Raw genomic sequence first — 72,089 nt, 5'->3', positions numbered from 1 at the left:
TCAGCTCTCCATACTAAATTATACAGCAAAGGGGCTGATTTAGGAAAGTCTTCCTTGAGTAGGTTAGTTTAACTTTACTCTGATCCAATCTTCAGGAATGTCATTGGCTAAAGAAGTCATTTTAGTCATGGTGCAATCTTATTCCAGACCTAATCCCCACCCAGTGGGATAAGTCAGTTCCTTTTGCCTCATAACATTCTTACTTCATCAAACTAAAATATTTTCTATCCACTTTCGTATACTTATTTTGGAAAGCAATTGAAGCAGAATAGGCACATACCTTCTATATGTTCCTGAAACATGATTGAGTGCTAACAGTTTCAACATTGGGAAGGCAATGTTCCACTTCCTGGAGTGGATACTCAGATTGTCTAGAGGTCAAGCACTGTTTCCTAATCAGGAGACTGTTATGGAAGGAGGGTGGGGGGCATTAACTGAGCCTTGGGCTTCCTCACAGATCAACAGGTGAATCCTGAGCATCCCGTAGAGTCTGGTGTGAGGATACAGCAATGACTAAGACAAGCCTCTTGCTTCAAGGAGCTCATAGACTATCAGAGGAGACACACACTCTTTCTCAATATGTTACTGACTGTAATAGAGTCTACGCAACATGAAAAAACACACACAGGATTGGCTGCATAATTTGCAGGGTCCAGGGCAGAATGAACATATGGGTTTCCTTTTTCATAAATTGTTAAGAATTTTAAAATGTGTTAAATCAAATGCAGGGCCCTTGGGTTACACAAGCATGAAGCAAGCCCTGCATACATAGAAGAGGTAATGGGATCAGGGTATGGGACACTGAAAAGGCTTCAAAAGAAACTTAAAGTGAATGTGGTTCTTGTAGGATGACTAGGAGTTGGCACATGAAGAAGTGGGGAAGGACATTCTGAGCAAGAAAAGAGAGCCTACACAGTAAGAAAGCAGGGTATGTGAGAGCAGGTTGTCAGTCTATGAGGATGACAAAGTGTGTGGCCAGTGTGTAGTGTCTTAGACTGAAGGAGGCCAGGTGACATATCTACAGAAGGAAGTTGAGGTCAGGGTGTCAGAGGCTTAGTGAAATGAAACCACAAAAGAACAAGGCCAACCGTAGTTTAATGATAGTTTCACCACTTCCTGCCTGTGAGCTCATGGGTAAATGACAATATCCCTGAGCTTCAGCTTTTTTTATCTGAAAATTGGGGCATTCTAGTCTTGGCTCAGCCTTTAGCCCACAGCTAATGAAGCTGTGAGACCTTAAATAAGTCACTTTCCCTCTCTGAGCCTCACTTTCTTCAAATGTAAAATGAGAGACAAGGGCTAGATGAGTGGTTTCAAACTGGGCTCTGAGAAAGTGCCTTAGAGGATATGGAGGGGATGGGTGACGACAAGACGAAAGGCCAGCAGATTTCAGCCCTTCTTGCCATCACGCTTACACTAGAGCAACTTCATTTTTATCAGTGTTATATGGGTATGTGTGTGAATATATGTTTATATCAATACATGAACATATGTACATGTATATATGTATATATGATATGTATTACATATAATATATGCTATGTGTATTATAGTATGTATTTATGTGCATATACATGTTATGTTATATGACAAATATATGCTATATTGTAATGTGTATATTACAACACATAAGTACTATGTACATATTTATGCAGAAAAGTGTCTGAATTTTCACATCTGTAAAAATAAGGATATTAATAATCCCTAATTTGTAGGATACTATAAAGATTAAACATCTAAAATACATGTAATATACTTTAAAAAGTGCCAGGCACAGAGTAAGCATTGCTAATTCTTAGCTCTTACTTTTTTTGAGCCAGAAGTTAACCAAGAAGGCAGTCCCTACCTTCCCTAGGTATGGGGAAGACAGCAGTGAACAAAAGACACACACTTTGTGGGTGTGTGGGTGCTCAATGTATTTGCTGAATATATGAATGGACAGGGTCTTCGACTCCTTTGCACTAGTTTCTAGGCTAAGGTTTTTGATACAAAAATAAACAAAACAAACATGGGTACGGCCCTTGTGGGTATTACGCATATAAACTCACAAGTGAGGATCAACTGGAATTGTTGCTAAGTGCTTTACTAGAATTGCAGATTACATCTAGTTTGAAGAAATAGTTTCCACCCTGCTAACAGTTTAACCTGCTCCAGGAACGAATGTTCCTAGCTCCCCAACAAAGTTGTAAATTGTCACATTTTTCTAATATGCGGGGAGCTAGGCAGAGACTGTGGGAATGAGAGATGCCTCATTAGGTAGCAGGATCAACTTTGCTAAGTCTTTGGGCAACTGGAAATAAAAAGTAAGAATGCTTCATTTCTGTGTAAATCACTTTTCCCTAATAGGCTATACTGTCTATATTTATTCTATGGCCACTGTGGGAAGTGAAGGAGGAAAAAGAGATGGGTCCTGTCATCAAGGAACTTATCATTAATTGGAAAAGACAGGATCAAGACACATTGACAAAATAACGGCAAGGACCTCTCTCCACCCACTGCTGCCATTAGCAAAGATATTCCCAACGGAACAATGTGATTGGATTGGACTGGACTTGCTCTGGAAAGGTTTAAGAAACTTGAGTTTACAGCGGAGATGGGAGAAGAGATTCTGAGGTGTCTGAAAATGGGCATGGGACAATTGGTCAAATGGCAAGGCTTCTTTTGGGGGCAATGGCATAAACGGGTGCTAGAGTGAGGCAGGTGCTAGGGTGGGGGAAATGAGCAGAGATCACATCAGAAAGCTAGCAATTTGAGAGCAACTGAACAAATTTGCAAATGCAGCCATGGACACTTCCTGTTCCTCCGACTGCTGAGTATTTTCACAGCAACCAGCATTTGTGTCAACCCACGAGGCCTCACTGTGTAACTATATCCATTTGTCAATATCTATGCTGCAGCAATCATTTAAGCCTACAAGCGTAAGGAGAAGTAACACCAAGGCTCCCAAGGCAGCCGTAATTCACCCACTTTGCTCATATGTGTTCATTTGGCTTCTAAATGGATTGCTTATTTTATGGCATGTGCAGTATGTAAGAGTTTTCTTAGAATTAGTTTAAATTGTCCTTAATCAGAAATATGTCATGCAACAGTCTTTTTCTCCAGATGAGTATTTTACTCAGTAGCACATAGCCTGAGTCATTAAACCCAAAATTACAGAACCTGAAACAATTAACATTTTTCATTCCTACTGGTTCTATTTTGCCCTGCCTACATTTGGGGGAAGGGGAATACTTGAAGTTCTCAGGGAATCATTTGAATAATGATATCATTCTAACAATTTGAAATTCTTATCTTCTTTAAACTATGTAATTGTGTACTTAACAAGGTGGGAGAAAATGTCTTTTCACTCACATTTTTTTCCCAATGCAGAGACTGTGATGAAAATGAGATAATACAGATTTATGTCTGCTGGCTTGGCAGTCATTTTACACCTACCTGGACTATGAGATTGAAATCAAATCGGAGGCTCCCTATCCAGGAATGTAAAATTTGTTGTCTAAATAACTATATGTGAGCAAATCAGATATGGATAAGATGTTTCCATTATCATCGTGTGTGGGAGCTCTGATTCATGACGTCCTAGCTGTATCTACACTGGCTGTATCAAAGCTTCTCTTTTTGATTTTCTGTATTTGCTACGGTTGGGCAGGAAATTCTGCTCTTGTTAGCTTCTCCACTAGTAACAACAAAGAAAAAATGTAATAAAAGGAACTACGGGAATACATTTTATGTATAGTCTTGGTTAACAGACAAACCCATTGCTTGATAAGGAATTATAGAGAAAAAGTGCAAAGAATTCATAGAAGCAGGAGGAGTTTATTTTGCTCATACTATATAAGCCTCAAATTCCAAAATGCCAAATTGGGGACCATTTATATTTCCATTTTTTTCTGGAGCCTGTTGTTGACTTATTACTAACAATCTTACTACTTACAATCTTATTACAATCTTATTACTAACAATCTACTTTCGGTTTGCAAGTAGAAAAGAAAACCTGTAAGATGCAAATCTGTTTTCGTCCTTCAACTTTATAAACTCTATTTGACTATATTTAACTTTGCAAACAGAAAAATGTGTATCTACCAATAGTTGCAGTATCCATCACGGCCTTGTTTGCAAACCTACATCTGATTTTGGTTTCTTAAACAAAGAAAAGAATTTTTGTTTCAGAAGGAACATAGTAAACATAAGGATCTTTTAAAGGGAACAGCCTGGCAGAGACACCCCACCATTGTTGGAGAGCCACCTGCCACTGGTTACTCTCACGCAACTACCGTGAATAAACCCTCCTCCTACTTTTGTTAAGGAACTTGAAGTCCCAGGTAGGACGATGCAGCTGGCGGATACTAAGTTTTATGACTGCCTGTGCCCTGCTTTGAAGCCATGGAAAGAAGGAGTTTTTCTTTTTAGAGTCCATAATCAAAGCAAAGACACTATATTCTTACAATACTGTATCAGTAGGAACTATCTCTCAGATGAGAAAAGGAATTGCATACTATAGTCCTCCTAAATGACACAGGTCCTCTATTACCTCTTTATTATTGACTTTATTTTAAAATAACAGATTATTAACATATTGATACTTTTTAAAAACATAACATCAAACAATTCTGTGTTCTTGGTATTTGTTATGCCTGACAGTAAACCTCTCAAGGCTCATTTTCTATTTAATGGGAAGATAAAATTAGAGGGAGAAGATGGGCATGCTGATATGTGCTTGTAGTCTCAGCTACTCTGGAGGCTGAGGCAGGAGGATCACTTGAACCCAGGAGTTTGAGACCAGCCTGGGCATGAAACTCTGTCTCAAAAAAAAAGCAGCAGGGGAGTTTTCACATTTAACTAAAATGTCAATATCTCTCAGATCTCCAAGCACTTTAAAATGTGTAATTCCCCTTTTTAAATCCTAACTCCATGAACACGATATTCATTTCAAAATAGAGTACTATGTCCAGAATGCTCAAGAAAGCTTGTAGGGATGGATGGCTTCCCAAAAGCCATTATCAGCTCCTTTTCCCCTGAACATTTCAATACGGAGACTGGAAATACATATACTCTCTAAGCCCTTTTTGCAGAGAGAGATTTGTGTGTAACCAACTGCCAGCTCGTGATATGTAGACAGAATCAGGGAACCTTCTAAGAAAGTTTTGGTTTTCTGAAATTAAAGTATAGGTGCAGCCAAAGCAACACTTCTCACTTTCCTCTACTTTCTATCTTGAGTACATTATGATACCTAGAACTGAAGTGAAAGGCCAGCCTTAAGGGAAAAGCAAAAAAACAGAGAGAAGATGGTCCTGATATCTCATGTCTGACATTGTTGGGTCCATGACAATCAATGTCCAGATTCAGACTTCTTGCTCTTTTTCTTTGGGTCCTTAAGTCAAGCTTGCAGTGACTTGCAGTTGAAGGTTTTCTTCAGTAATATGATGGTTTTAACAATTCATATCCATTCATAACTGAACATTTCAAATAACAATACTTCTACTATTTACTGAGTGTCAACTTTGGAATAGCACCATGGGAAGTGAAGTGTAATCCATACTCTCAAGGAGAAAAATAGTTTACATAAAGAGATGTGTAACTAATATAATGTGGTAAAAACTAAAATAAAGTTGTGTTCACTGAGATGTGAGAACACAGGTTAGGATGTATTTAATTTTGATCTTTATTCAGTAAAATGAAATTAATCTGGTAAAAGAGCCGGTGGTAGCCTATTGAATAAGATGATAGGAATACTTAGTGTTTCACAATGAATATTTTTAGAATAAATTATTATTTATCTTGAATAATGAGGATAATGCTTATTATATGGGACTTTTCACATAGCAATCTTATTTTATCTCACAAGAACTATGGTGAGGTGAGTATACATACACACATGTAGGAAACTGAACCTCAAAGAGTCTAAATCCAGCTTTCTCAATCTCAGCACTGTAGACATTTTGGGCTAGATAATTCTTCATCGTAGGGGCTGTCCTGTGCCCTATCAGATGTTTTGCAATGTCTCTCGTCTCAACTCACTTATAGCCCATCCAGTGCCAATCATAATCCCAAAGACACAATGCTGAATGTCATAATGCCAAATGTTGAAATCCTGAAAGATCGAAACCCCTAAAGTATAAACCCCTAAAGTCTAAAATCCCTAACAGCTGATTGAATCCCCAAACTATAATGACAGACTTGAAATTAAGTGTGATCAAGGCTTCTAAAAGAACATTTCAAGTTGTTAACCAATAAATTTTGCTTTTTCATTCAGCCCAATGCATTTAACAGAAAATTCAGATGAATGGATTGGCCACATGATATGACAATAAGGAAAACTTCAGTTTAAAAATGAGTCATTTGCCAGCATTGGCAACCCTTCCAGCTGATGACATTCCAGGAGCTTTTAATGAATTAAAGCTGCATTTTCCTGAAGAAGCCAGTGAAGTTACTGGCTGGTTAGAAAATAATTATGTGCATGGTAGGATAAGAAGTCACTTATGCAACAGTGTTGCTGTTCCATCACCAGTATTGTTTCTGCCAAATTTGTGGTCTATATATGAGCACATGTAAAATGAATTTCCTTGAGCCCAGAACAACGTAGAAGTATGGCACAGAATATGGGAAAATGTAATAGAAAACGCTTATGTCAGTTCATACTGAATTATAAAAAAATTTCAGAAACAGCAGTGCCATGTAGAAAATGAATGTGATGTATTCTCTGAGAAGAACCACGCCCTAAGAGGAAGAAAGCAGTTACTTATTGTGTTGCAAGTCTTCAAAATACAGTTAATGATGGGGAAAGTTGGCCAGCTCTTAGGAGCGACCTCTATGCAATTTGCCTATAATCCATCCCTATAATATACAGTTTTCATATGCTAATTTTTCTTTTTAGTGTTTTGTTTTCTTTTTTAGTGTTTTCCCCCACTATTTTAAATTGTCAGCATTATTTTTTGCAGTTCGATATACTATGTATTTTACCTTCACATCATTTTCAATATTGGAGGCATACATTGTGTAAAGACTTTTAAAGAGTTCTAATTTCTTGTATGCATCTTTTGCAAATTTGATTAGACAAATATAACAACATTGATATAGTGTGTTTGTATTGTGTGTATATGTAAAAACTTTACAATTTCCTCAATCAATGAAGGGACGTTCTTTTTGAACATCTGCATTCGTGAAAGATAAAATGCCCCAAGATCTTGGCTCTTTGAGCATCTGCCTATGTGGTCCTGACTCATCTCAGTTTTTGATTAGTCTCATCAAAAGTCTTAGGTTGTCTGTCATGGTTTTTCAGATGACTGCAGTTATATAGGCTATTCTTAAATTCATCTGCTTATAACTGTTATACTCATGCTACTGTTGCTAGCATGCTGGAGTGTTTATACTTGCAAAAATATACATGTTATTACTGTCCCTTTTATGTATAAAGCAGCCTATGAAGTGTTCTGTCATATTTTATGTTTCTCAAATAAACCACCTTTTATAAATGTAAGTAAAACCAACATTTTAAAATGCAAATTTTATAAAAAATTTATAAAGTTATTTTTTCCTAGAATTATATTTTCAGTATTTTGACATTTCAGAATTGTGATTTTCATGATTTTAGATTTTAGGAATTTTGGTCTTTCAGGATTTCAGCATTCAGGATCATAGTGTTCAGGATTATGGTCCAAACCTTAGCACCACCTGCCTAGATCCTGCTTATAGTACCACTACCCGAGTTGTGAAAACCAAAAATGTCTCTGGACATGGTCAAATGTCCCTTGGGGCAAAGAGATAAAATATTCCCACCCCTGTCCCCCATTGAGAAGTGCTGGTCAAGGTGACTTATAAAAAATCATTCAGAAAGTGTGACAAAATAAAAACTAAGACCTGTACCACCTACCACCTATGCTCTTTTCCTTGGAGAACTTGGACTCAGAGGATAAGATAACTAATTACCTTTTGTTTTGTTTTGTTTTGTTTTTAGACAGAGTTTCACTCTTATCTCCCAGGCTGGAGTGCAGTGGCATGATCTCGGCTCACTGCAACTTCCGCCTCCAGGGTTCAAGCAATTCTCCCGCCTCAGCCTCCCGAAAAGCTGTGATTACAAGCGTGTGCCACCATGCCCAGCTAATTTTTATATTTTTTAGTAGAGACGGGGTTTCCCCACATTGGCCAGGCTGGTCTCAAACTCCTGATCTCAGGTGATTCGCCAGCCTCAGCCTCCCAAAGTGTTGGGATTACAGGCGTGAGCCACCACGCCTGGCCAAGATACCTAATTACTAAAACTACTTTCATTTACATTCACAGATAGGAATGAAACCACTGTAATTCACAGATGGGGATGCCCACAGATCATTCAAAGCATGCACTTTCCAGATATAAAATCAAATCATCAAGTATTAAATAGACACCTAACACATGAAAAGGATTATGTGAGGAGCACAGAGAGGAACTGTAATATGTCCTGCCTATTTTATGTTTCTATTTTTCATATTTCTCTTAATTTCTGCCACTGGCCTACTTACCCCAGATTCTAGGGCCAATCTCAAAAGGAGAAATTTAAACAACTGTATATCAGTAGAGCACAGTCACAATAATAATTTAGCTTTTGCTGATGTTGTACTCTGGTGTACTCTAGTTCAGGGCAAAAGTTTTTTGTAAAGGGCTAGATAGTAAACATTTTAAGCTTTGCAGGACATATGGTCTCTGTCGTAACTACTCAACTTGTCTTTGTAGCTGGAAAGCAACCATCGATAACATGTAAATGAATAGTTGTAGCTCTGTTCCAACAAAACTTTATTTGCAAAAACAGGTTGAACTTGGCCTGTGGCCTATAGTTTGCCAACATCTGCTCTGGTGCAATGAATTATGTTCTTTACTTATTTACCAAATCTTTCTTCCATCCATACTCGTATCCCAATTGCAGTCTACAAGTTCATAGGCACAGGAAATATAATGTTATTTACTTTAACTTAAAATAATTTCTGCTTTCTGGTGAGTGGAGAATGTAGAACTAAAACTAAAAAAACTAAAAACTAATTCTCAGCCAGTTCAGATTTGTCTCAGCTTCTCCATAATCAATTTGGGATTATCTCATTGACTTTAGTGTTTTCTCCATCAACTCAAGGTGTTTCCTTCCTTTCCCAATTGTGTCTGAGTTTTGGAAGGCTCTTGTAGCGCAATGCATTAGTGGAAAAGAGTAACTGGTTGTCTGCTTTTGTCTACCCACTGCCCTTAATATTCCTTCTGATTTCTGCTTATTGACCTACAATTCACTCCCTTTTTAATAGAGGTTTTATTATGCCTATATTATATTTATTATTGAGGTAGGATAAGGCCAACAGATCAGGAGATGATTGACATTGATGAGATAATTTGTTATACTCACAGATCCCAAGAGGAGGAGCACATCATGCTATGGTGCGAGGGGACACATGGGGAATCACCAGGGTTAGTCAGGAGGCAGAGGGAGAGAAAGGAATTGTGAGCAAGATACTTTATTGTGGTTTCCGTTGGAAGAAACAGGTAAGGCAGGTTAAACAGGTTTAGGATTGGCCAGTTTGAATGATTTCAGTGGACTCTGGTGTGTCAGGGCTGTCCCTAGTTATCTAGTACCTGGCCCTGGGGTAATTAGTTCAGGTGAATAGTGTCTCAGAATGTGAGATCAATCCAGAGCCCACATTCCTAACCACCTTTAAAAGGAGGTGGTTAGGAATGTGGGATCTGGATTGGTTGGTTTGCATTTTAAAAGCCTGCTAGTTGAGCTGGCAAGGTTTTTACTATCTTTAGGAATTGGCCAGCCCTAGTTGGGATAGTTCCTTCAGGGTCAGCAAGGGCCTAGGTGTCAAAGGATCAAAACATAGAAAATAAAAGACATGGTCATTACACTTTTCTATTCACACTGAAAAGACTTGTAAGCCCCTGCTCTCTGGGCTATAGCTACACTGCTTCTCAGGTCCGTGGTGAAAGTTCTGAGCATCCTTATACCATGTCTAGGGCAGAGGAACTTCATAAGCTTACTTCCTGTTGACTAAGAGACTTTCTAGTCACCTCAACTCCTCTATGTGACCCAGAGGAGAAAGCCAAGGCTGGCTGCCTCTTCAACATTCAATTAGGAAGCAAGGCACAGATCAGCGCCACCATTAGACCTCCCAGACTGATCTTGGATTCTAAAGTCCCAGTGCCTGGTCTCAGTTGGAGAGAGGCGCACGAGCATATGACCCCTTTCAGAACATTTCATGTGCTTAAAACCTTGCTTTCCTCTGGCTTAACGTTCTCATCCAGCCTAGAGGAATCTAACCTTGCTGTAGGGTGGAGGTGAAGTGGGGAAAACCAGCTCTTGCCAGCTTTGTTTTCTTTCCGACCTATTGCTTCATGCATAAACTTTATGCCCTGTGTCCCCTGGAGCTGTAGATTTTGAAACTCAAAACCAAGAATTTCGAAACTCATAACTTTTTTTCTTATACCACTGTCTCTGTCACAATTTTCAAAAGTTTATTTTGCCACTCAAAAGCTGAGCTTTGACTCCTTTTGTCTTTGGCATTTTGTTTTGTGATATCGCAGAGGAAGAAATCTGGGAAGGAGAAACACATCTGTTAATATATCAAAATATTATCTTGCCACACCAGGTACACCCACTGGCTACCGGTCTTATTTCTCTTGATTAACTTCTGCCGTGAATGCTTTGCTAGAATCCTGGCCCTTCTCCTGGACTTTCTTGTCCTCCTCATGCAATCTTTATATTCTCCCCTTCTCCAGTAGAACTGTGCTCCCACTACTGAAGAATTATCCCAGATACCCAAACATAAAACAGGAGTTTTCACCCTACAGATTTTGAAATGTTCACCCATACAACTTTTTTTCACTCTCTCTTTTTCTTACAAACCTGGATATCAGAACATCTAGGTGAAGAGGGAAAGTTTAATATGTTAATTCGCTACCTTGTGCACACTGAGGGGCTTCTAAAGTAAAAATTTGCAGGTAGGTGAGAAACTAAAACTAACCAAGCTTAATGTCTTTGTGTGCCGCCAAACATGGTTTAACTACAGACACTGGTTCCTGCACACAAAAAGGACTGCCTGCTTTTTCACATATTTGTCCTTCCTTTATTCACTTGTTCAATAAATATTTTTAGAGCACTTGATGTGTGCCAGGAACTGATTAAGTCGCTGTGTATATACTAGTGAACAAAAAAGACAAAATCTACCACCTGCACAGAATATATGTTCCAATGGCCAGAAATAATTGTATAATTACTAACACATATAGTACTTCTTTTTTTATGTGCCAGGCATTGATTTAATCCCCATAATCACCTGATGACATAGTTACTACTATCATTCCGATTTTATAGACAATATTTTGTAATTTGCCCAAGATTTGAGAAGTAATAAGAGGCAGAACTAGAACTTGATCCCAAGCAGGTTGGCTCTAGAGTCCACCTTTCAATCACTCAGGTCTCCCGCCTCCAGCTTATAAGTAAATTATACAGGATCTTAAAATTCAATGATTTTATGGGAAAAATAAAGTCGAAAAAGAGAGTAGGGCATGCTAGGGCAGATTGCAATGTAAAACGGGGTAATTAGGGAAGACTTGACTAAGATATGTCATTTGAGTAAAGACTTGAAGGAGGTGAGAAAGCCAGAAAGATAAATATCTATGGGAAAGGTGCTCAGGCAGAAGGAATAGCAATTGCAAAGTCCCTGAGTCAGGACTATGTCTGGCATTCACAGGAGCAATTTTGCATGCCACTTTACCAAAGTAGATGATGGCTATTTATCACAAAACAACCATTTTTGAGTTCTGCTAATACTTTGAGAAAATGCAAAACATTAAAAAATGATCTGTCATGTCTCCTTTCTAATAATTTTAAAGCAGCATTTTTGTAACTTTCCCTTCCACAATTAAAAACAGAAATAGATAGATGAGACTAAAAAGGGTTAAAAAGCAAGAGCAAGGAAAAAAAGAGATTCATTACCATCATTCCTCATTGCTGACGATGTGCTATAAACGATGAACAAAAATGTTAAGCAAGTGAAAACAAAAACAAGCCCAGATTTTAATGTATGTTTCTTTTCAGATAAAAATTGTCATCCTTGTCAATTTTTCTTCACAATGTCTAAGCATTATAGGTTGAATGGCACGGATGCTCCTATTGGTAATATAGGCATTAGGCTAGAGGTAAACCTAATCAATCTGACCTGCCCTAGAAAGAATTTGCAGAGCTGGTCTTGGCTGAAGTTAAGTTGGTGTTTGTTGTTGCATTCACTTTGCCCTGGACTTCTCCAAACTCTCCATCAACCAGTTGATATTGTTCCTGATTTACAGGAATCAGAGATTAAACACCTTGCAACAGAGGCTGCCCAGCCAGATCCTGGCAGAACTGATGTGCGGCTCATGAATGCCTGGCTGTTTTGCTCCTCTCTGTAACAGATGGCTTGTTTCTAAGGACAAAGTTCTTTATTTTCTTTCAAGTATTCCTTGGGTTGTATAAAGAATGGGGGTTCTGGCAGCTCGGTGTTCATCCTCCTCAATCGTAGAAGACATTCATCAAGGTCTAATGAGAAGAGGTCTTAGACTCAGAATCAAGAGAGCAGGGCATAGATTCCAGATTTTTCACTAACTAGTGAAGCAGTTTATAAAAGTGAACTTTTTATCCTCTTCAAACCTCAGTATCCTCACTTTAAAAAGGAAGACAAGAGTTGCTGTTTCTATAGTTTTCATAGGGTGTTCAAAAAAAATGAGACAGTACGTCAAAGTGCATTAAAATTAGTCTTTAGCAATAAAAGGATTTGGTATTATTCTGTCTTATTTTTCCAATTTTTTATTCATGAATAAATCTTAAGATTTTTCCAGTCTGCTTATTCCCAAGTTTAACTTCCTAAATTTCCTTAACCTCCTGTCTTCTTTATCTGTATTTACTACTTAAGCTGTTACGTTTCACAACTAACTTATTTTTAAGTTAAATTATTTTGATTCAACTCACTTACTTAAACATTCCTTAATACTATAGTTTTGTTGATTCTTTTTCTCATATGTCCTCTTGTCTGCAGTTAATTTGTATACATTCTTATGTGACATTGGCGGACATTCACTTTGATATAGTACAAGGAACACAGCAGTCAACTAGATTTAATCCAAGTCTCTGACTGTACTTGTTTGGCCACACTGCTCCCATCTGCCTGGACCAACGAGATGAAATGCAAGTGCCTGGGTCTCTTGAACAGAAGGAATACATATGCACTTGGGTGGAAGTATGGAATCCATGCTGAGTAAGATTACGAAAAAATGTGGGGAGCCGAAAAAAGAAGCACAACTGAGGTGACACAAGAAAATGATGCTGTTCTGAGCTAGTTGGAAAGTCAACCAGAACTCTTTGAGGAGACTGAAGAGTTCTGTTTCCCCCATTTTTCTCATTTTTCCCTATTTTACCCATTTTTATAGGCAATTGTTTAATGACTTTTGTTAGAAATATAACTTAGTCTCAAAAACTAATATGAAGATTGAGTCAAGAGAAAAAAATTTCTTCTCTGATGAATTATCTGATGTCCTTGGATGATGGTAAGCTGATGTTGATTCCTCTTTCTCCTCTGCCATTTATTCTCCACTGTGTCTCCCTGTCTTTATTCTGTCTACCTTATCCCCTCCAATCCTTTACTCTTTTTACCTTTTAAACTTTTTTTTGGCTATAATATTTGGTTCGTTTAGTCTCTTACTCTCTCTTAGACTGTGATCCTCTTGAAGTCAGGGGTTATATCGTTCTTACAGTACTTCTATTTCCAGCTTCATATCCTAATGCAAGTCCCGATAAGTTGACAAATGAATTTCTCAGCCTTCATTTAATTCTGTATAGACTCATTCTGTTCTCACAAAAGTAACACTGGATATCAAATAGCAAATAGCAAAACAGTGGAGGAATCTATGCAACTTCTACTTCCAAACATCAGTGTAATGATTTCAAGCCTTGGAGCCTTGGGGGCTCCTTGAATTCTGGGGGAAAAATTTAAAAGCAGTATGCTAGTGAGAAATTATGTTACACATCAAGATCTCCAGAAGTAGATGGTGAGACTAAATTTGGGGAGCAAGATGTTTGTTAGGTATCGACACTCATGAAGGTTAGAAGGAAGCACACTTGGGCAGAGTGAGAGAGGCCAAAGTTTGCTATAGGTCCAAATAGCCTCAGCCACCCTATGCCAGAGTGGAGGTGGAGGACATCTGAAGCAAATATTCCTTGTTAGAGATGTCCCAAGTTTTGGACTAGCAGGCTTTTTGCAGCTGCGGTCTACCCTGAGGGAGGTGACCGTTTCCAGCTGTCAGCTGACTATGCTCTCCACAGCTGGGCAACAAGTCTCTTCTTGAAGACAAATCTGTGTGGCATGTCTCCCCCTCGACCCCTTGACTTGTCAACACTATAATTGTATATAGAGATTAAAAAGTGCACTTGCTGCCAAGTTGGCATTGAGGAGTTTAATTCCACACTGAGCAATATTGAGTCAACTGTGAAAGTGACCTATGAAACATCTCTGTGGTTACGTCTTTTATAACTCACATTTCCTTCTTTGTTTATAGCTCAGCTATCCCTTCCTTGATGCAGGTTGTAAACGAGTCCTAAAATTCAAACCCCATGCTTTTGCCAATTGTGCACAGCAACTGGTTGATCTGTTGCAACTGCAGTTACAGAAAAGGTTGACATTATTTTTGGGTGGCAAAATTACTAGAAATGCCTATGCCCAGTGTCACTGTCCTCATATACAAAATACTAACAAAGGATCAGGGGTCATATGCCAGCCTGAAATGAGTGGGAACTATAAACATTAATCAGAGAGACTTTGCAATTACTGAAACATTTATGAGAAAGCAGTTATAAACCATTGCAAATGGTTTCCTCTTCTCTCTCTCCCCTGATTGTCTGTCACCTCTTCATTCTATGGTGTCTTCCTTTGCTTGTTTAGATGCTTCTGATTCTTACAAGCTTATTCCCCCTTGGGGGATAAACGAGGGCAGTGAGAATTGACTGGAATTGATTATGTGAACTACACAGAAGGTCACCCTTTTGAAGCGATCACATCTGTGAAAATCTGAGGCTATTCCCAGTGGTCCATAAAGACTGCATGGTTTCCTGGGAAGGCCCGACCAAAGCTTTAGTGTTGTCTGAAGGTTCTTTCCTCCTGGGGCTTCACATATGTAGGAACATAATTCTTTATAGCATGAGCAGAAGTGATGCCAACACTGATTAAAACCTAACTTAAATGGCTTGCCAAGCACCAAGCAAAAATAAGTCATCAAGAGTGTAAGATTTTTTTTCTTCCTTTTTCAGATGTGGATAATTACTATACAGTTGCACCTTCAAGAATCACAATGAGGCAGTTCAACAGCAACGTATAAAATAGACAGAAGTTGAGAGGAGAACTATTTGACTTCTTCAAGTACAAAAACTGGATGGCGGAGGTCATTTAAGACACTATCTCGTACTCTGGGTTAGAATTATGGGACGGTTTTGATTTAACCTAGGTTTGATAACTGGAATCACTACCACATCGTATTACTTACAGACATAATCCATGTATCTGAGTCTGCATCTCTGTTATAAAGGGGTAATTTCTGGAGTGTGTACGTGTGCATGCATGTGTGTGTGTGCCTGTGTGTGTGTGCTTTGCGATATTAAGGCATAGCAACCACTAAGTGTCACTCAGAATACTATACTAGATGGCAAATTTTTCTCCCCAGGCTTGCAATCACATTTGAGCTTTAAAACAGTTCATAGCTGAGCAGAGAATGAGCTTTTAAATGTCCATGTTTACTGATCATTTACTGTATAACAGCCTTAGCCTTGAAAGTGCTATAAACACACATTCATTATTTAATTAAGTTCTTACTGCAACTATGATTAGCTACCATTGTTATCTCTATTTTACAGATGAAGAAAGAAATTGATACTTCAGAAATTTAAGCAATTTGTCTAGGGTCTGTCACTGAAATCAGCCATTTGTGGTTCCAGAATTGATCGTCATCTAGCTAATAAATGGCAGAGTTGAAATGTGAACCCAAGTCTTTTGACTCCAAGGCTCAGGCTTTTAACCAGCTTAACAGCCTTGCTCTTTAGAAAACAACCTATTATGTAGATGATATATCTATCAGAAGCTGAACCCGGGACCAAATACACACATATACCCACATCGTGAAACAAAATAAAAAAGCAGTTAATTAAAACATCTGCCTAATTTTTGGTTGCTCAAAAGGGAAAGAAATGACTTTTCCCAAAGGATTTCTCTCCTTTTCCCTGCGTTAGCTCAATGGGACCCACACTCCAGGTATCCAGGCTTTTCTTGAAGACCCAGATGTGTGTTTTGTTTCCAGGATACCTGAGATACAAGAATGTTCTCCCGCCTACTTCACAATCTCCACTCTGACCTCCCAAACACTCCAAAGTCAGCAGGAGGAAGTAGAAATGAGACAGAGGCCTCTGTCTCCTAATCTTTTCCATAGGCTACTGTTTTCTTTCTTTTCTCATGAGGAAAAATGATAAAAGCAAAATAAACAAATTAGCTACCACTTATGAAAATCCCCAGGAAATTCCTTTTCCAGAGTTCTCACTTACTAATTTGGCTAACATTACCAATGGTAACAGACCCCACGTATCCGCCACAATTGCTGTGAGTTGCAGAGGAAAAAGACTGGGAGGAAATCTTCACTTTTCTTCTGCAACAGCAACCAACAGAAATGAAAGAGCCAGGGGATTTTGCAAAATATCAACTCCTGAGAACTAAGAATGAGAGCCTTTCCTGCCAAGCCCATTCTGTGCCAGTCATCATAAAATACTGTAAGTTGCCATCCTATAGCAATGTTATAATCAAACAGCATATTATAATTTTTATGATCCCATATTTTGCTCTGTGTGTGTGTGTGTGTGTGTGTAAGGAGTGAGAGGCTGTTGGTCAGCTGGAGATGAGAACTAAATAGTTGTTGTTATTGTTATTTTTTCTCAAGATGACCCTTCCTTCCAGAAGAACAATGCGCTGTGATCTTTGGCTACTCAAGCTTTACATCATCCATATTACCCTGCAGCAGGAACAGATTGATGGGTATTTTCACTGCCCCCAGAGAGTTACCCTCTAATCCTTCATTTGCTGCTCCAGCACAATTGCACGGAAGCAATAGCAGGGATAGTTAGAGTGCATACAATTGATTCCAATCCATCCATCACTTAAACTACTGTCTAGGACATCAGGAGGCCACAAAAAAAAAAAAAAAGAAAGAAAAAAAGAAAAACTTTTGAATCAAGAAATGCTTTGTCCATTCCAGGTCAAGGAAAATCATGATGCAATTTGGTTGGATACTTTGACTTTAGAAAAGTTTCTCACTTCTCAGTAGAGAAAGTTTAATGTTTGCAAACATGCAGTAATGAGGTAACAGTTGCAGTAATAAGCATTTTTAAACTGCATTTGTGGAAGAGCAGCTTCTACCTACCACGATCTTTGGATTCTAGCGTTAATATTTCTTACTGGGGCATTATGAAATTTTAAGTGGGAAAGATACTTAGTAACTTAAATAATTTTAATGCAAAATAATTAACACCTATTATCTAAAAGACTAGTCCTGTTCCTTAAGGGGATCAGAGACACAGACACCACCTACAAGCTGCATATTATCTGGGAGGTGGGGGGAAGCATACACATACACTGATAATAAATACATAGGACTCTAAAATGGTTTCCAGTATTTACTGACTCTTCTATGATACTGTATTTAAGGCCATGGAATCTAACCTTAAATTTTCCAGCCACCTAGCCCCACACCCATGGCTGCAAGCATCAAAAGAGTCCACGCTAAAAATGGAAAGACCATTAAAGCTTGGAATTGTAGGAAGAGGAAGGAGACAGGAAGGACACTCCAGGCAGAGATAATAGAGTGGAGTCAAAGAGATTAATAAAATGTTCCATAGGAGGCATTAAGAGGGTGCACCTGGTTCTCAGGTTTGCAGCTTCTTCGACAACTGTCTGTGGTTAAATACGACCTTAAAGGAACAATGAAAAAAAGGGAAACACCATCTCCACAAAGAATAATGCACTGTAAAAAGTGTTAGGTATTTCTTTCCCCTCATAATTCTAAGGGACAAGTCTTCGCAGTTAGAATTCGAGTTTAATTTTTTGAATGTGAAAATAAATTGCATATGTGAACATGCTTTTTGCAAGTTATGTGATTTAGAAAAACACAGGCAAATCTATTGCTTTCATACTTACATTATAAATGCCAGATACATAACCACAATTTAGGTTTCATTTTTTTTCAACTCGAACAATAGTGTTCCCCGAAGGAAAATTGGCTTGACTGAGGTAAATACTAAAAGTTAGTGTTTTGAACTCTTGCAGAATAATTTTTGGCAACTAAAGACCTTGTTTTGCCCAAGTTTTACTCCAAAATAATTTTCTTACTCAGAGTTGATACAGGGAGCGGCAATTCTCACTTGAATGTATGGCAGTTACATGGCTGAGTCAACTTGCATGCTGGAAGATCAGACACAGACATCTTAGACTAGTGGAAGGGGCCTAATTATTTCAGTGATAAGGACTCTGAAGCCCAAAGAAGTAGGTGATTAGTTCAAACTCGTGCTGCTAATTAGTGGATAGGGCAGAACTACTACTAAGTTTAAGTTAATAAGCTTTCAAAAATATTGCCCTAAATGAACACAGAGGGAAGAAACTTTGGCAGGATGATGGCTTGAGGTGTCCCACATTCTTCCACATGGGGTGATGACCCCAACTCACCCCCTTCTTGTGGGGCCAATCAGCAGGGGTGGGCCGACACCAGTTGTCATACTTTTTCCTCTTTGGGTCAGAACTTTAGGGCTCAGTACAAAAGCTTAAGGCCAATATCTGAAAACTGCGCTTCCTGGGGAGAAAGTCAACTTACGCTCTCTTGAACTTCAGTTCTTCCGAACTGAACTTCAGGGTCTCCCTGGCTTTAAGGAATTAAAGAGATATTAAACAGTTGAGTTTATTCGTCTCTATCTCTGAGATTTAGAGAACACAAGAGATCACAGAACAAAGAAGCTCTGCTTTTGTCCACTGAAAGAAGAGAGATGGACAGCCAGCTGAAGGTATTAATACAATGAGCCACAGGACAGACAGGGTTGCTCCTTCCACCATGCTCAGGACGGCTCCCATGTAAGGTACCAGAATGAGTAGACGCAGAGAAATGACATCCTATTAACAGGGCCCATCTGCCAGGGAGTAGACAGAACAGAAAAATCTGAAGAGACCACTAAAGAAATAGAGCTGCTTCCTTTAAAGCTAGATTTGAAAGAAGCAGGAGAATATGTAAAGAAGTCCAATATATAGCAGTTGGCACAGTTCCTGGAGCTAAACTCACAAGATTTTTTAAATTTAAAGATTTAATAGATAAAATAAAAGAGAGGGCTGCATTATAGATGCTCCAATTGGTGGCTTGGAAGATCAGGTGGAAGTATATGTTAAATCATAGAGGAATACAAAGAAAAACTATATGAAAATATGAGGGGAAAACGTACATTTTGAAAGATAGATTCAGGAGAAAAAATAGAAGTTCTAGAATGAGAAAAACAGACAGATGAAGGAGAGACAATCATCAAGCAAATAACTGAAGGCAATTTTCCTGAAGAATACCTGGGTCAGCAGATTTAAGTAGCTCATCAAGTTCCAGATAAGATGCTAAGATAATAAATACATCTTGGTAAAAGAAAAGAGAAAAAAGAGTTAGATTGGAGACTTGGCATGGTGGCTTATACCTGTACTCCCAGGACTTTGAGAGGATCGCTTGAGGTCAGAAGTTCAAGACCAGCTTGGGCAACATAGCAAGACACCTGCTCCAACAACAAAAAAAAAAATAAAAAGTTTACAAATTAGCTGGGCATGGTGGCATGTACCTGTGGTCCTATCTAATCAGGAGGCCAATGCTGGAGGATAGTTTGAGCCCAGGGGTTCGAGGTTGCAGTAAGCTATGATAGCATCACTGCACTCCAGCCTGGGTGACAGAACAAGACCCTGTTTCTAAAACAAAACAAAAAAGTTTGAGATTGGTAATTAAGTTTTGCAATCTCAAAACTATGAGATGGTAGAACAATATCTACAGATGCTTTAGAATAAGAGACTGAATCTGTGATAAGATATTATTCACTAATAGCTTAAAAGAATGCTATTTGCAGAGATTACTTCACTTACATATCCCCTCTTAGGAAATGCTTAAGAAAGAACTCAAACCATAGAATTAAAAACATCTAAATCTCATGATAGAGAAACAGATGAATAGGTAAAACTGGTGAACAAAGAACTTGGTAATAGGTTTAAAAGGAAATACAATTGAATACAATCTGGGAATTTGTAAACTAGGTTATAAACAAGAATTTTTTAAATAGAAGAGGCCTACTGCAAGGAAAATTCTAATAATTGCCAGAAACTAAAAGTACTAAATTATTGAAGATGGCATTTGGATGGGAGAAAGAAGAACACAATAAAAGTATCCCAGAGGTCTCCTATGGAGGGCAGATGGGGTTGAGGGGAAGCTAGTGGAACAAGTGAAAATGTGCTAACAGTCTGGCCTTATTGAGAGAAGGCAGATAAGCAGTAAAACTAATAAAGAACCTTAGTAGAAAAAGAGTTATGCTCTCGTTTTCATATAATATTAAATAAGTATGTTTACAATTATGAACACGAAGAAAAGCAAGATAACCATTAATGAAAGATGAAATAATAGTAGGACTTCCAAGTTAACAAAAAGGAAAAAGAAAATTAATAAACTAATAACTGAATCATACAAATAAATTAAGAAAAAAGAAAAAGAAATAAAACAAAGTAAGGAGTAAGGTATAAAGACAAGCATACCATGATACAAAACATAAAATACTGAATTCTCCCGGCTAAGAGAGAGAATGTTAGACTGAAGCAAAAATCAAAGTTGGGCTATATACCATTTACTAGAAATACAGTTTAAGATGAAATAATAAAGTTTGGAAAAGAAGGGACAAAGACGAGGCAAATATAATTTTAAAAATCAAGAGGACTTGAAATGTTTAATTTTTATTTTTATTTTTTTAAGAGACAGTCTTACTAGGTTACCCAGGCTGGCCCCGAACTTCTCAGCCCAAGGAATCTTCCTGCCTCAACCTCCCCTCTAGCACACCTGGGACTACGGGTATGCTCCACTACCGGGCTTAAAATCAATGCAGAAAGAAACATATTGTAATAACATGTTCTCAATTCTTGTTTCCAAAGTTCTTTCTTTGTGAAATGTTTCCATTCATGGAAAGAAAACAGCACATATTACATCTTTAAAGAGCAGGCTTAGGTTTACCTTTTAAACCTGTTTATGTAAACTTGTCATAATAAAGACTAGTGCAGAAAGAAAAAAACATCAGGAGGGGCAACATTACTATCAGACTAAGTTGAATTTAAAGTTAAAATTTTTAATTAAAAAAAGAAATTACATAATATTAAATATAATTTTTGAAGCAAGAAATACCCTCGTAACCCTGTAGATACCAAACAACACAAAAGTTAAGTAAATAAAGCAAAAACTACTAGTAACTTAAAGATAACTAAGTAAAAAATAAATGATGGTGGCATATTTCAATTTGTATTTTTCAGAAGCAGGAAGATCTAGTAGACAAAATATTAATAAAGACAGAAAAGTTTAATAATATAGTCAATCAATTGAATAGGTGTGTTGAATCTTAAAATTGGGAAATAGAGAATATTTTTGTTATATGAAATGAGAATTCATAAAAATCAATCACATACTTGGTTGGATACAAATAATACTTTAATAATGACTTTCTGTCATGAAGGCCACACTGAAAATATTATAATAAAACAAGAAAAAATCTTAAATGGTAAAATCTTATCCTCTTTGAAATTATGAACCACTTTTCTATATAATTTTTAGCCTAAAGGGGAAGTAAAACTAAAATTACATTCTCTCTGGAAACAATAAAAATAAAAAGCACTTTATACTAACACTTATAAAAAATAGCAAAAGCAACATTCATGGCAAAAGCTATAAACATAATTGCCTTTACATTTAAAAAAGAAGAATAAAACTAAGGAAAGTTTTACATTCATCTTAAAAAATGCAAAAAAAAAAAAAAACCAGAATCTACCAAAGCAAAGTAGGAAAAGAGAATTAATTTAATTCAATCTTAAAGTGATGAATTAGAAAACAAAGCAAAATGCAAACAGTAGAGAAGATAAATTCAAAAGCCCGGTCTTTGACTAGCCCACAAGAAGAGATAAACATCTTATAATCCAAATTAAAGGGGGAAAAAAGGAGAGCACAAAAACCCACAAGGTTATGGATGAGAAAGGAGACATAACCACATTTAGAATCAGAAAAAATTCAAGGAATACAAGAGATTATATGTAACTCCATGGCAACAAATTTAAAATTCTAAAGGAACTGGATAATAAAAGTAACTAAAGTTAAATAAAATACTGGAAAACTGGAACAGACCAGGTAATACAGAAGTTAAATATTAACTATCAACAATAGCAACTGAATAACATTATGGCTGATTTTCACCACACTTTAAAGAAACAGACCCTCCTGTTCTTTGTTCCTTCATTCCTTGCTTCCTCCTTTTCTACCTTGGACAAAAATGTATCAAAAATGTAAGTCAGTGTTTTAGGCTCTATGGTGCAACATTAAATAAAATAAACCCTTGTCCTTAAAGCGCTTACCTTCTATTTTACAGCTCTTAAAAAAGATGATAGGTTGCTTAATTCATTTTATAATGTAATCATTGTAAGACCAAAACCTGTTCAAAATACTATGATACAAGAGATCCACAGACCAAACTCACTAACAAATACAGATATGATATAATCAAATGGAATGTAGATAGTGTCAAAAGATACACTGACTAAAATATTTGTTTCAGGATTGTAATCATGGTCCCAAATCAAGAAATCTATCAATATAATTCACTGTATTGACAAATTAAAGAAAGAAACAGTATAAACATATGAATGGTATCTGAGAAAGTATCTGTTAAAATTAAACAATTCCTAAGACAAAACTCAAACAAAATATGAATAGATGGAAAAGTATTATCTACATAAAGTATTAATATATTGGTTTCATAACTATTTAAGCTGCTTTCCCAAAACACAGAGCCTTTTCTCTTCATTTGTAGCAGCTCTATAGAATTAAAAATTTTGATCTTAGTTTTTACATATTATCAGAATAACTATGGCCATACCAGTCACAAAGTAATTCAAGGACTTAGAGATAGTCAACACCTAACCACTCTGCAAAATGAAAGACCTTAAGCCTAATGAGCTTTCTGCAGAATTTCTACCCTTCAGCCTCTTGAGCCTTGCACAGGGAAAGGGATTAACAATTTTTTTTTCAAAGTGAGCAAGTTATTTAAACTCCATGAGACCTAGTTTTTTCATAGCAGAACAGGAAGGCATGTTTTGCCTATCTCATCAAGTTGCTTAAACAATCTAATCATTGATATATGTAAAGTTGTTTTGTGAACTGAAATCCAAAAAATTGTGAGTTTCTTCTGCTAATTTAAAAGAGAATATGCTTAAATTTCAAATGAATAAGGAAGAGAAATGCTAAGCATTTTCAAAGAGATCTCCGAATGAATGCATTCTAGACATGGATTCTCAAGAAAGACTTCTGGAAAGACATTATACTGTGCAGGATATTTATCTTCGCTTCTTGCAGCCATCGCTATCTATCTCATATGACAGTCATTTATGGTATGATTGCCCTTGATTATTCTAAGGCTTATCTGGAAATTTACCCATTCAGTTGACAAATATTTCCTGAGCATTTTCTATGTGCTAGGCTGCTGTAACAAAATACCATAAACTGAGCGGCTTATAAACAACAGAAATTTATTGATTATGGTTCTAGACTCTACAAAGTCCAAGATCACCAACAGATTCAGTGTCTGATGAGAGCTCCTTCTTTTTAGTTCATAGATGGTGACTCCTGGCTACATCTTCACAAGGTGGAAGGGGCTAGCTATCTCTCTGGGGTCTCTTTTATGACCCCATTCCTGAGGATGAGCCCTCATGACCTAATCACTTTCCAAAGGCCCTATCTTTAATATCATTACCTTAGTGATTAGAATTCAATGTGTAAATTTTGGAGAGACAAAAGCATTCAAACCATAGCAACATCCTATGTTAGCTTTGGTTTAAGCAATAATGTTCCTGAAATCACTGATTTGATATGCTAGTTTTACATTTTTCAAATACCATGTTAAAGAATACACACACACACACATTTTTAAGTCCATCTATGTACCAGCAAAACAATCTCCCAAACCACAAGTAGTACATGCATCTTGTTTTGGGAAACAGATGAGGAATATAAACTAGTAGATAGTAAATTAAGATGCACCTCCTATGGTCTAGGATTAGTTTAATGTTAAGGCAGGTCTCCTGCCAGAACCAGATTTTTGTGGATACGAGGAGAAGATCGCGCCATTTCTTAAATCTCCTTATTAGAAATATCATTTGCTCTCCATGAATGAAGGAAGAGGCCCACACTACAATATCTGAAACCAGAAGCTGAACTTGTTGCTTGCTAAGAATAGCAGGACCCTGTTTGTAGGACACAGTTTTTCAAAGCAAACTTCTGATCAAATATAGGGTAATGAGAAGCATGGAATTCAAGACTGGTGGGCTTTCAGAAGAGTCTCCATAGACACTCATCTGTTGGCCTTTAGCCTGGAAGCCTGGGCTCTGGAGTGCAGCTGTTGCTGATTGGCTGACTCAGAAGCTAGGGCTTATCTGAGTCATTGGCGGACTCCAAGAAGCTGGGTTATGGTGCATAAGAGTAATTTGCCATTTTGGAAGAGGTCTAACACCAGTGCTGACAGAGTGAAAAGCAGTCACTACTTTCCTGGGTTGATAGGCAAGTTTTATTCACACAACCAAAAAGAAGAGATAAAATAAGTAGTAAAATGATTCCAAAGTGGATGACGAGTTGATTTAACCTCCGGATTCTAAATTGTGCCTATTGAATAATTCTTTTTAATCTTTTTTTTAAAGTAAAGCCTGTTAGAGCAGCAGTAATAATTTATTCAAAACTGCTTGGACTACTAATCAAAGCTTAGGAGAACACATAGCTCTCAATAAATAAATAAATAAATCTCTTCTGCCACTTGCTCTACTACTTGGAACTCACCATACAGAGCTGCCCATGTGAGAATCAGCTTCCACTAAAATGTTTACTCTTGTGATTTTGCATGATGTCTTACTACTTTTGGGCCAATCTCAGTGTCAGCCACCTATAGAAGATGATGACTGTCTGTTTAGAGGTGACCCCCATAATTTTCAAAATTTTTTTTCATAGGCCACATAGTCTTCATTTTAACTTTTATCACCCCAAATACCCCTCTAAATTTTGACAAACCCTGACTACTCATTTTTCTCGTGACACTTTAATGAACAGACAGATATATACATGTATAGTGAACATGTGGACTCAGAGAAATCCTCAGGTGTGCAGATGGTTTACTTACTCATTCAAAGCACATTTTTGTAATACTTTAAATATGAAAGTTATGCTGTTCTGCCTCTTTACCTCCCATTGAACTCCCTAGATTGGATCCAGGCAAGAGCTTTATGATTTTTAAAAATATTCAATATGATTTATTTCATATATATGAAATATATATATTACACACACACTCTTGCACACACACACATACATTTGCACACACATACAAGCCACTAACTTTCACATGTGTTTGTGTATGTGTGTACTTCTTCTAATTTCCCTAAGCTTTGGATAATTCTTTTCCTTAAAATACACTTGAAGTTTGGTTTATAAGTAATATCCAGAATTTAATGTCATGGCATAAATTTCAGAACTAACAATAGGCATAAAAACAAATATGTATGCCTTTCATATCACTAATTCCTATTGTCACCTATAAAATGTAGAAAGATGTTATATTGTGAAATTATCATGTATGCTATTTGGGTACAGGGTTCATTGTTTTAATTAATTTGACCAAGTTTTAAAATATTAAGATATGTTGGAACTGCTCTGTTGCAAATTCAGTAACATCTTTTTGGAGTGTGATGCTGCTATTATCTTTCCCCGTAGACTTTCACTAAGCTTTTTGTCTTTGTTTTGGGGGAAATAATGTGACATAATTAATCAACATTCTCTAGGTCTATATATCACAATATATAATTCATCACAGTTGCTAGGAAATCTGGCTTCTCCTATTGTTAGCAACCAGATAATGATAATGATGGCAATAACTTTTTTATCTATTCTTCCATTCATGTTTATGAATTATAAAATAAAACTTACTGAGTTCCTACTAAGTGCCAATATTTTTCAAGATACTTCAGGAGATACAAAGATGACTAGTTTGCAATCTAGTGAGAGGCTTATATTGTTATTCACAGGATCGCAATAATTTATAATGTGAACAGGAGCTATAAATGTAGATAAAGTGACCCTAACTCAACCACTTACAACCAGGGCAATTTGTGGCAAGTTACCTAAATAGTCTAAGCTTCAAATTTCTCATCTGCAAAACAGATACAGTAATAATAATGCCCTCATAGAGAACTTATGAAGATTTGTCGAATAATTATGTGAGCAATATGTTCAGTACAGTGCCCAGCATACTGTAAATGCCTATTCAATTAACAAAATTTATGTTTAAAACTAAAAAAATTACATTGAAAATATGTAATATAAACTATTTGTATTATTATTTATTAGGAGAAAAATGATTATTTCCTATTATATGGAGAGGTATGGAGAAAGTAATTGACTTATCCAGGGTTACATAGCAAGTCATTGACAAGTCAATATCAGAAGTACTCTCAAGAGAAACCATGTCCAAAGATAGCCAGCTTCAATCATCCTGAATTTTTCCTTAACTCATAAGAAAGACTCTCAGGTGAAATCCTCAAGGTAGGGATGACTCACAGCCACTCTGGTGGAGCAAAGGACATTTTATAGTTTTAATCCACGTGCTTGCTTCCAGCCCACCAAAGGACGGCATCTAGTTTGTGAAGTTCTGACTACACATTAGAATCAAACACTGAAGGATGTGATCACAGAAGGATTTGCTTGTGTTTTACCACCTCCTGCCTTAGCTCTGATCAGGCTGCCACTCTCAAACATTCTTCACCTCTGAGACTGGCCAAAGGGAAATAGCCCTTGCTTGAAAATGCCCTCCTGAGTATGTCTGTGTATATCTTTGAGACCCTTACTAGTTCATTCCCTGTGCTGCGGATTGCATTTGGCAGATTCCGAAGGGCAGGATTACAATTAAAAAGAAAAAGTTAAGGGTTAAGAGTAGAAAAGAAATTTATCTTGTATAATATTTCCAACTAACACTTCCACTAGTTTCTTTGGGTCATCCCTCCAGAGAGGGAAAGGAGTAAAGGCACAAGCTGTACGTTTTCAGCTGACCTTCTGACATGCTATGAAGAAAGAAACTAAATTAACAAGGAAGAAAACTGAGCAAATTCTGTTTCCCTTTCTGCCAAAAGCATCCTGTCCTGGTCTTGCCTAAGATTTTTTTTTGTTAACTAATCTCCACCAGCTCTGCCCCCAACCTCAGATTCTCGTATATGCTCTTTTTTGGGCTTTTCTCCACAGCACTTACACCATTCAACCTAACAGAGGTTTCCATGGTCTACCTTACCCATCAGCTAATATGTGCTTCAAGGGAGTGTTCATCTTTGTGACTTATCTCACATAATGCTTGCTACAAAGAAAGGCTGCTAGGTAGGGTAGAAAGAATGTTATATCTGGAGTCATTCAGATTGCAGTTCAAATCTGGCCTCGGCTTCTTGTTAATTGTGCTATATAAAATACATTAAATTATTTGAGCCTCAGTTTCTTAATCTATAAAATAGAAATAATATATGCTTTATAGAGTTGTTCTGAGGATTAGAAGTAGCAAATGCAAAGTGTCTGTAGCATAGTAGAGACAATAAATAATTTATTATTATTACCACAGCAGGTGCCTAACTAATGTTTGCTGAATGAGAGAGATTATGAATAACTATGATATACTTATTGTGAGCCTCAGGTCTCTGTATCTACTTTAAAACACACATCGTTTTTCACTTTGGAGCATGCATCAGTACTTCATTCCTTTTTAGGGCTGAATAATATTCCACTTTATGAATATACCACATTTTGTTTATCCATCAGTTGATGTATAGTTGGGCTGTTTCTCCCTTCCAGCTGTTAAGAATAATGTGCTATGAATTTTCATATCCAAATTTTGGTGTGAATATATATTTTCATTTATCTTGGACATATACCTAGGTATGAAATTGCTGGTTCATATGATACTTCTATGTTTAACTTTTTGAGAAACTGCCAAACTGTTTTTCACAGCTGCTGCACCATTTTACATTCCAACCAGCAAAATGTGGGGACTAAAATTTCTCCACATACACACTGACACGTTATTTTTCATTTTTTTTTAAATTATAGCCATCAACTAAATGTGAAGGGGTATTTCATTGTGATTTTGATTTGCATTTTTATAATAACTAATGATGCTGTGTAGCTTTTCTATGCTTATCAGACATTTGTGTATTTTCTCTAGAGAAATATCTATTCAACTTCTTTGTTCATTTTTTAGTTGGGTTGCTTTCTTTTTGTTAAGTTGTAACAGTTCTTTATATATTATGGATACCAGACCCTCATCAGAAACATGATTTGCAAATATTTTCTCCCCTTCTGTTGGTTGTTTTTTGGTTGTTGTTGTTATTCAATGAAACACTTTATGTTGTACTTTTATGCACAAAATTTTTAACTTTGATGAAATTCGACTTATTTTTTCTTGTTTTGCTTGTGTTTTGGTGTCATAATTAAAAAACTGTTACCTGATCCAAGACCACAGATTTAAACCTATGCTTCCTTTCAAGAGTTTTAGATATTTAGCTCTTTTATTTAGGTCCTCGATCCATTTTGAGTTAATTTTTTTTAATGGTCTGAAGTAGGGGTCCAGCTGTATGGGTTATTTCTGGACTTTTTGTCTTATTCCAATAATCCGTATGTCTATATTGTTATTCCAGTACCACACAGCTTTAATTATTCAGAGATGTGTAGTAAGTGCTGAAATCAGAAAGTATATTAATACTTTCACTTTGTTCTTTTCTTTCAAGATTGTTTTAGCTATATGGGGTTCCATGAAATCCAATATGAATTTTAGGATCAACTTGTCTGTTTCTGAAAAAAAAAAAAAAAAAAAAAAAAAGGCTGTTCGAATTTGGTAAAGATTTTATTGAATCTATATATTGTTTCAGCAATATTTCCATCTTAAAAATATTGTCTAATAACCCATGATCACGGATATCTTTCATTTATTAATTTTTTTATTTCTTTTAACATTGTTTTGTAGTTTTTCAGTATAAAAGTCTTGCACTTTCTTGGTTAAATTTAATCCTAAGTGTTTTATCATTTTTAATACTATTGTAAATTGAATGTAAATGCAAATACTCATTGCATACATATGGAAATACAACTGATTTTTGTATGTTAGTCTGTGATAAGTAGGTTTTAACCATCATTAACAGCAGCTTGAAATAAAAAAAAAAATAAGAGACTGAGATGGATATGTGAAAAGGAGAAGTCCCACCTTTAGCCAAGGAAAATATTTTAAGAGTTTATAAGGCCTGTGCCTGCCCTCAAGTTAATATCTCTCAGCTTCAAGCCCAACTTTCTATACTAGATTTTTTAATCCTGGGGCTAGAACTCTGCAAACACCATTTCAGCTGTACTACCTGCTCCCTGGTTAGGCTCTGCCATTAGAGGATGTGAGAGAGGGCCTACAAAGCTGGAAGAGGCAAAAGAAACTGTCTCCTTTCCATTTATTCCCTGTGGTCTTGTCTCGTGCCAGCTTCTTGTGAGCATCACCCTAGCAATGCTTCTTCACAATGGCTGCAGCAGTTCCTCCCCACTGCAGCAGCTGAATTCAAGTTGCAGTTTCTCTAATGCTTGCAAGAGACACCAGTTTCAACAGAACAGAACCTCTTCTTCAGAGGTCTGAGTTACAGCTAAGCATGGACCTTCCTCTGAGTTTCTAAGATTAATAATTCCAATCTCTATCACTGTTCTCCCAATTCTAAGAATAGAAACTACTTCCTGTAGTTGCTATTTTCATGATACCTTAGTTACTTGACTGAACAACTTAACAGCTTGTTAACAAATATTTATATTAAATTATCTATGTCCTTATAACTGGTGTGGATTCTGTCACCTACCTCAGCCCTGCTAGATACAGGTGCTAACCTTGTTTAGAACCTACTGTGTGCCAAGTATTGTGCCAGTTTTTTTCTACATTTCTTTTCTTAGGTAAGTAATAGTTTCGGTGTAAGGGCGCCAGATACATTTAGCAGCAAAGAACTATAGTATTTTCCTTATTGTCACCCACATTTTTTGCTTGGCTATAAGCAATGGGGAAGGAAGAAAGCCCCAAAGTTTAGAAAGATAGTTTTCACCCTAATCCACCAACATTCAAGGAGAACTATGCATGTGAGGGACTCTTAATCACATGGAAAATAATGTTACAAGATATTGCATCCTGAACCAGCACTGCCCAATAGAGTTTTCTGCAATAATATAAATGTTCTGTATCTGTTGAGAATTCTCCAGTATGGTAGCTTCTAGTCAGGTACGACTAATGAGCACTTGAAATGTCACTTGTGTGCTTGAGAAACTGGGTTTTTAATCTTAATTAATTTTAACTTAAATACCCACATGTAGCCAGCCAGCACTATTAAATTAAATTTGATGGCCAAGTTAGACTTTTCAAGGCAGCAACAGATGGGCATGGCTGAAGAAGTACTTCCTGGTTTTCTGGATGCATAATTTCACAGCAAACACAAATGCTAGTTGGGATTGTTAAATTGTGTGCCTAGGTGAGTTGTCAATGAGCTTTCATGTATGAAAAGACTGTCAAAAACAGATCATTCATGCTGGGGCTCACCTCCACAGGTGCCAGGGAACGTCTTGCCTTAGGGAAGAAAGCGAATCTATACTCCATGATTAGTGTGTGATTTTATTTTACAGACAGGCATCAATGCCTGGTGATTTTGATGCACTTGGCTTTTATCTTGTGAGATTTATTTAAAGAAGCACATGCGTGACTTAGAGCCTTGGGGAATGATAACATAAAAATAGGAAAGCATAAAAGGAAGCAAAAGAAAACCTGCTTCATTTGTAGAAAGGTTCACTCCCCTTTCAGGTAACTCCAAATCCTACCACCTGCATCTCTTCTCTTTTCAAATCCCTTCTCTAACTCAACTCTTATAAAATGTCTTTCATTATGAACCCATCAGAGAAAGCTTTCCCATACACACTCCATCCTGTGCCCCTCAGCGTCTAGTAGAAGAAGCCAGTAAAAAGGGCAAGAGAAAAGCAATGCTGACTGGGAGGTAGGAGTTGAGAAGAAAGTAGTAAAATGGATTTTCATTGTATTCATAGTGCTTTCTTTCTTTAAAAAAAAGCTAGAAGTACATAGAAGTAAAATTTTAACTTATTTCTAGATGAAAATATTACTCTTCTTACATTTTTATAATTCAATTTTTTAAATTTAAAAATGAAAATAAAAGCAATGGTTAGTTCAACCACTGTGGAAGACAATGTGACAACTCCTCAAGGATCTAGAACCAGAGTACCATTTAGCCCAGCAATCCCATTACTGGGTATATACCCAAAGGATTATAAATCGTTCTACTATAAAGACACATGCACACATATGTTTATTGCAGCATTATTCACAATAGTAAAGACTTGGAACCAACCCAAATACCTATCAATGATAGATTGGATACAGGAAATGTGGCACATATACACCATGGAATACTGTGCAGCCATAACAAAGGATGAGTTCATGTCCTTTGCAGGGACATGGATGAAGCTGGACACCATCATTCTCAGCAAACTAACACAGGAACAGAAAAGCAAATATCGCCTGTTCTTACTCATAAGTGGGAGTTGAACAATGTGAACACATGGACACAGAGAGGGGAACATCACACAGTGGGGCCTGTCAGGGGGTGGGGGCCTAGGGGAGGGATTGCATTAGGAGAAATACCTAATGTAGATGACGGGTTGATGGGTTCAGCAAACCACCATGGCACGTGTATACCTATGTAACAATTCTGCACGTTCTGCACATGTATCCCAGAACTTAAATCATAATTAAGAAAAATAAAATAAATAAATAAATAAAAGAAATAATGACCCCAGACAGTATGCTACTCCACTTTTTTATGTTGGTGTTTTCAACTATTATCATTCTGGAACAGATGGATCTTCATTGTGTCCATGTTGTTAAGTTAACATTGTCCAATAACTATTTGTTTATTTTTTCAAGTTCATTTGGTATTTATTTGGCAATACCCCCCAACATGACTGTTTTCATTAATTAGCCACAGGGTGGAGGAGGGGGCACTTAGGACATATTGAAAAATGGCCCTCAGTTTAACCTCCCACAAAACATGAAGGTATAATTTTTTCCTTATGTAAGTTTGCAAAGTACTTTATAGGCTGTTAAAAGTAAGACACTTTACTAAAGGGCTCACCAATTAAATCAAGGATAGTGAATCAGTTAAAAGTTCACAACTAAGTGAACAAAGGAAATGGAACTCAATAAAGCTATACTTTAGCCAGGGTATTTAAAGATACTTGCTTCTTCAGGTTGGTTTCAGCTTCAAATATTTTCATGTAGGGCCCTTGAGTTCATTTATATTTATCAGACTGTGCATGCCAATTTGGTTTGGTAATAATGGTCTTTGATATCTAAATACAAAATAGAACATGTCTACTCTTTTCTGAGTGGTTTTATTTCTATGACCGTAGGCTTCTGGCAGTTGGACTAGTTCCAAAGGTGACAAGAGTAAAGGCTCTTTTCCAAGAACATCTCAACACCTTTGCTGAAACATGTTACTTGTGGTAATAACTTTTTCTGCTCGTTTCCTATTTTGCTGGTATTTGTTATATCACCTATATTATGATGGTCTCTCTGGAAGTGCCAGAGTTGTGTTTCAAATAGAATAATAATTTTAATCTTCTTTCAAAGTTTTTGTATAAAAACAGGCCATTTCTATCATGGATGTTGATGGATAATGATATTCTTATTTGACATAAAAATCTTGGAAGTAAAAGCAGGCTTGGTAGAGTCTGAAGCAGGAATAAAGAAAGACATAAGACCAGACATTATTCCCACACAGGTTTTCTACAGAAACAGAGGAAGTTATTGCATTTTATATAAAATACTGTCATTTTCTTGCTGATTATGTAGACTTTTTTATTGGGCATCTTTCTATGTCTCTAAATAGGTGGTCTATTAGTCTTTTAGCAAGTTATTTATTGTTTGGCATCCTTGTGCAGATTTTATAAAAAATGTGGATTTTTAAAATGTTAATTTAATACAAGCAATGATGTATATAAAATGGTATATTTTGACTCAATATTAGGAATCTTTTTTATTATTATTGTACATTCTATTTTGGATATTATCTCCTCCATTATCCTTGTTTCATTAATATCTGTGATTTGTAATGAATATTTTTTGGCCTCAACATATTTATGATATGATGCCTTATTAATAGAAATGATGACATTCTAGTAATGATGCAGGGGTGATAAGTGATAAGACAAATATAATTCAGGGATTACCCTTCCCCACTCCAGTATTAAGAATCTCCCTTATAAGTAATGAGTGGAGTTAATTTTGTCATTTCTAGGTCATGTTAAATTATAAAGTTTCTTCTCATCTAAATTATTACAATCCAGTACTTTTAAAGAGCTGAATTTCGACAATGATTTTTCTTAATATTTTATAAAGAATAAGAAAATACCAGTCAATTATCTGTTTCACAGATTGCGAATGTTGCATTGATTCACCCATTTTTGTGAGCCTAGTGCATTAGTGAAGGAGAGATACAATATGATGGCCTTAATCAAAGGATTTGATTTATTGGAGTCTACATGAGTTTACTCATTTATAAAATGATTTAGACAAAACAAGACTTTCCCAATGTTTCTGTGGAATGCTAGCCACATAAAATGGTCTTTAAAGTAATGTTTTCCATCATGAAATATGTATGGGTTATTAGTCTGTACTCATGCTGCTAATAAAGACATACCTGAGACTGGGTAATTTATAAAGGAAAGAGGTTTAATTGACTCACATTTCAGCATGGCTGGGGAGGCCTCAGGAAACTCACAATCATGGAGGAAGAGGAAGCAAACATGTCCTTCTTCACATCGTGGCAGCAAGGAGAATTGCCAGAAGGGGAAATGCCAGATGCTTATAAAACCATTAGATTTCATGAGAACTCACTCACTATCATGAGAACAGCATGCAGGTAACCATTCCCATGATTAAATTACCTCCCACTGGGTCCCTCCCATGACGTGGGAATTATGGAAGCTACAATTCAAGATGAGATTTGGGTGGGGACACAGCCAAACCATATCAATGGGAAATATGACCCATAAAATGCTCCTTTTGATAATTAATATTAAACACTGAAATATTTGACCCAATAATTCCTTTTGAAAAATGTATTACCTAGTAACCACCTGTAGTATTCATGGTAAAACAGCAAACTGATTCAATGTGAGAGGTGGCATTGAAACATTTCTGACACGACAGAGAAAATCTTTGGCAAAAGTGATCAAGAACTAAAGAAAAGTCACAAACAAATAATCTTTGACTTGAATGAAAAATAAATACCTATAATTATGATAGGAGAATACTATAACAATTTTATTCTAAAAATCTTGAAGGCCAAGATGGACTTCCTAAAATTTTGGAGTTACTTTCTAGAAATATTGTTTAAAAATGACTCAAGAAAAATTCTGCAAATTAATAACCATTATTAAAATTGAAATCAGTAATAAAAAAAATCCTAATTCAAATCATTCCAGGACCAGATGATTATTTATTATTTTCCTAAAAGGTTTTAGTAATGCCTTAATAAATATTCCTTAATTCAATCTTAAACCTATAAAATTGTATTCAATTTGGAAAAAAATGCTACCCAACTTGTTTTATATTGCAAATATAACTTATATAACAAACTAGATATATACAGTATAAGAAAAACAAAATTTTAAAAATTCAACCAACAAGCAAAATTCGAGATCAACCTCAATTATAAACAAAAACTTAATTAAAATACTAGCAAATATAATTCGGCAGTTTATTAAACAAGCACTATAACATTATCAACCATGAATTTTTATTAATCATGAAAATATAATACAGCTTTATAAAACCTATGAATAGAAATTAAAGGGAAAATTTCATATCATTATAATAAATCAAAAAATGACATTCAATACAATTCAACATCTGTGCTTGATTTTTAAAAAAATTCTAAGAAAACACTATAGAAGAGGATTTCTTTAGCCTGATGAATACCGTTCACTAAAAACTTACAAATTCCATACTCAATGTTGAAACTCTAGAAGCAGTCCCAACATGAGGATGTTCACTACTGACAATTTTATTCAATATTATACAGGAGATCCTGGGAAATTCAGTAAGACAAAGAAGTATGTGGTATGAGAATTGGAAAAAAAAAGTAGGCAAGCTTTGTGTTCATGTGACCCTAAACTAATATGAAAGAAAAAAAGACAAAAAAGTAAATAAAAACTAAGATAATTTTGAGAAATGAGTTTGGGAGACTTTGTACCAAGGCTTATTATAAAGCTCTAGTGATGAAGACAGGCTGTATTGGAGCACAAATAGACAGTGGACCAGTAGAACGGATTAGAGAGCCCTCATACAGATCTATTCCTAAAGGAAAACCTACTATTTGACAAAGGTGGCCTCACATATCAGAGAGAAATTGATGGGTGAAATTGACAATCTACATGAAAAAATCAAATAAGATCAGATGGCTATTTCACACTATATACAAAACAAAGTTTCAAGTGGATTAAAAATCTAAATGTAAAAAAGCAAACACTTTAAACTCTTACAAATTCTTTTAAACATTTTTTTCTTATGTCAGGGTAGAGAAAAAATTCTTAGACTAGTCATTAAAACACAATAATGATTTTTTAAAAAAATACTGCTAAAGTCAAAAACATCAGAATTTCTGTTCAAAGTCTCTGTATATAAGATTAAAAGACAAAGAACAGACCTAAAAGAGATACTTGCAACTCTTATCACTGATAAAGATTAATATTCAGATTTAAGAACTCCTATTAGTAATTATGAAAACATTGAACAACCTGATGGAAAAGAAGGAAAAGGATATAAACAGAGACACCACAGAAGAAGAATCAGAATTGATAATAAACTTATAAAAAGATGCTCAACCTCATTACTAAACAAGGAAATGTTAATAAACCAAAATGAGATACCACTTCACATCAATCATATCAACAAAGATGTAAAAATTTGCCAATGCCAAGCATTAATGAGAACGTGGTGAAATAAACACTTTGGAGGGCAATTTGATATCACCAAGTAGCTGCTTCAACCCATCAGTGTTGACATATACAATGAAACATACCCAAGAATGTTAACTATAACATTTTAAACATAGCAAAGCCTAAAAACAACATAACTGTCCATCTAAAGGAAAATAGTCTGGTATGTTCATACAACAAAATAATGTGCAACAGTTAAAATGAGTGAACTATAGATAAGTAAGCTGCAGAATGACACAAACACTATATTATTTGTATATAGCATGAAATTTGTAAAAGGATATTAGTTAGATACACACATGCTATGTTCTAAAAGCATGCAAGCGAAAGATAGCAACTTCAGAATAGCAGTTACTTCTACATAAAAGGAATGAAAATTTGGTTGGAGAAGAGCAACACAGGTGGATTAAACTCTCTCTCCAATGTTTTAGTGCTTACAAATATCTGAGGCAAATATAGCAACATTTTAACATATGATCAGGCCGCGTGGTGAGTGCATGAGTGTTTATTACGCTATCCTCTATAACTCTGAATGTTCTTAATATTTTGCAACCTTTACCTTTGTTCCTTGTTTTTGAAAAATTAAAAATTAAAAAAACAAGAAACAAAGGTACAGTGAGTTTTGTGGAACCAAATATAAATAAAGCAATAAAATATGACTGTCCTAGCTAGTGATGATTTGCCTGGACCTCAAGGCTAAGAAATCACTGCACTTACTTCCTCTCTCCCAACTCTAACTGGAACCCTCCTGTTAAAACACATCCTCCTTCCCCCAGCATCCATCTTTGGTTTCCAACCTGGCTTGCTTACTGGGCACTTCCTTTGTTTCTCTCCTCACCTCTACAGCAATATTCTTCTACAAGGCTTTCAGGTTTCAGGAGCTGACCCTTAATCCAGATTTTGAGTACAGAATCATTTCCTTGGGCAGACCCATGTCTAACCATCTGCTCAGATTCTTCCCTGGATATGAGTGAACTGTGGTATATTCATACTGTGAAATACTTCCCTGCAGTTAAAGGGAATGAACTATAGCCACATTTCTCAACATGGATTTATCAAAATATAATAGGGAGCAAAAGAAGCAAACGCTTCTCTCAGGAGCCGCTTCTATTTGCCCTCCTGGGCTGGAAAGCTGCCCACAGCCTGGCCTCAGCTGGAAGTGGGCACTGCCCTTCCACAGCTGCAGTACTTGAAGAGTCCGAAAATGTGGGAAAAGCTTCTGCTCTAATGTTTATTGAAAGAAGATGAATAGAATACAAAATAATACCTCTGGTAGGTTTGAACACTGTAAAAATTATGTAGAGAGAGCAGGACTAGAAGGGAATAAAGAGAAATGAAAATAGATTTTTAAAAAATGTGTCAGGATCGTGGGTAATTTTCTCCCCTTTCTTTTGTATCCCATCGATATTGTTATGTGTTTGTGTAACAAGTTATTTTAAAATGTTAAAAAGCGTAGGTTGTAGGACACATAGAATCAATCTGTAATCTTTCTGGTAATGAACAGTGAATTTTCTCTGAGTTGATAATGGGCTTCAATTCTGCTGTCAGAATCACAGTTTATCTGCAATTCCAGGACACCCATTTCCTACTGATCACATGCTCTCGGGTAAGAATAACATAGAGCACCACTGTATTATACAGCTCTCTGAAATTTTAATCACGACTTGCTTTTCAAAGCAACAGACTAATTACTTCATTTAACATCATAGGATTGATAAAGAAAGATTACAGGTATTTCAAAGGCAATTGGTCAAGTTGGTATAAACAAACTGCTCGCCTCAAACTGTTGAGGTGTTAAGATTCCACTTGATAGAATGACCATAGGCCAGTAAATGCTGCAACTGGATGGTAACAAAGCCCTTCCGGGAGCAGGAGTGCAATGTCTGGTCTAGATGATAGGTGTTGACAAAGTCCTGGGTTCCAGTTCTAGCTCTGCCACTGAGTAATCATGAGAAAATGCTTGGTATTTCTGAGTTTCAGTTTTCTCTTTGGTGAAACAGAGATGACGGTGTACACCTGACGGAATGGATGTCAGCACGAACTGAGATAATGAATGTAAAATAGTTAACTAGAGACCTGGCCCCTAGCAGATGCTCAGTAAATAACAGCTTTTATTTTTCAATCAGCTCATTTTCCCTGAGCTCTGTTATGTATGGCCCTTAGCTAAGTCATATAGGTGGGCCATTTTTGAGGAGGCCTACAGGTAGAGTAGCAATTGACACTAAATGTAATTGCCGAAGATGTGGCAGGTCTGGGGAATGCTATTATTCGAAGAATACTATGACTATGGATTAATAATATAGCTCAACCCCCCCTCCACCGATTTTTCCACTCAGAACAAATCTATAGAATATAGCCATATAACATAGGGCCGAACCGAGAACACCACAGCATGCAGTTCTCTTCAATATACCAACACAATCTTGTGTGTGATAATACCCCTTATGCTCAGGCTGGTAAATTATTTCTAAACTGGAAGTTTGTCACATATTCTTATTGACAGAAAAAGAATAAAAGCAAAGAAAAGCAAAGCAAACAAAAGGTCATAGGAGAAGAGCCTATTGCAAAAAGAATAAAAGTCAGCCCATTGTTGTGGAGCAGAATCCGCAGGGCTATGATATAGGATCACTAGAATGTGGGACTGGCACCTAGAAGAAACCTCCTGCTGCCCCTGCCACAAGCATCAGAGAACCACTGGTTTATCTCTCTGGTTTTTCTTTTCTGGAATCTACGTGTGTTTATCCAGAAGAGCCGGGGGTTGATGATCAAGGAAGCAGCTCCTTAATCAGCCTAAACGGGAGGAGTAAGAGGAAGGATGAACCAGTGAGGCTGATCTGAGCTTAGAGAAAACTCTGAAGGACAAGGCAGGTGTTTTCACGAATGCATTACCCATAAAATCTCAGAGAGGCTGCACCTTGCCCTTGGGAATATTCCAAACCAGATCCTACTGGCATATTCTTCCGGATCACCTAAAGACTTCATATAAGAAACCTTCCCTCTTCACATCAGGTGCTCAATTTTCCTGTTTCTGTCTGAACTTTGCTCATTTAAAAAAAAATACAATAGATTTCACACTAAAGTTTTTATCTTCCTCCAGGGTATTTTTCTTCCATTTACTTGAGGAACGGTGCCCAGAAAATATTTTGAGAATGAAATTATAGCAAGAGTGAAATAACTTACAGAGCCTCAACCTTTTGGGGCATGATTTCATATTACTCATTTATAATAACTTCTGGTGTCTGGGAGTGCTATAGATATTTGTCCTGTTGCGTCATTGTGGGACATCTGAAAAATATTTTACAGGCAGCTTGCAAAGGAAAGACAAGTGATGGAGACAAGGCCATGGAAAGCTACAGCAGGGTCTGCATGGTGATCCCAGCACCTCTGAGCTCTCAGACTCACTTTAGGCAAGTCATTTTACACATCCCCTATCACCCCCTCAGGTTTCTTGCCTGCCAAACAGGGATAATAATATTTTTCTAATTTACCTCTCATGGTTTTCACGAATTTTTTTATAAAACAACATTCATAGGAAGGTGTTTTGAGGAAAAATATAAAGGTACACATAAGTCTTTACTATTTTCAGTCCTCAAGTTCCATTTGGGAACTTATTCCATTAGAATTAAGTTCTAGTTTCCACAGCTATCATCTCCCACTTGCTTTTGCAAAACCAAAATAATTTAAAGAGAGTTATGGGCTGAACTGTGTCCTCCAAAATTCATAGATTGAAACTATAACCCTGCAATGTGACTATATTTGGAGACTAAAAACACCTTTTTGCAACAGCTGGAAATCAAATAAAATACAAACTTCAAAGATACCTTTGTGTCTGTATGTATTGACTCCATTGAGTTAGGTTCTCAGCCTGAGAAAGGTCCTGAAGGCCCTTACTGGGAATGTCCTGACCTGCCACATGTAGCCCAGGCCTCTGGGATTTGGATTCTTAGGAGTTGAGCCAAAGTATAAGGTGACTAGTCTTGGACCTTGAATGGCCCTTACACCATGGAAAAATTTCCCTAGTTGCATTGGAATGCTTGGGCTTTTTACTTTGGTTGAGATTTGAGGTCACACAAATGTCCAATGATAGACGCTAATGTTGAAGTTTTTAAATCTCATTTTATTTTTATATGTTTATTCATTTGTTGTACTTTGTCCAGCTGGATCCAGCTAGACTTGAGGTTCCATGAAACTAACATGTGATTTGCTATAACTGCCTGCCAGGTGATCATTCTTCTAGACTCTATGGGCATGTCTTTGGCCAGAAATAATATTTTAAAATAACCTGCTGTACTCTGTACTCTCTCTCTCTATATATATATACGTATTTTTTTTTTTTTTTGAGGAGGAGGGGGAGGAATGGGACACATTGACATGAATCCCTCAGCAGGTGATTTTGTAAGACTCAGCAGCGTAGCCTGTGCTGTTATCCAGACTAAAGAAAACATCCATTTCACCTTCATCTCTCTGGCTATGCAACCACCCTCAAATCAACGTTACTGAAAGAATTCTTCAAATTAGCACCACAGAAAGGATACTGTTCTGTGTCTGTCAGAGCTGTTTTCTCCCTCCCTTTTCAGCTGTGCTTTTCCACCTGCAGAAAACTCCACCTACTTCCTAAACCTAAAAGCAGGCAGTATGCAGGGAGGCATGCCTTTACTAGCAGGAGGGGTCTGAAAATAGCTGTTTAGCTATAAATTCAGAACCTGGTACACCTGGTGTGAGTGCTGGGCACCTGGGGCCTGACCAAATGGTAGTCCTCTTCTTCCCTCCGCATTCTGGGCCTGGTCCACATGGCCTGGCCTTCTGCCTCAGCTTCCTGCTGGGACTTGAGCCCTTTGCCGAGTCACAGCTCTCTGGACTAAGGCCCTACACGTTGCCTGGCTTCTCAAAGACCTTTCCCTCGGGGAGAATAAACATGCTCCCATAGTCTCTTTTCACTCTTCCTCCTTCCTCAGTGTGGGCAACCATTGCCTTCCTAGCAACTGGCTAGGCTCCTGTGTGAACACAGATACCCAGAGGAATGTCACTGTATTGTAAAGATTGAATATTCAGTGCCAAGTTTGAATACGTCCTGGTGGGGGGATGATGGCTTAGCCAATCAGCTGACATGTGGGACAGGAGCTGAGAAGAACATTCTCATCCCCAAAAATTGTATATAGCCCTTATCTGCTCCAAACCACATATAGAAGAGAAACCTAAGGCTCAGAGAAAAAGCTGAGGCAAGACACTATGAATCATTCATTACTTATTATTCAATAAATACTGAATATGTAGTAGGTGCAAGATAGGCACTGCTGTGGTTTCTCTTTCATTTGAGAGATTTTCTTGGTTCAACAGAAGTCCCACCCTTCCTGTATAAACAAATCTTAGCATAGCAAAAAATGAGGTTATGACACTGAGTTCTCCCTCTATTAAACCACAGGCTCCACGAGTAAAGACTGTGAAGGAGGAGCAGTGAGATTAGTCTTTTCTTTCAGAATCTGCAGAAGCCACTTCTGCTGCGTGATTAGAGAAGTGAGTTTTTTCTCTAACCTCCTTCCAAACAGTTTCTATGCCCCACAGTTTGTGGATTTTCAATAGGCAAGGGATGGGGGTGCAAACTCATAACTGGAAAGTCTGACGGGAAACGTGTATGAAAGAAAATATGAAACATGCAAACCTGAGGAAAAAGAAATCCTTTATCTAGTGAAGTCTTTAGTAACCATATTTCAAGAACTCTGATATTGTCCAGGCTTCTAATGAATGGCCTTCTGGCAATTCTTAAATCTAGAGCTTTGGTTTTCTTGTTGTTGTTGTGAATCCACATACCCCAGTCTCCACAAGATTCCATGGGGGGCTTAAAACAATAATCCTTAAACAATGCTATGAAAGATTATGCAGTCATGAGAAAATGATGTCTGGCAGCGTGTAGCTTACTCCAACAGGGCTTTCCATTTATTATAATAAAATAGCCTCTGTACTACCTGTCTGTCCATTCTCACACTGAAGGTTCCTTTTACTTGTGAAATGATTGGGGCGCAATAGAGGCCGAGTCCAGAGGCCTCACTCAGTCTCCTCTGAGAGGACAAGAACTGTTTTTTCATCTACCTCTGGTCTCTGTGCAGATAAGTAAGTTGCTTTCTCTGTATTTGAATTTCACTGAAACCATTGCTTAGCGGCAGCAACAATAAAAAGACTTCCTTTAAAAAATATATACATATATGTGTATGTTTGCATATGTAGATACAGATATATATACATACAGGCATGTGTATCTTCAAAGGTAAAAAAATCCATTTATGGCCGGGCGCGGTGCTCACGCCTGTAATCCCGGCACTTTGGGAGGCCGAGGCTGGCGGATCACGAGGTCAGGAGATCGAGACCATCCTGGCTAACACGGTGAAACCCCGTCTCTACTAAAAATACAAAAAATTAGCCGGGTGTGGTGACGGGCGCCTGTAGTCCCAGCTACTCGGGAGGCTGAGGCAGGAGAATGACGTGAACCCGGGAGGCGGAGCTTGTGGTGAGCCGAGATCGCGCCACTGCACTCCAGCCTGGGTGACAGAGTGAGACTCCGTCTCAAAAAAAAAAAAAAAAAAAAAAAAAAAAAAATTCCATTTGTTATTGCATTAGTTAATATTTAGACTATGAAAAATAGTTTAATAAGAATAATAACAAACATTTTTTAACGTATCTATGCCAGGTGCCTTGTTGGTTGCTTGATCATAGTAACACTACGGCAGCCATTATTAATATTCTCATTTTACATAGTAGCACATAAAAGGTATAAAACGGGACAAAAACCATCATCCTTCATGAAATTTAAAATTTTCCCCTAGGTGTTTTTTTAAGTCATATTTCAAAAAGATAAGAAAAATGGAACATCTGCTCAGTGAAACTTCAGGCAGAAAACGATGAACTCTTAGATTAAGCCAATTGTCCATAGGCAGTTTCTCTTGGCTTTCCTTAATAATTTAGGAATAATGTTTCCTTCTTCTTATGAAGTGATTTTGGCATCTTTGATTTGTATTACTTCGGAAAGAGCAAAGTTGGTTAATTAAAATCATAAACCTAGATGAGCTAGGTTAGGATTCTACTCTGCTAATAACTTTAATATTTCATGGTGTCTTAGCCTATCTAATAATGAGAAAGTGACTACTTTATCTTTCAAATATTTTCATTTACTTTCTTATGAGCAGCACAGCTGAAAGTTTTGTTTTGTTTTAAATGAGAAAAAAAGTATTTGTGACAATAAAAAAGCAATCATGTTTCTGGATATGTAAACATGAAATCTATAAAACAAATGTTTTGCTAAAATATGTCTTCTTTTATCACTGATTTATCTGACAGCAAAAATTGTTTTCCTGGGGAACAAAAGATTTTGTGGAGGAAAGTTTGTGTCCTAAAACAGGTTGATTATACAAACAATATATTGTAGAGTCAAGAATGAGAACCCATTTCTCTATCCAAATCAGAGATGCTTAGGTTTAAATGCTTCATTGAAATTGTCTTTGTGTTGATAGTTTAGCCACCATGCCTATCCCCTTGCCAATAATACACATTCATAAATCAGTCAGGTTTCTGTTGGATTGAAATATTGACACTTTGGCCAGAGGAAGAAAAACATGGTCAAACCAATTTGATGTCTTTGAGTCTGATTTCAGCGAATTTGATGGATCTGGCTCAAAAATATTTGTAAGTTTTAATAAGCTGCATTTAATTTTCCCCACCTCTAAACTGAGCAAGAGAGAAAATCTTAATATATAATAATAACAACCAAAATTCTCATGAAAACCTTTTTCTGTTCATTCAACCCAGAAGAAAAGGAAACTTTAATGAATGCCAACATGGACATAAAATACAGGGAACATTTTTAAATGTATTAAGCCAAACAGTGTAGTATAGTGGAAATAATATTTCAAGTCCTGGACTTGCACACTAGCTCTGTCATTTAATTGTGCGATGAGCCTCCTGAGCCTCAGAGTCTTCTTCTAAAAACTAGATCTATAATGCTTCTCTTATTTACCCCACAAGATTGCTGTATCTCAAGATTTATTCTGGTTAAAAGTCTTTTGTAAATATGTAAGTACTCCAAATCATTTTAATATTAATATTATCCTTTTTAAAAAAAAATTCGGGAGGAATGATAGTAGTTGATGTTATTGCTGTTGTTTAGAATGACAGCCTCCCAGGAGAACCATTTCCATTTTCATTGCAACTCGAGAGACAACGATCAATGCTATTCAAGTAATCTTTGTGTCATACAAGCAGGTCTGCATAGAACACTAGGTAATCAATAGTCTCTATTCTTTGATCCTGACAAAATGAATGATCAAAGCATTCTAAACAGTCAATAAGCCTGACTCTTTTAAAATAAATCAAGTATTTTATTACTTTTCCCTGAAGTGACTGCCCGAATCAGGGAGGGGCAGAGGCAGACATGCCCACAAAACTAACCAAGAAAGTATCCTCTGGTTAAATCATTGTGAAGCAGAACTGTTATAATGCTTGGGGTTTGTAAGCATACTTAAAAGAATTATATATCTATATAAACCTGTTACTAAAGTTCTTCATAAAGGTGATAATTTAGGAAGGTAAAAGAGGGTAGATGGATACATGGATGGACAGGTAGACAAACAAGGGACCAATGGATAGACAGACATAGTAGATGGATAAATAACTTAAAAGTGTATGCTTTCAGTACCGATTTTAACAATTCAGTCAATTAGGAGAAAGAAAAAAAATTACTCTTAATGACATACCTAGGGATAATGACTGTAAATGTTTTAATACTTACTAATGTTCCTTATAGTATTTTTCTATGTATAGTTTCCTGTCAGTTTATTTTACAAAATTGAATTATATTATACTATGGGTTGATGTTTGTGTCAACCCCAAATTTATATGTTGAAACCCTAATCCCCAAGGTGATGATATTAGGAGGTGGGCTCTTTGGGGAGATGATTAAGTCATGAGTGGGGAGCCCTTATGTATGGAATTAGTGCCCTTATAAAATAGGCCCAATCTCTTGTTTTCTCCTTCTCACATGTGGACACAGCCAGAAGATTCTACCTGTGGATCAGAAACTAGACCCTCACCAGACACCAAATCTGCTGGAGTATGGACTTCCTAGCTTCTAGAACTGTAAAAGAGAAATTTCCGTTGTTTATAAACTACCCAATTTGTGGTATTTTGTTATAGCAGCCTGGATGGACTAAGACAACATATTCTATTTTAAAATCAACTTTGTTGGGGGTATAATAAAATTTGTAAATTTTAAATATAAAACGATAATATTTTGATTTTTAAAAAAGTCTCATGTACCCACTATCCCTAACAAGACATAAAACATTTATATCACCAAAATGGTCCCTTGTACCCCTTTGCAGTGAAGCCCCTCTCAAACCGTGCCCCTCGATGTCACTGATATGTTTTTTGTTGCCATAGATTAGTCTTGTCTACTCTAGAAATTCTTATATGGAAACACAGAGTTTGTAATTATTTGTGCCTGGCTTTTATTCCCTTGGCATAATGTTTTTGAGATTTATTCATGCATCCATAGTTTGTTCTTTTCATCATTGAGTACTATTCCACTATAGGAATTCAATACAATTTGTTTATTCATTTACCTTCTGAGGAACATTTGGCTTGTTTCTAGTTTTTTGGTATTAAGAATAAAGCTATTATGAACATTTATATATTAAATATGAAAGTTTGAATGATGTTTTTTATACTCAATATAAAACAGAAGTGTTTATCAATTATTTGTAAAATTTTCAGAAATATTATTATACATGCCTAATTTTCATTCAGTGGATACACCATAATTTACTTAAACACCCTCTATATTTGTACATCTAAGTTGTTTCTCATTTTTTTAATCAATAATAATGTAAGAAACATCTTTGCTTTTTCTCCGCTTTGAGTGCCAGCAAAGTTTTTAAGAGCAGTTCAAAATTAAGCTGAGATAAAAATTTGAAAAAAAAATGCTCAACAATGTTTTTTTATTCTTTCGTCTTAAATATACATTAAAACATTGGACATTCTACCAGGATAATTAAAAAATGCATTCTAAATTCTAGATGCCTTCTAAAGAGTTTCGTCTCTTCCTGGCTTTTATTCTTTTCTTTTTTTCTTTCTTTTTTCTTTGCTGAGAGTTTCTGAAGAGTGTTAGCTTCATTTGCTGTTTTTTCCCCTTTTCAATTGACAATCACCTTGATGAATAGAGGAAGCAATGCATCTTAACTCTCTTTGGATTAATTGGAAGGAAAGAAACTGTTCAATGAAGCCAGATATGTAGGTGGTGAGAATTGTTTGTTTTTTTCTTAAGCTTGGAAAGTGTGCTTCTGCAACATGGCAGTCGAGCCCCACATCAAAGAAGCAAAATATAGAATAACAGCATAAAAAAGAAAATTCTTTTTGGAGCCAAAAAAATGATCAAAACAAAGCTTCAAAGGTAGAGCCTATAGTGACAGAACTGCTGGGGACTGAAGCGTTTAAAATACACCTGTGTTTATGCTAATTGGAAAACTCATATTCACAATCTCAACAGTCCTTAAACAAGCAACATACTTACTGTGTGTTTCTGTTCTAAATGGCCCCAGTATCATTTTTCTGGGGAAGAGAACACTGGGTCCATTTCTGTACTTTGTCTTAAAGAACAAGACCATGCTCAAGGTATTTAAAAATGTAACTCATACAAGTTAAGTAATGTTCTCTAATTTATCCCTCTGTTTTCCATACCAAGAAATGGACCCTTAAAATACCTCATTGCCTTCAGTTCTTCTTTGCAATTACTGTGGTCATATTTGCATAATTTTAATAATTATATATTTGCATACCCTGTCTTTCTCTCAGGGATTCTATAGCACATCCTTGAATTGTGTTTATCCAATCCACATTTCTCTTCTGCTGGACATTCAGAGGACTGTTTCTCACTAATATCAGGTATGCGGGTCTGGCGATGTTGCCATCTCAATGCCCAGCCAGCTGGTAAGGGAGGGTCACAAGACCCAAGATGGGTAATTGTAGTTACCCACACACCTAGCTATGGTGATTGGTCTAAAATGATAGTAAATTGCTCAAATCCAGCCAGAGCATCTTCCCAAAGATTTTTTTTTAAGAAGCCTTGTTCCAATGATGTATTGGAGCTAATCAATGGGCTCTTACTGGTTCATACAAGCCAACTGCTAAATTTTCAGGAATTTTGCAAGCTAGTCAATAAAATGCTGGCAGCTTGAAATCAGCCATGATGGGGGTATTTACAGCACAAAAATGTCAAAGTGCTACAAGTTGGGATTTCTCTTTTTTATTTTAGCTTTTAATTTCAAAGAACAAAAACAATATCTTTTCTTTATAATCTTTCCTCCAAGAATGTATTCTGTTATGCTTAACACATCTTTGTGAGTCACATTATGAGGCTTTAATCACAATAACGGTATTATAGTGAGATGTGGTAGTGTTAGGATGGGAATCAGGAATGAGGACATCGTGTTTTTCAGACCTAAGGTCTCACTTCTACAGACAACATTGAACATTCAGGTTTCAGAATCAGAGAGTTGAGTTCAAATCCTACCTCTGGCTCTCACAATCTAACATGGGCATGTTCCTCAAGCCTATCTTCAGGATGGTTTGGTTGTGTGTTAATATTTGATAGAGAGGTATAATCTTTCCCTAAAAGTGAATTTCCTCTCCCCTTACCTCGAAGTGCTTCCCAGAATTCACAGAATGTTTTGTCGCATATTTTTTAATTCCAAAATTCTTGGCAATAATTTTCTAGACCGCACTGTATCTGCTGATAAGCACCTTGTGTCTGTGTGGCATTTTTTACTTTTCAAACTATTTTCCAATTTCTGCCGCACTAGATCAGATTCTTGAAATGCAGCCTATATCTGAGATAGCATTCATCTCAAAGAGAGACATAGTTTGGTGACTTCTTAAGAAATTTGAAAGGATCTGTTCATTTGTTACCAGCAACACCTTTTGTTGATAAAGTGCCTTATGAAGTTTTCATTGATTATGAACTCACCAGTACATATGTGATTATACACCCCAAAAAGGTGTCAAGCTTTGAGCCTAACTTACCATACAGCTATGGATAGATAGATAGATAGATAGATAGATAGATAGATAGATAGATAGATAGATAGACAGAGGCATACATACATACATGTGTGCATATAATGACACATATATACATAAAGGCCCAGATGCAGAACAAAATTTTTGCTTTGAGAAATGCTGTGGTCTAGTTGGTTTGGAAATTCTGGTACCTTAGCTTATACACCAGGAGATGTTGATGATTAATTTTAGTTGTTAACTTGATTGGATTAAGGAATACTCAGATAGCTGGTAGGGCATACTTTTGCCATATGTCTGTGTGGTTGTTTATGGAAGAGATTGGCATTTGAATCAGTGGGCTGAGTAAGGAAGATCTACCCTCATCCAAGGTAGGTGGACATCATCCAATCAGCTGAGAGCCCAGATAGAACAAAAAGTCAGAGGAAAGGTGAGCTTGCTCTCTCTCTTCTCTCTCTCTCTCTCTTCTGAAGTTGGATACCCTCCTTCTCCTTCCTTTGGACATCAGAACTCCAGGTTCTCCAGTCTTTGGACTCCAGCATTTGCACAAACACCTGAAGGTTCTCAGGCCTTCCGCCTTGGAATTGGAGCTACACCACTGGCTTCCCTGGCTCTCCAGCTTGCTGAGGGCATATTGTATAACTCCTCAGCTTACCTAATTGCATGAACCCCTAATAAGTTCTATCTAGTGCCCTATTGGTTATGTCTTTCTGGAGAACCCTAATACAAATATCATACTTAAATTTCACTGTTCATTTCAATAAATATTTATTGAGCACATTTCTGTGTTAGAGACAGAGACATCTGTACTTGAATCTCTCAAGCAAATCTCCATCTTTAAAGAATGTAACCTGAATTTTTTGATCATTCAAATCAAAGTATTCTCATAAGTAACATTTAATGTAACTTGTTAATTTTCCAATGATTCTTACTCTCAGAAATTGTTTGGTTGCTTCATGAAATTATTACAATGAAATATTTCTTCTAAAAAACTTCCTCAGCTATTTGTCTCAGTCAGCTAGGGCTGATATACCAAAATACCATAGACTGGGTGGCTTAAACAATAGACATTTATTTCTCATAATTCTGGAGGCAACATGCCCAAGATCAGGGTGCCAGTATGGCCAGGTTCTTATTGAGGGCTCTCTTCCTCACTTGCTGATGGTCACCTTTCTGCTGTATCCTCACATAGTGGAGAGTGAAAGTTCTGATGTTTCTCCCTCTTCTTATAAGGACTGATGCCATCATGGAGGCTTTACCCTTATGACCACATCTAAACCTAATTCCTTTTCAAGAGCCCCACCTCCTAATACCATGACACTGGGGATTAGGGCTTCAACATATGGACTTTGGTGGACCACCAACTTCAGTCCCTAACACCACTGCTATAAGAATGAATGTTTGTGTCTCCCCAAATTCATATTTTGCAATCTAATCCTTAATGGTATAATATGAGAAGGTGGGGCCATTGGGAGATGATTAAGTCATGAAGGCTCTGCCCACATGAATGGCATTAATGCCCTTATAAAAGAAACCCCAGAGAGCTAGCTGGCCTTGTCTGTCATGTAAGCATGCAGCAAGAAGGTGCCATGAGCAAGAGAGCAAGCCTTCACCAGACACCAAATCTGCCAGCAGCTTGATTGTGGACTTATCAGCCTCCAGAACTGTGAGCAATAAAGTTTCTTTTGTTTATAGACTATACAGTTCATGGTACTTTGTTATAGCAGCCCAAAAGTACTAAGACAACTACCTCTTGGGAGACTTCTAGGTGTGCTCATTACAACCTTCTTGACCTGGACCTCATCTGTGTTGCTGATTTATGTGTCAGTAATGGGAACAACAACAAAGACTGTCAAAGGCAGGAAAATAGCATATATTCAAGGACTTTAATAGGAAAAAAGGGCAGGATTTAACTTGATAATGCCATAATTGTCTTAACACCAAACTGAAAGAAGTGGCATCACTAGAGCTGTGGCAAAGGATCAACAGCTGGGGAGGTGCGAGAGACTGAAGGAAGATTCAAAGTGCTCCAGGAAGTTTCTTACCAGCATTATCTCCTGACCATGTGAGGGTTTTCTGTGCTTTCTTCATCAGGCCTTTTTCAGTTATGAGTGAATCCCAAATCAAACTGACTTAAGAAACACAAAAGTAAGCATGAAATATATTAGCTCTTGAATACCTGGGAAGTTCAAGGATCCAAGTCATGACTGGATGTAGGGGTTCAAATATTGTCCCTAGAACTAAGGGTATTTCCATTTCTTAGCTCTCAGAATCTCTGCTTCACCCCAGATAGTCTCTGCCCACATGGTGGCCCCAAGCAGTACTCCATGTAACCATGATGTCCAGGGACACAGAATGTTCTGATTGGCCGAGCTTGTATCATGTGCCTACCCTGGGGACTAAGGGGTGTGGTTAGTCCCACTTGAACCACATGACTTGGGGGTAGGATCTGGTCCCTAAGAAGAGATAAGAACCTTTTGATTAAAAGATGGGGAGAAGAGATGTTAGGATTTCAGTTCTCCATGACTAGTGTCTGGCTGCAACCCCAGGCAGGCAGTGTCCATTAAAACTTCAGGCTTTAAGGTCAAACAGACCTGTATTCATATCCTAGGTCTGCCACTTCCTAGCAGTGGGGACTCAGGAAAGTTGCATAATCTCTCTGTATCTATCTATAAAGTGGAAATATTAATTATACCTTGCTCATAGATTTCCTGTGAGGATTATATGAGACCATGAGTGTATAGAAAGCACAATATAGTACCCGGCAAACAGTAACCAAGCACTTAAATATGTAAAGAAGGACGTGTGACTGACAAGCATAGATAATTTAGAGACAAAATGAATTTTATCTCTGAAAAGTCATGGGCACCTTTTAAAATCATTGATAAGAAGATGGAAACAAAACTCAAACTTAATTCATCTACTGGTATGAAATGTTTCATAGGTGTACTAAGGTGTTTCTCAAACATTTCGTAAGGATTTCCATCACTACATTAAAGATTTTCTCAATGGTTTCATGACTTCAGAGAGGTAACCACTATTTAGCTTCTGCACCTTTACTAAAAGTATGTGCATGATTTAGGAGAAATATTTTGAAATATTAGGGTTTTTCACAGCCCTAAATTACTCTTTTGTGGTCATCGGCAAATGCAGGCTACCTGGTTATATATTTTGATGGGGAAGAAGAGGGGAAATTCAGGACCTACATAAGAGATTAAAGTAAAATCTAATACAAAATTGAGATTGGTAACACAGCACAGAAGTGCCAAAACTGCATGGATAAGTGATTTTGAAAACCATCAAACAGACATTCCACAAGGTCAACCAAAATGCAGTGTGCCGGAGAGTAATGAGTGACTTTAGTCCAATAGTTATTCAAGTGCCTGAGAGAAAGTTTTTCTCTTCTGCTAGCCTCTTTCCCTTATAGGAGAATATTATGTAATGCATACATTTCATCTTACCTTTAATTGCCTGGTTTAATAATAAATACTTAACAATTTTTTTGTAATTTTTGCCATACCGGAGGAGAAATCTGTCTTGGTGTTGGAGCCTCTTGGAATTCGTGACAAGGAAAAAAGTACACCAAGTAAACTAGTAAAACAAAAGGTAAGAAGGCCCAATCCAAAATCCAAAGAAGTCCATTTACTTTTCTTCTGTCCTTCATTTTTTCCTCCTTCCCTCTCTTCCTTCTTTCCTTTCTTCCTTACTTCTTTCTTTTAAGCACAAGCAATATGTGACTATTTTGTCACATTCAAATGATATTTTTACAAACAAAAGAGCCAAATTTGATAATATGCTGAAGTTATGTGCCATACAAATACATAATCTTTGATGTTCAGGATTGAATTTGCCTTGTTAATAGCAATGATTTTCTACGTCAACTACACCAAAACACCTAAGTGAAAAATCCACTTGACTTTCTTGGTAATATCACAATGAACAGCCAAACAGTTTCATAATTAAATGCACCTTAAAAATTATTTCATGGGCATATTATAGACATTACCCTTATGAACTTCAATTGGAGTTGTCTTTCAGTATAAAATTTAGTACTTCTCCTTTGGTGAATAATAATAAAGTAGTTAAAGTAGTGTCATGGTTTGAATGTACCAAAGTTCATTTGTTGGAAAATTAATCCCCAATTTAGCAGTGTTAAGAGGTGGGAACTTTCAGAAGTGTTTAGGTCATGAAGGCTCTGTCCTCATGAATGGATTGATGTTATTATCATGGAAGTGGGTTTCTGATAAAAAGGATAAATTTGGCTCCCTTCCCTCCTCTCTCTTTTGCATACATGCTCTCTTCCCTTTCTTCCTCCTGGCATGTATGACACAGTGAGAAGGCCCTTGACAGATGTGAGCCCCTTGACCTTGGACTTCCCAGCCTCAAGAACCACAAGCCAAATAAATTTCTGTTCATTATACATTACCTAGTCTCTGGAATTCTGTTATAAGCAGCACAAAACTGACTAAGACAAGTAATTTTAATTTTTAAGGTACTCTCTCTTAAATTTCAAAAAATGGCCATAAGGTTTTTAAGCCCATGGGCTTTGGTATCAAACAGATGTAGGTTCAGTCTCAGATTTGTCATTTATTAATCATGATTTTGGAAAATTACTTAATAGATGTACATTCCAGTTTCTTCATCTATACAAAGAAGATAATTTTAAAAACTACATCAAGAATTGGTAATGAGGCTTAAATTAGAGATTTCATATAAAGAGCTCAGCATAACATCTGACAAATAATTAGCACACAATGCATTTTACTATAGATACTTAGATTCTATACTTGTTTAAATGTAGTTAGCTTGTTTGTTTTACTTTATTTTTAGAAGTCTTGGATCCATGAATGATGGATTGAAAAACAGATCAAATATTTTTTCTGTTTAAGTCCCATAGATCATGTGCTTATTGAGCATAGGGACTGGCTTAGTTACCATTTTTACCCCAGACCTTCCCAGGAGGCCTGAGACAGAGTAAGTACTGAATAAGCAAGTGCTGAACTTGTCATATTCTCCACACTTTTCTTTTACTTTTTGCATAACAGATGCTACCTTATGGGTGGGTGTGATTCTCCCTAGTCAACCTTGGGCAGAATTCAGCAATTCTCTTCATTCCCAAAGGAAAATCTACCTCATTGGACCCTGATTTAAAAAAAAAAAAAGGATTTTTCTGGAGATTCAGCAGTGGGGCAAGAAAAAGGATTTATATTACATAGCATGGGTTTTCTTTTCAGTCCTCCCAGATCCCTTTTGTCTTCAATCTTATAGACTTTCCAACAAAGCCCTTCCATCTCCACTCTCTCTATTTCAGCATCTTCCCTAAGAACTGCTTTCTTTACCCATTTTATATACAAAATAGTTTAGCCTCTGTAATCTGGCATCCACATTGCTTTATGCAGTCATGTGTTACTTAATCATGCAGTATGTTCTGAGAAATGCAACATGAGGTGGCTCTGTCATTGTGAAAACACCATAGCATACTTACACAAACCTAAGTGGTATAACGTACTACACCCGTAGGCTATGGGGCATAGCCTACTTATCCTAAACTACAAACCTGTATAGCATGTTACTGTATTGAATACCATAGGCAATTGCATTTGCCTTAAACGTTTACACGATGTTAATTATTTTTGTATCTAAGTAGATACAAATATGGAAAAGGTACAGTAAAAATAAAGCATTATAATCTTATGGACCACCATAAGATGTGTGGTCCATCTTTGACTGAAACATCATTAGGAAGTGCATGATTGTACTCTCTTTAAGGTAAGTAAACAAAAATTCTTCCATGTTTCAGGTTCTATTTTCTCTGAATGGGACGCTATAAATAGCAAATGTCATTGTCTCTCAATTCTATTTTTTTCTTTTCCTATAAAGATTATATTTAATTATTTATTTATTGTCACACTAGACTGTAAACAGTGTGAGCACAAAGACTGTCAGTCAAGTTCACCACTTCAGCATCAACCTACAACATAACGGGCATTCAGTAAATATTCATTTGTATCTAGTGAGCTTGCATGTGTGTGGATATGCACAGGTATGCATGCGTGTGTTTGTGAGCATGTGTGTGTGTTGGGGAAACAGTATTATCTTTCTCACACTTACATTAACGACTCCTTTAATATTTTCATTTATCAAAAACTTGATCAAATCCTGTGATGCTTTAGCTAATGAGTGAGGATATTATACTCAATTCCAGATGTCGAATCAAAAAGATTATAAAATAGAGTTTCATCAAAGGAAAACAATGCTTTTGATAATAACAGCAAAGGCATACTACTTCTTCTGGGAGAAAAGTAAATTTTGACATACTAATTCTCATTAGATTCAGACATAGAAGCCTTAGAGATATTCAGTTTGGTGTTTTTATTATATTTCCTTCATCCACATTGTCAATTCTTTTGTTTTCTTGCATTTTTATTTTTAATTGTCCTTGTATTCCTCTTATCCTGTGGCCAATTCCCCTGATCCCATTTCTTATTTTCCTGCTGTGTTCACTTCTTTCACTTCCTAACTTGATTTATCTGCCTTGCTTGGTATCAGTTTCTAACCTTTTCCCTTATTTTCCTCTGACTTCTTCTTATCCCCCAGCTAATCTTTTGACCTTTTTGTAATCTCTTTTCTTTCCACATTATCTTGTTTTCAGAGTTGTCCTTATCTGCTTAGCCCTCAGTCAAGTTCAGGGGAACATTCAATCTGAAAAGTCTTTAGCCTATAAATGGATTACCAGTTGTCTCAGAAGGGTTGGCTCACCAAGATACCTGAAAAAGAGCCTTTCTGTTTCCAAGGCCTTTCCTGAATAGATGAAGCCTCCACATTCTCTTCCCTGCTCTTCCTCACTGTCCCACCTGCTCAGTGTTTTGAATTCTTCAGGCACAATTTCTAAGTAAAACAGGCACATTGGTTAGCTCAAGTTTTACCCAATTATTTATTGTTTTCTCACCCTTTTCCTCTACCTTCTGTCTTAAGGTTTTTAAAGACTGAGGGGCAACTTGGCACAGGCCTGCCTGCATCTTTCAGATTTAAATTGATACTCTAAAAAGCCTGGCCACCTCCAAGGCAAATGTTTCCCGGGTTTCGATTTAGTTTTCATTAGGAACTGGGCAGCCCCGTGCCAGCCTGCCTGCCCATTTAAACAAGGCCTCTCTCAGGGGATTATGCAGTTGCAGGCTGAAATATCTATATGCAAATGAGCCTTTCTGTATTTGCTATCAGCTATCACAGAAATTTTCCATTCCTTCAAAGCTATTTTTAAAAACACCAGAAAAACAGAGACAAAAAAGAAGCAAGAAAATCTGTTTAACATAGATGGAAAGCCTGAAGAAAGAGTGGAAGGTTAGCTCCCACCCTCCTCACTCCCACCCCACCCCACTTACCCCTTCAAACAGCTGCAAGAGGTAGAGAATCCACCGCCCAGTCCCATGGAACATAAACATATCCTTAGGCAAGGTTATTTTACAGTTCTAATTTAACCAAAATAAATAGCTGGAGCACAACAGAAGTAAGGAAGCTTCTCTTGAGGTGAAAAATATAAGGAAGCTCAGAGCCGGTCAGAAGTTTGTGAACAAAATAAATGCGATATTTTAAAAGTATAGAATTAAATCTATATTATTTGCATAAATATAGGGGAACAGCATTGTGGATGTGATGGTGCATGTATTATATAAACTTAAAAGTATTTTTATGTTTTGAGTTGCAAGGTGTATTTGTGCAAATGTTGAGTATTTTGAGACCCAGTCAAACGTGGCTATTAGTACTTGAGCAGGTCTTTTGGGCTTCAGTTTCCTCACCTATAAATTAGGGACTAAACTAGATCAGTGGTTCCCAAATTATTAGAAGACCCCTCACTACTTTAACTTCACATTTGGAAACAATTTCAAACTTAAATAAAAATTACAAGACAAATACAAGGAACATTCATTATCCTTTACCCAGATTCTCGTACAGTTAACATTTTGTCCCCACTGTTTTACCATTGCTTCAATCAATTAATCAGTCAATCTATCTACCTATCTAATCTACCAATCTATGATTTTTTATTTTTTATTTTTTTTGGAAACAGAGTCTTGCTCTGTCGCCCAGGCTAGAGTGCAGCAGTACGATCTCGGCTCACTGCAACCTCCACCTCCCAGTTCACATGATTCTCCTGCCTCAGCTCTCCGAGTACCTGGGATTATGGGTGCACATCACCACACCCAGCTAATTTTTTGTATTTTTAGTAGAGATGGGGTTTCACTATGTTGGCCAGACTGGTCTCAAACTCCCGACCTCGTGATCCACCTGCCTCGGCCCCCCAAAGTACTGGGATTATGGGCGAGAGCCACTGCACCTGGCCCAATCTATAATTTTTTACTGAATGGTTTGAAAGTTACATACATAATGCTCCTTTATTTCTAAATTTCAGTACAGTTTCAACTTCTTTTCAAGTTCATGTGCAAATAATCCATTGCAGAAAAATCTACCATTGTTGATTAAGACTCTAAGGCAGCAAATACTTTCACTGACCTCTGTAAAGAATCGTTGCAGCAAACACTGTCATTTTCTGGTGACCACGAACTTAAAGTAACCTGATGTTTACTCCCTGATCTTTTGTTTCTCATTTGAAGTTGGGCATAACAGTGAATACCATTTATAATTTGCTTACTTTGTGCCAGGCAATTATATATGTTACTTTACTTAGCCCTACAACAAATGTTCAAAGTAGACATTATGAAATAGGTATATGAACAAAGGATGGAGAGAAATGAAGTAAATGATGCTTAGTGTCATTTTAGATAGGCCAATCAGAAAAGACCTTCTGGAAAAGATGACATCTAAATGAAGAAGTCTGACCCTGTTGGAAAAAAAAAAAAAAGAAAAGATTCCTGGTTCCCACAGTGACTTTATCAGTTAGAAACTACATGCAACTATTAGAAACAGAAACTCAAGTTCAGAAATCCAAAGAAATTGGAAGTTCTTTTTCTTCATATGTAGAGAAAATTCAGAGGTAGGCAGTTCTGGGCTATTTTATTAACTCTACAATCATCAGGAATTTAGTTTCCTGTATTTTCATTAAGCCTTCTTACTGCATGCTTTCAATCCTAAAATTAGTCTTATGCCTAAGATGGCTGCTGGACCTCCAGCTATTATATTTACATTCTACATAGGCAGTAAGAGGAAAGGCAAAGGTCATATCTCCCTAAGGAGCTCCCTAAGTCAGCTGGCTTCTTTGAAGTGTTACCTGAAGACTTCTGTTTACATGTCATTAACTGAGGTAAGATTGAAAATGTGGGCTTTAGCTGGTAGCAAAGACATCCAGAATGAAATTAGGAGTTGATTGGTGGAAAGGGGAGAATGATATTGCATGAGGAGTTATCAGTCTTTGATTCAGAGATGTGAAAAAAAATTGGATTCTGTCTTAGTTTGAATTCACCCAAAAACAGGACCTGAGACTAGTTTATTTGAGAGGCGATCTCAGGAAGTAAGGGAGTTGGAAATGAGAACACAGTTGTCAGATTCAGCAAATAACAATATAGAAAACCCAGTAAATTTAAAATTCTGATAAAAAACCAGTAACTTTTTAGTATAAATATGTCCCAAACCTTGCATGAGAAATACTTATACTAAAGAAATTTTCCACTGTTTATCTGAAATTCAGACTGAGCTACCTGGCAGCCCTAGCAGGGAGAAAAGCCAATGAAGGGTACAATAATAAATAGGTAATCGGTGTGGACAACTGAGGTCCCGACTTGGCTGGGCACCTTCTGAGAAACCATATAAAATGTATCTTAGAATTGAGCTTCAGCAGGACAGAGAGACTGGGGCATTTTTCCATGGACTCCCATCACAAGGCCAGCAGTAACAACTCTTTGGCTCTTCAGAATTGTTCTGACTTGTAGCTAAGCAAGCTCATACTGCTAGGGAAGGACGCACTCCAGCAAGGAAACAGAGAGGAGCAGGCATTTAAAGTGGGAAGCATTCCACGGGGTACCTGAAACTGCCCACCATAGGGACAAAGAATTCAGAAGTGAGGCCTGGGGACATGCCACATGGTATCAACAGAGTCAGCTAGGGTTTCTTTTCATTCGCTCTCTTGCTTTACTTCTTGCTCACAAAGCAACTCTGTGATTGTCATACGGCTTCCTAAATGTTACAGGGAGAGGGTGGTTTGGGCCTGAGGCCTCCAGCCTTGTCATCCATCTGTGGCTTTCAATGCATAGGAATCGATGAATATTCTGCTCTTTTATATTGGCCATGGGAGCTCATCAATGTAACTGCTCCTAAGAAATGTACTTACTTTTAGGGTGCTGACAATGTATGTGTCTGGACCAGTAAGACTGTGGAACAGGCCTCCAGACAGTGCCAAGATGCTGTTACAAAGAACGGTATCCTCTGGAGCTTCCTGAGAGATAGCAGGCTTTCTCCTCACAGCCCTGCAACTTGGAATGATATTTCAATGGTTGAGTTGCATTTCCCCTATTTCGGATTTTTACACCCTTTATTTTCCAGATGAGCAAGTTGAATTTCTGGTGTGGACACTGCCCCACAAAAAGCTCGTTTTGTGTGAATTATTAGGTAAAGGCTTTGACTTTAAACCTTAAATCATTCTTAGCTTAATGAAAAGCACCTGGTAATTATATATTCATTTATATTTACAGAGTGGGGTCTTGGATTGATTCAGAGGGAGCTCACATTTCTTAGCAGAGTTTAATTAGCAACAGAAAAAGCATGAGGCTTCTTTCTTTAAGAGCTGTGTCTAACTCTAGTAGCTACTACAAAGCGCTCTGGGGTACGGTGTGAAATCAAAATGTTTTGTCTTCTTCTTGGAATGGGTAACTGAGGAGCTAGAGAAAGCTATGCTTTAATGCATAAAAATGCTTGAGTTATAGTTTTAAAATTTGATTAGGGTATGTGTTACCCTAGGTTCTTCAAGAAGCAGATCTACTTTTCCTATTTCACTTGCCTTGCCTCCTTCACACTGTTGCAGGTTTTACCCCCAAAGTACTCCCTCCATAAATTATCTGGCAAGAATCCTAAGACAAGCTCTGAAACAGGTGAGCCTGGGAGGCTCTGAGGTAGTGCCTAAGAGGGAAATGATGTAGACTGAAAGAACAAATGAGTTATTTTCACTAGGGGACCTGGTCTAACAGAAATAATTTCACATAGACATATTGGTGACAGTTTCCTGTCACTTTAAACTATAAATATTATATATACCAGTTTGCTAAACTTTCAGTTCTTAGTGTTAAGAACCCTAAATTTTATTCATAGAATAAAATGATTAATATGCTACTAGCTACTGCACAACTTCTCTTAGGCGGCAACTTTCAAGCAAGAGTCTCTAACGGCATGTCCATCTTTTTGCTGTGATTTGCTGGCAAGCAAACTTCACTGGCTAATTTTAATTAGAATCGTAGAATTTTATAGCTGGAACAAATTTTAGGGATCATGTAGTCCAACTCTCTTAGGTCATGAACAAACAGAAGCCAACAAAATCCAATTATTGCCCAGGGTCATTCAGCTACCAAATGGCAGAATAGGGATAATAATCCATTCTCACAGGCACAAAATCCAACAGTGTTTCCACTGAACCACATTATCTGTCCTTTACCAAACTTTATATTTTTCAGACGGAAGACAAATAAAGAGTATCCAACTGTTTCATTCATTACTCATTGAGTCATATCATTGGCTTTATAAATGAGTTACATTAGTATTTGCTTTCATCTAGTAATGAGTTTGTAATGTTAAATTATAAACTCATCCTCTGTTCTTTTTCTTTTTCTGTCTGTATAAGCTTCAGCCAATTACTACAAATAACAAAAAACATATGACTATCCACTGGAGGGAAGAGCTTACAGGCTGAACCACCGATATTGTGTTATTTCAGTTAAGATATGGCTGGAAGTTGCCTGAACTAGACTAAATGAACTCACTTCCAATAAGGCTTAGGTTGTCTCTAAATGAAATCAATGTTATCGATAGAAATATTGTTGCACACATATGTCCACATATACCTTGTTGTCCTTTGCCTTGAAAGATTTAATTATACAGAATAAAAAAGAAATCTTGCAGAGCCTAGCCATTTCCCTGTGATCTAACAAGATCAGTTTCCTTTCTCTTAATTATAGCTATTTGAGCACAGTGACCTTTATACCCATTAGGTTGATCTTCAAACACAAGCAGACCTGCCAGTCTTGAAAGATTACAAACCCTAAAGCCACTGGACATTTGTTTCTTATTGAATTTTTTGTCTCAGTTTGCAACAAAAGTGAGACCACCTAAAGGAAAGGTTTCTGTCTTAAGTGATATAATTTGGCTACTGGGAATTTACATTAGATTCCCTTCTGTAATGAACAGTTTTATACCAAAAGGGAGAATATTCCCCCTCAGGTGTCCAGGGCTAATGATGTAATCTTCTCCCTAATGAAATAAGGGCAGTGACTGCCATTTCCCAGTTCATAGTACGTCTTAAAAACCCAGTACTGTTGTTTACTTCCACTGAACATCTGGGAAGGAGGGATAAAGTCACAGTTGAGAAAGGTCCCTTTATCCTTTTAAGCTCTAGAAAAGAGAGCCTTCAATGGCTTCGATTTTCTGCCTGGTTATTTCGGCAGTTCCTCTGTTGAAAAATCTCAACCCCACATTAAATTGAAGATGGTTTATCATTATTTTCAAACCTCCCAAATGATCCATTACTAACATCTAACATCCAATTCAATCTAAGAGTGATAGTTATGTTAATAAGTTATATGTGCCTGAAGGACACATAGAATTTGGTGTGGTTCTACTGAGAGCCCTCTCCTAAGTTGCAGACTGCCAACTTCTCATTCTCATTGCATCCTCACATGGAGGAGAGAGAGAGAAAAGCAGGTCTCTTATGTCTTCTTTTTTTTTTTTTTTTTGAGACAGAGTCTCATTCTTTCCTTCAGGTGAGAATGCATTGGCACAATCATAGCTTACTGCAGCCTTGAACTCCTGGGCTCTAGTGATCCTCTGGCCTAGGCCTCCAGAGTAGCTGGGACTACAGGCTCACATCACCATATGCAGCTAATTTTTTTTTATTTTTTGTAGAGACAAGGGTCTCACTATGCTTCCCAGGCTGGACTCAAACTCCTAGCCTCAAGTGATCCTCTCGTATCAGCCTCCCAAAGTGTTTGGATTACAGGTGTGAGCCACCATGCCTGGCCTCTCACATTTTTTCATAAGAGCAGTGATCCCATTCATGAATGCTCCACGCTCATAAGCAAATTGCTTCCCAAAGGCTTCACCTCCGAAAATTACCACATTGGGAGTAGGATTTTAACATATAAATTTTGAGGGTACACAAACATTCAGTCCATTGCACCCTCTATAGACATCATGCTAATTTATATTTCCCTCAACAATGGATGGAAGTATCATTTTCTCCACACTATTTCCAATAGATTATTATAGTATTTTTTAACAATCTGATAAGTGAAAAGCGTACCTGCTACTCTTACTTTGTATTTATTATGAGACATGTTTAAATGATATTCGTGTTTGCACTCCTTAATTGTTAATTCATCAGTTTTTCACCATTTTTCTATTTATTGTGGCTCTTTACATATTCATTAAAGAGACCGAATGTCGTATGTACCCAAAGAATATTTTTGTATAGAGTATCTCCACTTCTGCAACATCAAAAGTTGATAAAGTAGTTTTGTTTCCCACAAAGTACTAGCTTATAATGGAATTCTACTATGTCCATAGTTACATAACAGCAGTAAGCCAAAGTATGGATTATTTCTGTTTATTCTTCCATTGTCAAATCAGCATTTCCCAAAATTTATTCAATGGAATGTTAGATATATATAATTCATAAAAAGGGGGCAGATGGAGTAAAATAAGAAATACTCTAGAGACAAATAATCTTGATTTAAACATAGTTAAATGAAATTATTTCTTTAAGGATTAATCAAAGTCTTAATGTGCTACATTTTTATGAAATGACCATAGTATAAATGTTCCAAAATTATTTGCCTGCAATATTGCACTAGTATTCTGCTGAACACATTTTGGGAGGTAGTCCTCTAAAGACTTTTACTTCGATTATGACTATTATTAAATTGTTTGCTTTGTAACAAGCCTTGAATTTTACAAGTAACGGTAAATACTTTTCATGCTATTATTCCTCATAATTAAATTGTAAGTTCTGACAATAAATCATTACCTGGTAACATCATTCATTTGTGCTATGGTTTTCATGTATGTGTCCCTCCAGAATTCATAATTTAGAACTTAAACCTCAAGGGGATGGTATTAAGACATGGGGCCGTTGGAAGGTGGGGCCTTTGGGCAGGCCATAAAGGCTCAACCCTCATGGATGGGATTTGTGTCCTTACAAAAGGGCTAGAGGGAATGAGTTCATCCTTTTTGCTTTTCTGTCTTTCTCCATATGAGGACCAGCAACAAGGCACCATCTTTGAAGCAAGAAACAGTCCCTTGCCAGACATCAAATCTGCTAGCACCTTACTCTTGGACTTCCACAACTGTGAACAATATATTCCACAAGAATGAACAAGTTACCCATTCTAAGATATTTTGCTAGAGCAGCCCAAACAGACTACAACAGTTTGATTTTCTAGTTATTCTTTCACAACACGGATATTAAATGGTGACCTGCCTCCATACACATATGTTTGCATGTTGGAGTGTGTTATGACCTCTGCATAGATCTGAATACATCTACTGTTTCCTCAGTAGTTCATGCTTATGGAATTCTTATGGGACCTGTGGAGACAAACACAAATCAGAAAGGAATGTGGGAGCTCACTGTTTTGAAATTAAGCACCAAAAATACTCCATCAGGTGCCTTGCGTAAAATATTTGTATGTCTTATCAATGTCACCTTCAGTGTTATAGCCGGAGTATTTCTTAATTACATTATCTGATTTTCACTGTAGCCCTGGGAAGTGGGTCATTGCCCCCATTTGGCAGATAATGACACAGATACAGGAAAGGTGACATGCCCAAAGCATCAGTGCTAGATAGTGACTGAGCTAGAGCTGACACTCAGGCACCTGAATCTGTCACCAGAACCTGCACCCTGTAGACACAGTTATACCCTCTTTGAAGCTAAGCTGAAGTGAATAAGACCACGTGTTAGAATAGTCACAGTCACCCACTGCTTCTAATCAGATACATTTATGTTTCCTTTCTGGATTCTAAATCACCAGGGAATACTAAAAGTATAGAAATATCTAATATATACTTATAAAACCCTCCATTGGGGGAATCTGAATCCACTTGAGCAGGAATGGGAGACACCTGTGAAGCTATCACATGAGCGCTCTGAGAAGAGTGGATTGGTAGAACTAGTCCAGGCTTTGGAATTCACAAACCTGGGGTTGGATTTTGGGCTTGCTCATTCCTGACTCTGTGGCCTCTGGTAAGTTACCAAACCTCTCTGTTCTGAGTTTATTTTTCTGTGGAGTAAAAACAGTTTTCTCACAGGCTTGTAATGAATATCCAATGAGGTGACTTTTTGCAGTGAGTCAATTTTCACCATGAGGTACTTTTCATAATGCATGGCTCCCAGAAAGCACAGAGTCACAGGACACAAAAAGTAAACTTCAACAGGTAGTCTAGAGCAGGGGTCTCAAATCCCTGGGCCATGGACTGACAGGCGCCCGTGGTCTGTTAGGAACCGGGCCACACAGCAGAAGGTGAGTGGCGGGTAAAGGAGTACTACTGACTGAGCTCTGCCTCCTGTGAGATCAGCTGTGGCAGTAGATTCTCATAGGAGTGTGAACCCTATTGTGAACTGCACATGCGAGGGATCTAAGCTTGTATGCTCCTTATGAGAATGTAATGCCTGATGATCTGAGGTGGGACAGTTTTATCCTAAAACGATCCCCCTCCCACCACCCACCCACAATGTCCATAGAAAAATTGTCTTCCATGAAACTGGTCCCTGGTGCCAAATAGGTTTGAGACTACTGGTCTAGAGATTCCTGATTTCATTTTCACTTCTACATTGAGCCACAGAACTAAGTTATCCCTCTTGGGCCCAGTGTTAATAAATGCAGCTCAGAGAGGAGAGATAATGAATCCCTTCCATCCAAGTGCTTCTTCAACTCTTTGTGGTAATAAGTTTATAAATACTGTTATGAAAAAAATGCACAGAACTTTTCCCACAATGTCTGGGGGGACATGGGCTCCTACAAACCCTCCATGGTTCTTCAAAGGAAGCATAGGGACTCTTGCATGGGAGAAACATTAGTGGTAAAATAGGTCACTCGGCTCTTTCTCTCTTTCATGGAAATATACGCTATCTTTTCTTTTCCTTTTCTTTCTTGTTTTTTTTTTTAATGTTTTAAAGTTTTCCTTTTAGGAAAAACACTTTAACAAGCGCAGGGTGACTTGGCCCACTTTGATCTGTCACACCCTTGGGGGCATCTGCCTTTCCCATCCTGACACAGGGACTCAGCTCACTTGTCTAGTGACTGGGAGAGTATCAGGGCTGTCATCCTCTGCCAAAGCTCCCATAATCTGTTCAGATGCATGGCACGCTTTGATAACTTTTAACCTCTGTTATTTCATGTGTCCCACATAAGCGGTCATTAACTCTCATCACCAGAATGTCAGGAAGAGGGTGGTGCTTGCAGAACCTTCCTTGTAATATTGTGGGATGGGAAGACTGCTGTACAGGAGATCTATTCCACTGGGGAACAATGAGTCAATTTATTTGAAAAATTCTCACAAACAGAATCTGGTATAACTAAATAGCAGTCTGTAACACTAGACAAATGTTCATTTACTTCTGCCTTTGAGGCCAATATTAAAACTAAGAATTTTGTTTCACAACAACATGGGATATTTCACAGTTCTTGATTGTTCTCAGCTTCCCATTTGCCAAGATAGGTCAGAAGAGTCTTTTTTTTAAAACATTTCTCCCTCTGAGTTAAGACTGTAGAAAAGCCCCAGGGGCTTACATGTCCCAAGACATTGGAGAGAGTCCTGGGCCCAAGGCTACCATGGCCACTGCAGAAATCCATGAGTCCATTCAAAAGCAGGCTGGACACAAAATCTACACTAAAGGCTTCTGAGGTCTGGCTGTTTTCTGCTTAAACACTTTACAGTATCTTCAGAAACACAATGCTAGTCTCTTTTTTTTCCCTGCAGTGGACAAGAGGTGTAGGGGGAAGAAGATACTTTTTGGGTCACCAAGTGTGACTACAACAGCAAACAAACAAAACAAAACAACAAGACTCAACGTTACATATGTAGCAGCTTTTCGTATCACCTTATCAGGATGACTATTGACCACCTGGCAAGAGACTATTCCCTTTCTCTTGGGACTCTACGGAAATGTCCTGACCCATTTGAACCACTTCTCAAACTGGGGGGACAAGACACTGACAGAGTCTGTGATTGTCAAGGACCTGAGAAGATACTGTTTTCTGGAGAAATTATAGAAATATCTCCAATCACTTGGTATTTGATAGACTCCATTATTTGAGTTCTATTAATACATTTGTTTGGACTGCAGGAAGAGCTTATTCTTTCCATTCTCACCATGCCCCCATAGCATATTAATATTTATAATAATATTTTAAAGTGTCTTATACCTGTTTGTTTTATTTTTATTTTTTCATGTGGGCCACTAATACATAGAAAATTACTGCTAAATAAATGCTCTTTGGAAACGACAAATCACTAAAGTACTAAAAACAATGTTGTATTGTGGCAGGGATTGCAACTGCTGTGATTATTGCAGTATCTTATATTATACCTAATCCTTCTGTTAAGTTTCCATTTGACAGCTGAGCAAAAGAGGAAAGAATGAGTGATAGATATTGGATCTTCAGCAGAAACTGCACAATCTTGAGAATTGAAGGTTAGAAGCCAACAGACCTTGGTCCTAATGAAAGTGTCCTTGACAATGGCCCCATATCTCAGTTTCTCCACCCTGAGAAGATTAATGGCATAGCAGCTCTGACATGTTATGAGGGCAAGTTTGAAATATCTGTGGTTCTCCTTTCCTTAATACTTCTCTCATTTCCTTCCAGTTTCCATTGAGTGACAACCAAGGAAGGACCCTAAGAGACAGGGAGGACAGGGGTTGGGGTGGAGGTGACATTGCTTTTCCTTCTTTCATACTCTGATTTCTGCTTTACCCTTTCATTATCTTCTTTTCTCTGGTATTGCTCTCTTCTTTGTGCACCCCGTATGTCTCACAAGTACTTTCTCATGTTACCGGTATCACGCACAAACATTCTTATGTGGCCTCTTCCTCTACTCTACTGGAATACTTCTAACCATCATTTTATTTTATTTTCATACAAGAGGGCTTGGAATGTGGTGGTTTAAATAAGAATGAGAGGCTAGTACCGGAATTTACTGAGTGACTAGTTAAGTGTGTGTATTTATTTCCTAGGGAATGCCACAAACCAGAGGCTTAAAACAACAGACATTTATTCTCTCACAGATCTGGAGAGCAGAGTCCGAAATCAAAGTGTTGGCAGCACGGCACTTCCTCTGGAGGCTCTAGAGGAAAAGCCTTCCTTGTTTCTTCCAGCTTCATGTGGTTGTCAGCATTTCCTGCAGCTGCATCAATCCAGTCTCCCTAATCTCTCCAATCTCTGCCTCTGTCTTCACATGACCTTCTCCTCTACTCTCTGTGTCCATGTGTCAACAAGAACACTTGTCACTGGATGTATGGCCCACCCAGATAGATCAGGATAATCTCATTTTGAGATTCTTCCATCTGCAAGACCTTATTTTCCAAATAAGGTCACATTTCCAGGTTCTGACATGTGGACAAGTGTTTGTGTGGGGCTACTACTCCCAACCCAAAGCAATGTGTATTTACAATTCACAAAATCTGTTAGGTAGGCAATAGAAACTCCAGTTTACAGATGAGAAAACTAAGGTCCAGGATGGTTAAGTAACTTGGTAGGAAGTAGTGAAACCCAGAATTCAAGTTTAGGTCAATGTGACATCAAAGTTTACTAAACTATATCTAAAAAATATACCAGTTCTCTCACCATTAATCTTCTTTGTGGAATCCAAAGGTAGACACAAAACTACCCCGAAAAAAGGGAGATGTTAATATATCTAGTAAATACAAAGTATTCTCTAACTTAATACATTTTCTTTCACTTTCTGCTACAATGGACTTTCCAGATATAGCTTCATATATTAAAAAGAAAAAGCCAAAATCTTAATTTACCAAAAAGTCTCTATTAAAAGTAAAAATGGCATGAAAGTAGGTATTAAATTTCTGACATAGGATCGGGAGAAAAAAAGGTAACTGTGACTCTTCGTTATTGTACATTAAAAACACTGACGTCCATGACCTCAGATGTATTCTCTGCTGAATGGAATTTGGAAATCAAAGGACTTCAGCCAACCGGCTCAATTTTTCTGTATTAAAGGAGGACACACTGGCAGTTTTTCAGCAAACAATCCAATATTTCCACTGACCTTCTGAACATTTCCACATGGATATCCTGACATCACTTCAAATTCAACTCCAGCATCGTTTTTCTTCCAACATTGCTATTTCTACCTCTTTCTGTTCCTGTCATCATGTTCCCATTTACCAAGTTAAAAATTCTTTGCCTCATGGGATTTTGTTGCTCATTTCTACCTGCATTTCTTTATTCCCCAAATGTTTTGAATATTTCTTCTGGGCCAAACACCATGCTGGGCACTGGAGATAAAAATCTCCAAAAACACAGACATAATAGTGCCCTTCTGGGAGTTGATAGTCTAGAAAGGAAAACTGACACTGAGCACACAATGACAAATTTGAATCTTGATATAAAAGGGAAAGCAAAGGTTGCAAATAGGAGAACGTTGTTGGAGAATCAAATTCATTTCTTTCTCCTCTGCCCTGCTCTTTTTTAAGTCCTTATCATACCTGACCTTTTTTTTTTTAAACTAAGGATCATCCCAAAACCTCTATTCTATTCATGTGTAAATTTATTTGGCTATGGATTCTATTCTTTTTAAAAAAAATTATTTCCACAGGTTTATGGGGAACAGGTGGTTCTTGGTTACATGAGTAAGTTCTTTAGTGGTGATTTGTGAGATTTTGGCGCACTCATCATTCAAGCAGTATACACTGAGCCCAATTTGTAGTCTTTTATCCGTCACCCCCTTCCCACCCTTTCCCCAAGAGTCCCCAAAGTCCATTGTATCATTATTATGCTTTTGCATCCTCATAGTTTAGCTTCTACTTATGAGTGAGAACATACAATGTTTGGTTTTCCATTCCTGAGTTACTTCACTTAGAATAATACTGACTTCCCGAGGTAAGCGCTCTGTCTTTAGTCCAACCTCCTGTGATCCATCCTCCAGGCTACTCTGTCCTGAAACTTCCCATGCTTCCCCTAATCATATGTTACTCTCCTCTGACAAGCTTTCAATGACACCCTTTTGCTTACAGACTCTAATCTTTTATGTGGCATTTAAGACTTTTCTTTATGTGAACTCAATCCCTTTCAATCCTGAATAGAGATTTTAAGGAAGTTGGGGAAGAGGCTTAGAGTTCTCCCTTATATTGGGGGCTTGGTATTTCTCTATAGCAAGCCCTATTAGCCCCACGAAACTTTTGCAACAGTCAACCTGCCCACTCATTAATCTAGCCTAAGATATCTGACTCATCCCAAATCCTGAACATTTATTCAAATTATTGTCCCAAGTATGCCCCCTTTCCTCTTCCCTATCTCTCAAAATGCTATCCCTGCTTCAAAGACCATTACTCTAAAACCTCCCTGACCCCAAGGTCTTTATCTCTTTTCCCTGAAATCAACACATTCACTGTCACACCTTTGGGTAAGGGAGTTCAGCTGGCTTCTAGGATGTTATTCTACTGTGTATGCAACTATGCCATATCTCCCCAGTGAGAATGTGGGCTTCTGAAGAAGGACTAGTACGGTAGCCAGTGTTTCTTTGCCACCTGCACCTTCCAATGAGTAAGCAGCCAATATTTTATATAATCATAGAGCTTTAGAGCTTTAGAGCTGGGGCCTGAGCATAACGAAGCCAGCAAAGTAAAGGATATGCAGCTGGTTAGTGGTATGAGTCAGACCAGAATCTCTTGCTAATGGACAATGCTCTTTTTGACTAATGAATGAATGAATGCAACAAATAAATGAATACAATGAGAAAAAAAGTTTTATTCTTACTGAGCTACTTCAGGCAGTGTTAAGCCTTTTCTAAACCATTGTATTGCTCTACAGATGTTGTGGTTTCTACAGGCACATGGCAATAACCATAGGTATTCAATTTGAGTTCTGTTACCCATCTTGACATCACTGCTGCAGCTGTTGACTCCTCCCACCCACCGCCTACCTCCCATTCACACTCTGATTTATTCTTGGCTGTAAGTAGGGAACTTGAATTCAAAGCTGTCAGTTCAATTTTCCATGCCTGAGATTTGTGGTGTAGAAACATGGGGAGACACAAACCCACACTCTATCTATGTGTGAGGTAGGATATTGTGTGAGATAACAAAGGCAGTCGGAAGATGATCGCCTGATATCTCTTGCCTTTGAGACAGCTAGGGTTGGTTGCAATATTTTACTGGACTTATGAGCTGTCAGTCAGGAACACAGAGGTGGGACAGGGGCACCCCAGGAAATCAAAGCAAATTCAATTATTATCTATCTGCTGACAATGGCAAAACCATTTCATTCCTCAGCTCTTCACAGAATGGGTTGGGGGAATGAAGGCTGTGGAGAAATTAAAAGCGTGAACATTTTTAATGAGTGCAATTATTGAATCATCAGTCACACAGTCCATCTGTTTCAGAGCATTCCATTGACTGGTGAAATTCTAAAATACTGCATTGCATTTTCACATTCATGTAATCACATAAATGTTTTTTAAGGAACAGCTAATGATATTCATATATCCTGCTTATCCCTTCTATAACTCAGCATTCTCCTTTTGTCTGTTTCATTTTATTAGTCACTAATTTCACATTCTGACATCAACTTGGTGGGAATTTGTTGGCAACTGCATGAGTAAGAGGCTGCCCAGTGACATTAAATAGTGTGTTATGGAATATTCATTTGTAGAAATAAACTAATGCAAAATTTATCTCAAAGGTCCTGTTTAGCCTGGAGTTTTGAGAGCAAAATGAACTTGGTTTCAGGGCAAAGAGAGAGAACTCATTTTTAAAGTCTTTTTCCAGAGATGACTAAGCTACTGAGGAGAGAGGTGAAGTAATGACAGTGTGTCAGTGAGAAAACTGGGTTTGCTGGGGATGGCTCAGATGCCTTTGCAAATTAGAGCTTTGGGAGAGGAAGGATGAAGATGGAATTTGGGGGAAAACAACTATAACCAAGGAATGGTATGCGGAAAAACTGTAAGACTGCAGTGGTTCAGGTTTGTTAAGAGTTGAATTGTGTCCCTCAGAGAGCAATGTGGAAGTCCTAATCCCCAGTACCCATGAATACGACCTTATTTAGAAATAGGCCTGTGTGACTGGGTGTGGTGGCTCACGCCTGTAATCCCAGCACTTTGGGAGGCCGAGGCGGGCTGATCACAAGGTCAGGAGACCGAGAACATCTTGGCCAACATGGTGAAACCCCATCTCTAATAAAAATACAAAAATTAGCCGGGTGTGGTGGCAGCGCCTGTAGTCCCAGCTACTCTGGAGGCTGAGGCAGGAGAATCACTTGAACCTGGGAGGCAGAGGTTGCAGTGAGTTGAGATCATGCCACTGCACTCCAGCCTGGGCAACAAGAGTGAAACTCCAACTCAAAAAAAAAAAAAAAAAAAAAAAAAAAAAAAAAAAGAAAGAAATAGGCCTTTTCAGATATAATCAAGTTAAGGTAAGTTTATTGAGGTAAGCTTTTAATCTAAAGTGTCTCGTGTCCTCGTAAGGTGGAAAGACACAGATGCACAGGGACAGCAGCATGTGACAGCAGAAGCAGAGACTGAAGTGATGCAGCTGCAAAACAAGTGACTCTTGGGGCTACCGGAAACTTGAAGAGACAAGGAAGGATATCCCATTGTGTACACAGAACACATTTCCTTTATCCATTCATTAGTCGATGGACACTTAGGTTGCTTCCATATACAATGGAACACAATACAGCCTTTTACAAGGAAGAAAATTCTGTTATTTGCCACAAATGGATGAACCTGCTAAGTGAAATAAGCCAGGTGTGGAAAAACCAATACCACATGATCTTACTTATATGTGGAGTCTAAAACAATTGAACTCATAGAATTAGAGAGTAGAATGGTGGTGACCAGAGGCTAGGGAGGTGAGGTAGAGATGGATAAAGGGGAGATGTTGATCAAAGGGTAAAATTTTCAGTTAGACAGAGGGAATAAATGTTAGCCATCTGTTACACAGAATGGTGACTATAATTAATAATAATGTATGGCATATTTCAGAATTGGTAAAGGAATAGATTTTAAATTGTTCTCATCACAAAAAATAGTAAGTATCTAAGGTGATGGCTATGTTAATTAGCTCAATTTTATCATTCTACAATGGAAATCTATATCAAAGCATCATATTGTTCCCCATAAATCTATACAATTATTGTCAATTGAAAATAAAATTTTTATAAAATACAGTGAAGGATCCTCCCTTAGAGACTTAGGTTATTCTCCTGCCTGATACCTTAATTTCAGACTTCTTT

The 72,089-nt window shown here is 37.3% G+C and overlaps 1 long non-coding RNA gene across 6 annotated transcripts, besides 1 other annotated feature; it reads left to right on the top strand.

Moving 5' to 3' along the window:
• Positions 759–868: an enhancer, noted in NCBI's record as "active region_28213". NCBI's record gives its function as "activates an Ori minimal core promoter by ATAC-STARR-seq in GM12878 lymphoblastoid cells {active_cell/tissue: GM12878}" and the evidence as "EXISTENCE:reporter gene assay evidence [ECO:0000049][PMID:35858748]".
• Positions 16,386–63,075, top strand: LOC105375971 (uncharacterized). Of its 6 annotated transcripts, none has more exons than XR_929463.3 (5): positions 16,386–16,789; positions 16,957–17,051; positions 47,248–47,337; positions 51,994–52,074; positions 62,878–63,075. It is a non-coding gene; the product is annotated as an uncharacterized LOC105375971 (long non-coding RNA). The 6 variants fall into 6 exon arrangements; XR_929462.3 differs by lacking the exon at positions 62,878–63,075 and adding an exon at positions 52,801–52,893; XR_929465.3 differs by lacking the exons at positions 51,994–52,074; positions 62,878–63,075 and adding an exon at positions 48,942–49,552.
• Positions 63,076–72,089: the final 9,014 nt, after the last annotated feature.

Source organism: Homo sapiens, chromosome 9, assembly GCF_000001405.40.
Source record: "Homo sapiens chromosome 9, GRCh38.p14 Primary Assembly".
Taxonomy (NCBI): domain Eukaryota; kingdom Metazoa; phylum Chordata; class Mammalia; order Primates; family Hominidae; genus Homo; species Homo sapiens.
The sequence above is the reverse complement of the archived record's forward strand: the minus strand, read 5'-3'. Positions and strand labels throughout refer to the sequence as shown.